Source organism: Podarcis gaigeae (assembly GCF_964106915.1).
Source record: "Podarcis gaigeae genome assembly, chromosome: 2".
Classification (NCBI taxonomy): domain Eukaryota; kingdom Metazoa; phylum Chordata; class Lepidosauria; order Squamata; family Lacertidae; genus Podarcis; species Podarcis gaigeae.
The window spans coordinates 68844914-68901217 of record NC_139679.1 but is presented as its reverse complement, the minus strand read 5'-3'; the positions used below and the strand labels follow the sequence as shown (position 1 = coordinate 68901217).

General features: G+C 43.6%; 1 protein-coding gene across 4 annotated transcripts; it reads right to left on the bottom strand.

The window, feature by feature from the left end:
• Window positions 1-1942: 1942 nt before the first annotated feature.
• On the bottom strand, window positions 1943-32645 carry HRH2 (histamine receptor H2). Of its 4 annotated transcripts, XR_014561105.1 has the most exons (5): window positions 32454-32645; window positions 16466-18364; window positions 10680-10806; window positions 9328-9485; window positions 1943-2632 (listed from the first exon to the last, which is right to left on the bottom strand). XR_014561105.1 is itself a non-coding variant. In XM_083726226.1 (4 exons), exons 2-3 carry the CDS (start codon window positions 17545-17547, stop codon window positions 10719-10721), a joined length of 1170 nt encoding a protein of 389 aa, XP_083582352.1. In that variant the 5' UTR covers window positions 17548-18364; window positions 32454-32566; the 3' UTR covers window positions 2494-2632; window positions 10680-10718. The 4 variants fall into 4 exon arrangements, 2 of the variants coding, with proteins under 2 accessions (XP_083582351.1, XP_083582352.1); XR_014561106.1 differs by lacking the exon at window positions 10680-10806 and having other exon boundaries at window positions 32454-32566; XM_083726226.1 differs by lacking the exon at window positions 9328-9485 and having other exon boundaries at window positions 2494-2632; window positions 32454-32566.
• Between the last annotated feature and the right edge of the window lie 23659 nt (window positions 32646-56304).

Here is a 56304-nt window from a genome sequence, read left to right as displayed (position 1 = left end):
GAGATCAATAGACGGTGAAATGTCCGGGGACCCTGTGTGATTGCCACACCCTCCTCAGCTACTTTTCTTTTTTAAAAGGGTCCTCTTTGACAATTTGTCTATGAAATGTGCTGTTCATCCCTTGGGTTCTTATTTTAAATCAACTACTTTGCCAAAAGCCAGGTATAGCAGGTTTGCTAGATGCCCCCTGTCAATGTGCTGTTTATCACAATTCTGACATGCAGAGGGACCCTCCAGTAAAACATGTTGTTGACCTATATCAACAACCTGAGGTATAAAAGCATGCCCAGCTCTTTTTTGTGCTCTTGCCAGAAAAGCCAGGCACATTGCTGCAGACACTATCACATTTTTAGGTTGGTGGGCAGACCTTGCATATTATGCAAATGGACAGCTTTTACATCAGAGTCCACCCCCAGGTCCAGCAAAATTGCTGGGCTCCACCTTCTGAATTAAACAGCTACCTTTGAAGGTGACTCGTAAACCACAACTAATCCAGAATGCAGCAGCTACACTGGTGACTGAGGCGGCTGCCGAGACCATATAACACCGGTTCTGAAAGACCTACATTGGCTCCCAGTATGTTTCTGAGCACAATTCAAAGTTTTGGTGCTTACCTTTAAAGCTCCATATGACCTTGGCCCTATATACCCATCGTTCTGCCCGGACACTGAGGTCCAGCGCCAAGGGCCTTCTGGCGATTCCCTCACTGTGAGAGGTAATATTACAGGGAACCAGGCAGAGGGCCTTCTCTGTAGTGGCGCCCACCCTGTGGAATGCCCTCCTATCAGAAGTCAAGGAGATAAAGAATTACACAACTTTTAGAAGACATCTGAAAGCAGCCCTGTATTGGGAGATTTTTAATGTTTATATTTTTATTATGTTTTTAGATATGCTGCAAGCCGCCCTGCCAGATGGGCGGGCTATAAATAAAATAAAATCTATTATTGTTGTTGTTATTATTATTGTTGTTGTTATTATCAGCCTTTAAAAAAATTTCAAGAGCTGACAGTCATACTAGAAACTGTCGTTCTTCTTCAAAGATTAGTCATTACTGTTCATTATTATCATTATGCAGAGACCTTTTGAAAACTGTTTCTGTATGATAATTTACCCAAACACCACCATACCACACAGCGCCCTTCTCCATTTTCTAGTTCCTCCTCAGCCTATCACGATGTCCATGCTTATCTATAGAATGAGATTACGTTCTCACTACAGCCAACCAAAGAAAACTAATAAATCTTTAATAAAAATATATTATTATTATTTTGAAAAAGAATGAGATTACATGGTAGGAGTGGTCCATGAACTCCATCTCTTCTGGTCTATTGCTTCAATAGCGGCTCAGTTTCTAATACTGTATATCTAATGCAAAATTGGCAGGGTCATGGGTATCTGGTTGTCGGGTTGCAGAAGCAGAAACGAAGAAACCAGGCTACAAGCTGTATCTGCCCTCAAACCGCACACTGAACAACCGGCCTCTGGGGTGAAAGCCTTGTGGCCATTCAGCAGGGTAAGAGTTCCATTCTTCACATCTTCAGAAGTTTTTTATTAATCATATTTGAAATGTAAACACATCCCACACATTCCAAAGTGAATGGGATACTTTGTTCACACACCTTGTGTGCTCTTCATATGGTGCTTGTTAAATAGCTATTTGGATATTTTAGTAGAATTTTTTTATCTTTGAAAATAGCATCCCATTGACACTAGCATCCCCATTCCACCCCCAAAAGGCTTTCACACTCTACCATCCAAAAGTATCTGGGTGCAAAGTGTATGTCATCCTATCATGAAACATTAAAAGGTAAAATGCCACTTAACATTTAAGCAAAATACCTTCTCTGTTGTTTCTTTCTCTCTTTCTTTTCCCCTACTGTTTTTGAATAGAAATACATTGAAGACCAAAGTGAAGACTTGATAAATAGAAGCCAAACACTGTTGAAAGATAACATTTATTAAATATTCAAAACATTTGTCAAATGCACTTTTATCAGATGTTTTGGAAACCACAAACTATGTTGAAAATGCAAGATGACTCCATATTGAATACTGTCAATGCAAGAAATATCCCCAGGGCATAAATATGACATTTATAGGCTAACAGGACAATAAATGTCTAGGAGTGTAATGACCATACCAAAAAGAACGAAGTCCTTCCTTTTTGTCACTTCCTCCCAAGCCACAGTTATTTCCTGTCCTAGATGTGGACAGATAATCCTATGGGTACGTACAGTCACGTATCTCCAAGTACTTCTGGATTCACACCACATTTATAGTCAAGAATCTTTCAGGGAAATCAAAGTCCCTGCATAGGAAGCCCCCCATCGAACCATCTTGAGAAGACTGTGATGGTGCACCTGATGCAACAACCTTCAAGCAATCTTTGAGCTACCTTGAGTCATAATTCTCTACATCCAACTTCATAAGAAAGCAGGTCCTGGCTCAGGTGAAGACACAGTAGATAACTGTATGGGGTGCAGACGGTTGCCTTGTCTTCCTTGCATTTGCCACTGGCTGATCAAACATTGGGCTCCACACATCTCTCTTGGGAAGAACCTTGGCCAAGCAGAGACTTTGACAGCAGGGCAGCATAGGACAGGGTGATTTATCACATGGTGGGTTCAGATTCCTACAAGGGGAACACCAATGGAAATAGTTCAGACTGACAAAGAGAAGATACTTTTAAATATTTTCCCAATGATCCCCCAATGTTCCCATTTTTAGAATCTGCTTCCTTGTTCCAAGTACACAGCAGGCTATGTGATGGTGCTAGACATGTTGATGGCTACAAAAAAACAAAGCAGAACAGATCAAAAGAATGTATATTCTGAGAGGAAATACAGGGTTCATTTCTCCAATTACTCAGTTAAGTTCTTCTATGATAAACAATTTAGTGCTGGAAAATGAGTAACTACTAGTGTTGCTTAGGGACACTAAGCAACTACTAGTGTTGCTTAGGGACGCAGGTGGCGCTGTGGGTTAAAGCCTCAGCGCCTAGGACTTGCCGATCGAAAGGTCGGCGGTTCGAATCCCTGCGGCGGGGTGCGCTCCCGCTGCTCGGTCCCAGCGCCTGCCAACCTAGCAGTTCGAAAGCACCTCCGGGTGCAAGTAGATAAATAGGGACCGCTTACCAGCGGGAAGGTAAACGGCGTTTCCGTGTGCAGCTCTGGCTCGCCAGAGCAGCGATGTCACGCTGGCCACGTGACCCGGAAGTGTCTCCGGACAGCGCTGGCCCCTGGCCTCTTAAGTGAGATGGGCGCACAACCCCAGAGTCTGTCAAGACTGGCCCGTACGGGCAGGGGTACCTTTACCTTTACCTTAGTGTTGCTTACAAATGGAGAGATGTCAGAAATCAGTTTCGATTTACTATCTGGAAGTGACCTATGAAGAATGTGTATAAGCCACAGATTATAGTGCTGTTTGAGACAGAATGGCATGCAGTAAATCTAAGCCATGTATTATAAGGATAAAAGCATTTAACTACCTATTCATCTACTGTACAGCTGTGGAAGTGAGAAGATGTGAATGCTGCTGTCGGGGATGATGATCCAAAGGCACATTTACAGTGCATTCCTACACAGCTCTGATCAGAGGTCCCCCTGAGTTCAATGGGACTTACTATCAGGTCTGTGTGAATAGGACAGTGGCTTTAAATGGTCAAATCCCAGAATTATCAGAGCTGCTCTAGATTGGTTTTTTTTTTTTAAAAAAAACAACAACAACTGAGACCTGCCCATTAAACCAAATATAATGCATAAAATGGAGATGGGCAAGGGGAACAAGTTCCAGTGTGAGGCTGTACCAGAAAGAAGACCATGGCAATGGGAAAACCAGACTGGCCACAGACATAGGCCAGGGAACAAGCAGCTGTAGGAAGCTTGCTTCCCTCTTCCTGGCTGAAGAACTCTGCTCAAACTGCCAGTTGTCTTGCAACAGACGTGTGGAGAAGAACAATTGTCTTGGAGATTACTTGACCAAAAGGCAAATGTGCCTTTAAGAATAGCAGCTGGATGTATTTTGAAACCACAGGAGAAAACAGCAAAAGGGAAATGATACTGTATATGATGAAGAAGAAAGCCTCACAGATACAATGAGCTGTATGTGGTCTGCAGCAAATATTTCAGTAGAGGAAATGAAACATTAAGAAAAAGGAAACCAAGAAGAAGAGGTAGATGCCTAAAAAGCCCCCCCACCCCCAACTTTCATTGCTACATGTGGGGAGGGGACAACTAGAAGCAAAAATATTCATTTCAATGGCTCAGTCTGTCTTGTCTGTTAATTGGAAGGTTGGTGGTTCAGTCCCACCCATGGACAGTTGTGGGCAGGATTCCTGAATTGCAGGGGGCTGGACTAGATGGTCCTCAGGGTCCCTTCCAACTCTACAGTTTTTATGATTCTATGAACAATATGCAAGTACCTTTAAAAGAGCCAAATTGCAGTGTGACATGTAGCATGATCCTTCCCATTCCTTCCCTAACGTATTCATTAAACACCCCCCCCCCCAATTGGATTGACCTCTGTTTCTGTGGGAATGACTTGGTTTATTTCCAGTTCAGGCCAAATTTGCCCAGGGATGCATACTTTTAAAGTCCCCAACCCCTGCCCCTTTCCTTTTAAACCACATTTAAAAGGGCCCAACCTCCCTCCTTCTCACCATGTCTGGAATCCGTAAATGCCAGTTAAAGGGAAGTGAGTTGCTGCTTGGGCAGGAGAGAGTATGTAAGCAAATAATTCTTTTCTGCCTCATATTTTAAACCGAGCCAGGAAGAATTCAGGAATGTGATGTCTGCCTCTTCTCAGAGCTGAGCATTATGAGCCTCCAAAGTTCACTTACAGGGGAGTTTTGCTGGCATCCCTACAGGCCTGGTGCCTGCCATCCTTGCTAGCACAAGGGAAATGTCATGCATACACAACTATAGCTTGAATTTTAGCTGAAGTTCTCTGGCTGATGGGTTTGTAACAGACAGAGATATCTTTTCAGGGCAAGTTCAAACTAGTCTGCAGCCCCTCTCTGAGAGTGATTTACCACAAAGCTTCTGACTCAAAGACGCTCACGTGGAGTTGTCATCTGGATAAAGCAGCACATTCACATGGAAGCTGTGCATATATCTGCCAGGATTCCCACAAAGTATGGTATCCCTTGCTCAGCCACCACAGTTACCACAATGGCAGCAGGGTGAGCACAGCTCTGGAGCATCTTGATCAGTCCCTTTGCATGAGTTGTCCCACGGAGGAATCAAACATTCTTGTGGCACTGGGTTATCAAAGTGCTCTTGTGGAGGCCACCGGCTCATATGAATTTTCTGTAGGCCAAAATGCAACAGTGGCCTGCTCAAACAGTTTGAAGGGTTTACTTTCAATTTTCAACTCCATTTGCCTGCTTTTCTATAAAGCGTTTAGGCTGCATAGTAACATGAACATATGTGTTAGACAGATGTTGTACTATTAAGCTATCTTCTTCCGTATCCCTGTCAATGGGGTAGATCCACTGATGCGAAGCAAAATGTATCTGTAATCTTTCTTCCCGGGGTCAACAACCTGGAAAGACCTTGAGAGCAATCTAGAGTTAGATGTCAGCCGAACTACCTGAGAAGTTCTCATCTGGCCATTTTGCCAACATGAAAGATTTTAATAAGAAAAGAAGGTTAATGCTCCGAGTGAGATATCTGAGCAGGCCTCAGGGATGAGGTTTGTCAGGGACATGCTCAATTACATGCCTATCAGTCAGCTTGGTCAAGCACAAAAGCTCTTCCCTTTCCTCTTTCAGCCAGGCCTGACCCTCATCTTTATTCAAAAGGCACCACTCCACTCAAGTGCCCCTGCCATCCTGCTGCTTTTTGGCTTCTGTGATGGATGCACTCAAGGGTCACTGACTGTCACATCACTACCACAGGGCCAAGAGACACTTGCAGCAAATTTCAAACCTGAAGAGGTGAGTTGATTGCACTTCCTAGCTTGTAAATGCGCCAGGAGCAGCTGCTTGTGGGCAGCGCTACTTCAAGTCTCCATCCGGCTGTTTGCCTGTGATCTTGTGCAAGGTTATAAGTGCGCTGTGTGGAGCCAGCACAACAATTGTATCTGCCTTTTGGCAGTCAGGTGACCTCTAGGTTTTCCCCCCTTCTTGTGACACAGTCAATAAAGCTGAGACATGTTATCAGCAAGAGAGGGCCGTGGGACGGTATGCAGAGGTGATTCTGTCCTTACTTTGCTAAGCCCTGCCCAGGTTTTCCAGACTCATGGCAAATAATCTCAAAGTCTGACTTTCCATGTATGACTCAGGGCTTATCCATGCTTACCCTTCCACCTCTGCACTTTCCAGCCACTTTAAAGCTCTGGGACCAAGCTCCCTGCCTTTTTCATTCAAGAGCTCTCCCTGTGAAAACCCACTCTTTAAAGCTGGATCGGAGCAAGCAGCAATCCATGAAAAACCCAAATTACTGTTTGTTGCCCTTCAGCTTGAAAGAGTGGGCTTTCATGGGGAAAACTCTGGGGCAAAGGGGGGGGGGGGAGAGTGTTCCAACATGGAGCTTTAAAGTGAGGACCTGTATCTGGAAAATGTGGGGCAAAAGTGACATGTGGATTAAGTCCTTAGACTCACTTTCCATCATCACTGTGGACCAAAAACATGTAAGGGGGGTTAAATAACAATGCAATGCCTGCCCCACTAGGAATGCTTGCTGAAAATGGAAGTCATTTGCATTCTTGGATAGCTGAGATGGCTTTGTGGAAAAAGTATGTAAATGATGGAATCTTCAAAAAGGCAGCTACTGACATGCAGCCACCTCTGGGACACCCATAAGAACTGGCAGAAATAATAATAAAAAAGAACAGCAGCACTTGGAAAGGCAACTGTGAAGTCAACCAAAGGCAGCTGCTAAGGTGGAAATTTCACAGTATGGTTTCTTCCTTGCTAACAGTAGGCATAGAAGGCATTAGAGCAGGCATAGGCAAACTCCGGCCCTCCAGATGTTTGGGACTACAATTCCCATAATCCCTGAGCACTGGTCCTGTTAGCTAGGGATGATGGGAGCTGTAGTCCCAAACATCTGGAGGGCCAGAGTTTGGCTGTGCCTGCATTAGAGCTTGCTCCTGCAGGACTATCCCATCTCCCCACAGGGTCATCTACCGTTAGCTGCCCTGTGTGGGGTGGAATCCCCTGGTGACTTTTGACATTTGGATATGGTTTGTTTATTTATTTTAAATTGGACTTGCAAACTGCCTTGAAATGATTTCAAAGGCAAGACAAAAGCATATGTGTGACTGTTTCGGTGTATTTATACATGTGTTTACATATACCTGCCTTGCAATGAGCAGAATATCTTGCAAACTAAAAGCCCCACAAGGACTATCACATGTAGGGGGAGCACACTGAAATGAGAGAGCGGGTCTTTCTCACTAAGTTACATGCTGTGCTGTTCTATCACATCCTGTACTGAAGCAGAGTGATAAAATTTCTCCTTGGCAATGTGACCTGTGATAGGCTTTCTATTATCTCACTCTTTGCTTTGCAGAGAAAGTACAGGGAATGTGACGATGGCGGTGACACTGCCTGTTCAAGCATCTTAATAATTTTGTGTCAGTTCTGCCCTTGCTCTCAAATCCTTACATGATTTAGCCTGCATCTTAGGGGTGCTTCCTTATAATGTACTGTAATATGTGACAGGAAAACATACATTTTTAAAAAAGTAACTTGTTTCAAAATCCGTTAGTGGGTGAGACTTGCCAGTCAATGGGCTTATCCACACTTCTGCTTGCCCTGTGCTAAGAAATCCCAGGATAAGCGGTTTCCCCATCACCCTGCTTCTTTCCCAAGGAGTACCTGTTTAGCTCTAAATTGGAACAAACGGCAACCTGCAGAAAACCTGGATTTCCCTTTGCTCTGGTTGAGTGCAAAAGAGCAGTTCCCTCTGGGGAAGCAGCAGGACAAGAGGAACTGTAGGTAAGCCCAACGAAAGCAGACTCCTCATTTTGTTTAGTCAGTACTACAGGGCAGAACTATGTGTTATTTATTTCCGCAATTGTTTGTTACGATGACAATACATTATGAACACAACAGCAAGGGGTGCTTGCATGGGCAGGCTGCTTTCTCCATCTGCTCCTCAAGATGTGTTTGTTTCTGGTTGGGAAAAACTCATTTTACAATGTTGGAAATAACTGGGGACTGATGCAGAAAGGGTTAAGCACTCATGACCATCCAGCCTTTCAAATTCCTTCTGCACCCCTCATTCTCCCACCATTATGATGGAAACATGGGCCTAGTGCTCCCCTTAGGGCAGTGGTTTTCAACCTGTGGGTCCCCAGATGTTGTTGGACTACAACTCCCATCATCCCTGAGCTCTGGCCTTGCTAGTTATGGGTAATAGGAGTTGTAGTCCAACAACATCTGGGGACCCACAGGTTGAGAACCGCTGCCTTAGGGGCATAGCAACATTTTTTCTCCTCATGAAAATATGTGATGCTATTTTCATTTTATTAGTATCAGAAACTTGGAGAAAATGGTCATATCTCCCTTGTCCTGTGAGAAATGAGTAAGCAGCTGACTGAATGTTACTGGAACCTAGGGGAAGTTCTGGGGGGAAATCCAAAGGGAGACCAGAATGTGAAGCAAGAGAAATACTGGGATGTCATTTTGGGGGCCTATTCCAGTAACTCAGCCAGACAGTTATTTGTAGAGATGGACAGTGGGTCATTCTCAAGAAATCAACATTAGTCATTCCTACTCAAGCACTAATGACAATACTAGGCCTGTCTGCCTTTAATTCTTCTCTCAGGCCTCGTCCCAAGATCCCTCCTCCTACCCACAGACCCTTACACAATTCAGCTCTGCAACCATGTTGATTTATTTCTATCTTTGATTTATTTCTACTTTGAGATTTAGCTATCATGATAAGTGGTAGAAGGCATATACTTTAATGCCAACTATGTTGTGGGGATGCTGCAGAAAGCCTGCACCAATCTCATGATAAACACTCACTGGAAGCAGCTACAGGGACAGGAAAAGTGGGACAGTATTGTATCTGCCTGAACTGGAAAGAAATGGGGTGGCTCCATTCCTGCCTGCGAGCCAATCTGGGGTATTTTTTCAACAGAGGTTCTGCACATTTTAGCAGCTGTGCAACGGACAGAGATCGCATAAGCTGTGCTGTTTTTCCCTAGCATGGAGATGCCTGGCAGCTGTTTATAAACGGAAGGAATGTCTCTCTGGGGAAAAGACGCAACACTACCTAATCCAGGGATTCCTGTTGGCCGTAGAAGGAAGGAAATTCAATTGGGCTATGCAGAACAGCTTTATCCCTTTCTAGATGTGACACCCCTTGTACTCACCCAAGTGCCCCAGATTTTAAGCTTCCCCCAGCGGAAAATCTAACTTTGTCCTTCTGTCCTCAATGGTTTTTTGGAAGAGGACAGTGAGAGCTATGTCACAGTGACCACTGTTAACGGCCTGGTCTGGCCTGAGTGCACTTTAGGGAAAAGGCCCAGAGCTGAAAAGGTTAAAGAGAGAGAGAGAGAAAGAGAAAGAAAGATTTGTCAGTGACACAAGACAACAATATGCTGAGAATTAAATATATATATATATGCGCGATTCAGACTATTATTATCCTGTTACTTGGCTGCACGATAACACATTGTGTTCCATGTGCTCTGGTTTATGTTATGCTCCAGTTCCGAGATGAACAGGCAAGGAAAACCAGAATTACAATTCAAAGCAGTCTCATTTGCGACCGGTAATGCAGTTACTTCTGCAGGGAAAATGAGCATATTTCTCCTCATATTTGACAGGTCCAAGCAGCAACCTGCAGATCACCTCCAGGATCAATGTAAACATGAAAGGGACAAGACCCAGCTGAGGTCTTGCCGAATTATAGAAATGGGTTGGTTCTTGGGATCGAAAGCACAGCTTGGTTGGATGTGGCTGGTAGGACTTAACCCCCACACCCCCACTTCCCCCCCTCAAGCTGCTATGCTCCAACCACTTTTTCTCCCACCAGTTGTCATGTCTGGTTTTGGAGCTTGGCTGGGGGTGGGAGGAAACAACTGTGCTGCAGTTGTTATTGGGGAACATGTATAACCAGAGGGATGGTTCAGCTCCCTACCACCCCCACACACACTGATGCTAGCTTGTTGTTTTAAATTTAGATTCCCATCAGTTTGCTTCTGTCACATGTAGTTCCTTGTCAATTGGTAAGGGAATGTGCAGTTGGTCTGTCTAAAGCAGTAGGACTCAAACTTTCCCACCCAGTGTCCACTTGAAAACTACTGAAGGTTGGTGGACAACTTAATGATTTTTCTGTCTGCTGCAGCAATCATAATGTGCTGTGTTGGGTGCTGTATTATTTTTAGTTGTGATCTTACAGGCTTGCCATGGAACACCTGGATGCAACTTGTCAACAGACCACAGTTTGGAAACCTCTGGTCTAAAGTAAAAACAATACTGAAAAAGGGTGTGGAACTTTCTGGTGGAAAAAAGGTTCAAAATCTGATCTGAAATTCACCTCAGACAGGAGTCTAGTTTTGCTTCTTCATATAATACAGATTAGTATATTTGACTTCAAAATATACCATCTCAAGAAGAATAAATATAAGCACAGATCAGAATGCCTTCTGGAACAAAGCAAGAATGTGCATTTCTTGTTTTACTCTAGGATCTCAGTGTTTACATTCTCAAGATTACTCACCCTATAACTTTAATCATTAGGGTGGTCATATGTTGTATATTACAGAGGACAGTCCTCTGCTTGAATGCATCCTCTATCTGAAAGGCTGGGCCGTCGAAGAACCCTAAGAAGGAAGAGCAGGAGGGGCCTTGAAGTTGCCCCTCATCAGTTAGTCAGTTGGTCACAATCTTCCCTACCGTTGTATTTCTATTTAAATTATAATACTCATTCTTCAATTCATAGCTATACATATAAATTAGCATATGCATTTTAATGCAAACATATGCCCTCATTTGTCCTCTTTTTTGCAGTATGAAAGTGGCCACCCTGTTCATAATACTCTATGCATATCCTCCAACACAACGTGGCCCAAACCCAGGGTACCATCTTCCTGGTTCGAAATCCCGCATGAGTCACATGATGCATGTGAGATCGTGGACCTGAAAAAAGAGCTATTTGGGGGTACAGTGCCCAAAAACATGTGTTTGGGGGCCCTGTGTGAGATTGCTTTTTGGGGGGCCCAAAATTGTACAAGAGCAAGATGCCCAATATAGCCGTATTTTTGCAGGGGGAATTGGGATGTCCTGGTTTTTCTGGGACAGTTGACAGGCATGCCTATGCTGAGGTGAGTACCTCTAATTAATTATGTTGCTCAGCATAAATCCCCCCCTTCAAACAGGTTCATTCAATGAGACAAAGAATGAGTGCTGATGCCATATACACAGGGTAGCCTTGCCAGGGTCACCCCAGGCAGTGTGTGTGTGACACCTCCAGCCTTGGCTCATGCGGACTTGCTATCTGTGTGAACTGACATCACTACATGAGTAGCATTAATGTGGCTGCTGAGATTTCCGAGATTCTCCTTTGAGATGCTGCCATCACGGAAATGGTATTTATTTGGAAGACTTGATACCTCACCTTTCAGGGACAAGAGTCCCCAGGTCAGCTTGCAGCATAATGAAAAACAAATGCATAGGAAATCACAATAATATCACAGTAAAACATACAAAAGAACTGACAGTCTTGGTGGAATGAGAAGACCCTTGCTGAGAAGACTCTGTACTGTGTCTCAGTTGACAGAGCCTCTGAACACAAAGACAACAAGTCCGACAGACTTAGAATTATAGAGTTGGAAGGGACCCGAGGGTTATCTAGTTCATCCAGGAATCACAACTAAGGAATCCCTGACTGATGACCATCTTTGCTTAGGAACCTCCAATGAAGAAGAGTCCACCAAAAAGGCCATTCATATAACAAACCATTTAGAGCTCTACAGTCACCAGCAACTGAAATTGCATTTGGAAACAAACTAGAAGCCAGTGTAGCTCACGTAACTCCAGAGTAACATGCTCTATGAAGCAGATCCCAGCCAACCTAAAATCTACATGGAAGCATTGGCTTTTACACTTACATGTGACTGGGATCTGGCTGCAAGTCGTGTGGCAGCATTTCAGGTATCAAAGACAAGGTGACTCCATTGTAGAGAATGGAGAGCTCTGAACTGGATTGCCTAAGTATGTTGCAGGGAACATTCAGACAAAGTAAATGCTATTTTATTTTCGACAATAAAGCCTGTCCATTGTCTAATTTCTGCCTGGACTGTTGGACATCCTATAAAAAACCTATTTGATATTGAAATACTTCTACAGATCAGGCCTTGGTGACAAATTACCTATGCTGTTTGCCTTTTGTTTCAATAGGAATTGGTGTCATTTTAGCTTCCAGCCATAAGCTGCTTCTCCCAGTCACCTCTGCTGCTTACTGTATTAAACTATTCCAGTGAATCCAGCATTTCCTCAATAAACTCTCTCCATGTCCACTTTCATTTCCCATTTCCTGGACTCCTTTATTCTCTGGTGGTATCTTATTGCAGAGGAAAAACTGAGAAAGTGCTGCTTACGAGAGTTTCAGAATGAAGCTGTTGCTTTGATTTAGAAGATGGCAGTAACTAATGGGCCTGATTTGCAGAAATGCATCGTCTGCACCAACAGTGAGAGTTTTCTCAGAAAAGGAGTTTTCTAATTTACACAAAGTACTCATGTTATCAAAATTACTCTGCTGAACCAAGCTGATTCAGTGAGTGGAGCTCATTTACTTTTACATTACTTACTCTTCAAATTGAGCCACTTATTTAGGCTGCAATCATACTTGGGAGTAAGTCTATTGAACTCAGTGGGATTTACTTCCAAGTAGACATTCATAGGCTGTTAAACGTATGCTGTTAAATGCTTAAATGACAGCCATAAGAAGCTCCATTCAGGTCACCTCCAGACTCAGTATTTTGCGGTACAGATTCAAGTGCATACCAGTGATGTAGGTTTGTGCAACTGAAGTGGACTGGTGCAGGGGTCACCAGTAATGCAGGGATCACCAAACTTTTTGGACTAGTGGGCATATTTCAAATTCTGAGGGAGTGTTAGGGATGTCAGTCACAAAATGGCTGTCATGGAGGATGCGTAGCATAACACAAAGCTAGAGAGACAACCACCAGGAGCAGACTTTGGTAATATGGCACCCTGAGTGAGGGCAAAATTTGGTGCCCCCCCATATTAATTATTTTCACAATAATTGAATAGGTACCCATATAAATTGGGATGTGGGTGGCGCTGTGGGTTAAACCACAGAGCCTAGGACTTGCCTGTCAGAAGATCAGCGGTTTGAATCCCCGCGACTGGGTGAGCTCCCATTTCTTGGTCCCAGCTCCTGCCAGCCTAGCAGTTTGAAAGCATGTCAAAGTGCAAGTAAATAAATAGGTACTGCTCCGGGGGGAAGGTAAACGGCGTTTCCATGCGCTGCTCTGGTTCGCCAGAAGCGGCTTAGTCATGCTGGCCACATGACCTGGAAGCTGTACGCCGGCTCCCTTGGCCAATAAAGCGAGATGAGTGCCGTAATCCCAGAGGCGGCCATGACTGGACCTAATGGTCAGGGGTCCCTTTACTTTTTTACCCATATAAATATAGGGGTTTTTTTATGTTGTTGTTGTTCTTTCATGTCCTCTCGGCTTGGTGCCTTGTGCAGAGGAACTGCCTGTACCACCCAAAATCCAGCACTGAAAACTGCCCTCAACAACCTTTTGCTTACTCTGGGAAGTCAGCTATGTCCTGCTGGTCCCGATTATGCAGATCACACATATGCATAAGAATCATTCTCTCTCTATTAAAGTGCTGAGCGGTTGAACCATCAGGTGAACCACAGTCCATAGTAACCTGAACAAAACTTTTGGAACAGAAATACATCATGGAACAGAAGCCCATATATTTGAAGTTTGCCCTCACCATCATTTAAAAAAACTGTTAAGGAATCAAAACAGAGTGATTCATCATGGTTTCTAAAAAGCAGCAGATAAAATCTCTCGGTGCTATTGCATCTGAAAATGACACAATTGTGCCACAAATCTGTGCTTTGGAGACATTTTCATTGTAACATATGACGAGGCAGCAGCACCAGTCCTAGCTGTTGGCACCCAGGTGTACCATTGCTGTTGATAAATCCTTTTGCCTCACTACCTTATCCCAGGGTCAGCTGTGATAAAACAAAAGAATCAACCCTTTGTTGGCACTTCCTGGAGCCATGGCAGTGAAAGTAAGTGCTATCTGCCAGATGGAAAGTTTCCTTGCTGCTTATCAAGTTGCAGCCATGGGATCAGATCAAAGCTTTGGAAGGAGGTGAAAGTCAGAATTGCTTATAGGAAGCAATGAAATTATACTACATACCCACACTCCTATTTTCTTTGGCCTTTAGGAGTGTAAATCCTTATAACCAGGGCAATCAGACCTACCTAAATTCTTCTGGCACTGATTAACCTGCTTCTTCTTTCTGCATCTTACATTTGGAACCTTCGCAAATTTGTTCCTGCTTATCTCAAACACCCGCTTAGCTACTGTATGTGCATATCACACTTTCTAGTCTCTTCAGAAGAATAAATCCCCTCCACCTAGTGAACTAGGGATGTTCTTTACTCATTCCATGGCACAACCAAATCAATGTAGAACTGAAAGTACCAAATGTTCATGATAGGAGGCTCTAATTTTGAGATACATTGGTACCTTTCCAGGGGAGTGGACTGACCCAATTTCATCTCTCCCTATTTTTTGTATGAACAACAACAACAACAACGAAAATCAAGGCACACAATCCTCTGCATTGCTTCAAAAATGACGAAAATAAATGGCTATCAGAGACCAAATAAAGCTATTGGAGGCTATTTCATGTAGAAATAGTGACTGATTGCGAAAGAGAAACCTGGCTTAATATAGAGCCGTTGCTTCTCATTTGACAGTTATAACGAAGAATTATATACTTTAGGGCCCATCCTTATGTTACCTCAGCAGCGTGGATACTTCTGAAGTGTGATTGCTTCCCAGTAATATCACGACCCCAAGATCATGTGGAAGGGATTGCCATGGCAGTATTGTAACTCCCAGGAGAACTTTGCACTCCATGTTGCAGACTTTGCACAGGAATCTGGGAAACGTGTATGTGTGTGTACTGCATGGGTCTTTGGTCTGATCCAGCCAGGTGCTTATGTTCTCACCATGTATTCCTGCCATGCTGAAGTAATCTAGGAGTGGGCCATTAAATACAAGAGACATAGCCTGGGTATCTTTGCACAGAGCCAGGCAACCACCCCGAATCCCCCTGTAGCCAGTACTGCAGAGATCTGTCTTTCCCATATACTAAGTCTTAATAACGAAGATAATAGTTGTATTATCTTGCATGTCATTGAAAAGGAAGAGCCCAGGCTAGAATTTAATCAACAGATATAGTGGGAGCTTGACTGATTAATGAACTTGGCTGCCACTCAAGCCACATGCAAGCACAACATGTGTGGATCTGAAGTGCAGTGACTGCCAAAGTTGCAAAAAGGAGTGTTCTGCAGTGCAGCAGTCTACCTTCCCCTTTGCCAGTCACTTTCAAACCCAAGTGACTGTTGTTCCATTTAGTATGGATATATCTTATTAGTTCCTCAGCATTTTCTGTTATGCACCTAGCAGGATTTTTTTTTTAAAAAAATATTTCTCTTATGTATAATTATGCTGCTAGGAGTTTGGGGTGGGGGCAAGTAGACTGTGTGCAGAGACTCTTCTAACCCCCGGAGCAAGCAAGTGTTAAAATATAAGCTTCCTGTTGAGGTGATAGCTTAGGTGAAGGGCCATTAAGGGAACCAAGGAAGTAGATCTGTGTGAGATAACAGATGAGTGGGGCCCCTGCTCTCAAGTGGCTGGTGGTTAGAAAAAGAGAGTCGAGCAATGTTTGAGAGAAATATCTATGTCTGTTTGAATCCAAGCCTGTGACTATGGGAGAAACCAGATCCTTTTGGAATGTTAATGCTCAAGTTGCGTATATGTGTAAATAAACCATAAATCATAAACACCACAGTCTCTGCAGTCCCATATTCCAAGGAAACAGGACCATGGGTAAGTGCCTGGAACCCCTGGAATCTCACACCGCTCGAAGATTGCATCAATATATTTAGTAGTGTAGGTGTTTGTGTGCTTAGCATATCTTTGATGGTTCCCTCTGTTTGACAGAATATATCCAAAGTTAAATCTCTCCCTGTGCTTCCTGGCAGGGGAAAAAACACAACATTTAAAAGTTGTTCAGGTGGGACTAATCAGGGCTGGAGTTAGGGAAAACCAGACTTATTTCATCGCTCTCAACAAATCTGCCAGTGGATGCATGCCCAAATGCAATTTTAAATATATTTTGCATGCAACCTGAATCTAAACAGTGCCTGTGCCAACCCTGTTTCTATCACCAAAACCCTCTCAACAACAATTCCCCCTCAAAGGTAAGAGAAAGCTTACCTGTCTGTGCCATCTTGGACAACAGGGTTCTTCTTTCCATTCATTGTATGCAGCTGTAGAAGTTTACTTTCCTTATTACAAGTCATATTTCTCATCTCATGTGTTAGAGGCACCTCTCTGGCATCTGGTCCCACTCTCCGACACCTGAGTAACCGCTGATAAGCTGTCCGAAAGTCCCTATTCAGTGCAGCATATAAAACTGGATTCAATGCTGAGTTGGCGTAACCAAGCCACATGACAATGGTCATCAGGCTTTTGTATGCTTCACCTGTCACACCCCGATATGTGAACACTGTAAAATAAGGAAACCAGCAGATAATGAAGGCTCCCATCACAGCTGCAAGAGTCACAATGGCTTTGTGTTCCTTCACAGTGGGTAATGCATTTCTGATGGTTGTGCAACTGTTGGTGTGGTTGATCCTCTTTGCTTGTTCCCTGGCTATTTTGAATATCCGGTAGTATGTGATGCACATGACTAGCAGAGGGAGGTAGAACGTAAGCAAGCCATCTACCAGAACATACCCAGCATTGACCTCCAGCTTGCACTCCTGCTTCCCATCAGTTAACTGTGTGTTCTGGACAGTGCTGCCATTGGTGTTCCAGGCCAAGTGGATCGGTAGGAACGAGACCATCAGTGACACCACCCAGATAAGGAACATAGCCACAACCACCCGCTTAGGAGTGACCATAGTGTTGTAGCGGAGGGGTGCTGTGATAGCATAGTAGCGATCAAGGCTAATCATGAAGAGGTTGAGGATGGATGCTGTGCAAAGCATGACATCCAAGCTGATGTAGATATTGCACAAGGTGACACTGAAGATCCACTCATGGGAGTAGACCTCATAGATGGCCGAAAAGGGTAGCACCATGAGGCCCAGCAGCAAGTCTGTGAAGGCCAAGGAGACAATGAAGCAGTTTGTCAGGTTGCGGAGCCTCCGGTTGAAATAGACAGCTAGACACACCATCACATTTCCAAACACAGTCCCAATAATGAGGACTGCGAGAACAATTGCGGTTGGCACTTGTCCCCAAACACTTGTACCGTCTGTGGAATTCATGGTGGTGTAATTGGGAAGTATCATTTTGCTCCCGTACAGACTCACATGGCAGCTGCTGCTCCAGGTACTCTGGAAGAAGTGGTTAGGTCTGATTCCTTGAAGAGCTTGCCCAGATGCCTTCCTTCACCGCCTTTCATAAGAGGCCCCTGCATCATGGCTCTGAAAAGATGCTAGGAATCAGACAACACCTCTGGTTGCATATTTAGAGAAAGACTGAAGTCTAAATAAATCCCCAAATCTGAGCACATTCATTCTCTGCTGGAAGGACCCTCAGATGTGCAGCTTGCAGCAGAAAGATCCAACTGGGACTCCTTGTTAGCAATGTTGTAGTGTGACAGATTTCTTGAGGACATGTCTATTAGATAGTTATTAACCATGATAGCTAAGTGGAACATCCATGTTCAGAGGCAATAGACAGCTGGATAAAAGATTGTGGGGACATGTAACAGAGTAGGGTTGTTGCCTTCATGTCCTGCTTTTGAAGACCTCATGGAGCCATCTAGTTAGCTACAACTGGAAGCAGGATGCTGGATCAGATGGAAGTTTAGTTGAATCCAGAAGGGCTCTTCATACACTTTTTATGTTCTACCAAGTCAGTTTTGCCTAGTTTTGGCCTCTCCCTTTTCTTCCCTCTCTTCCTCCTCCTTTCAGACAAATCATTAGGTTGTATTAAGTTGTATGATGCATTAATCACCACATGTGGTTTTATAGGTCTGGCCAGAAAAGGGCCGGAAGAGTCCCAGTAACCTCATTATTCTTAGACTGTGTCTCAATTTACATCTCTTGAAGGTATCTATCAAAATAGAAGAGGGATGGATATGCACACTTTCCTGGTCAGAATCTGGAAGGAAGAATTGAGAGTCAGATGATATACGTAGGATATATGAAGCTGCCTTATATCAGGTCAAGATATTTGTCCATCTAGCCCAGAATGGGTGACTTTCCAGATGTTGGAAAGTCTCATCAGCCCTAGCCAGCCTGGCCAATGGTCAGGGATAATGGGGGTTGTAGTCCAGCAACACCCAAAAGGTCACTGGTTCCCTACTCCTTGTCTGTGATGCATATTATCCAGAATCTCAGACAGAGAAAATGATTTTCCCATTACCTGCTGAGTCATTTAACTGGAAATCCAGGGAGCAAATATGGGTGGGAATTTCCCATGCTATGAATGTGCTCTTCCACTAACTAGTGGCTCCTCTTCCTTCAACTTATGACTTAGCTTAGGACTTTCCTTTGTAGACATGGGAAATTCTCACTGGAGACTCACTGTTATCCCTGGAAGTGCTCAGACCACATGGTTGCTGATTCATACAAAGAATGCCTCAATATTCAACACACCGTTTCTGGTTTCATCGACTTCTGCTTCACTCTAGTGACATCAGAAGAGAGCCTGATGGGGTTAATCAAGGAGTGACCAATATGTGGTCCTCCAAATATTGCTGGACTCCTACACCCATCAGCCCCAGCCAACATGCCTAATATTCATGGATTATGGGAGTTGTAGTTAAACAATATATGGAGCTTAACTACTCCTAGGCTAAAGGCTGAGATCAAAGAAATAATGGCTAGAGCTAGGAACATATTCTAGGTTATGGAACCCTCGCCCATCCACCACTCAACACCTGGAAGGATAACAATAGGAAATTAAAGCAATTGTACTCATACATATAGACAGCAAATGCATTGTAAAGCACAATGGGTAGAATCCAATGTAGCACGATGTGGGGTATGTGGGGAAAGAGGCCTTCTTGCACAACTAGACTTCTCCCCTCCAACCCCCAACACAAGACTTCCCCCCATTCCCTGCCTGCTAAACCTGTTCTGGGGGCTCCCCAGTCCTCTAGAGCAGATTGGAGGATCAGTGGGGGTACAGGGGGAGGAGAGGGAAGTCCTATTGTGCAAGCAGAGTCAAGGTCACTCCAAAGTTGAGTGACTTTATCCTCAAAGTATGTAGCCAGTGGGGCACAGTAGGTATTCCAAAGTTCCAAAGGTTCCTTCAAACCATCTGAAATAACTACACCAGCTGGCTACTAGAGGATGTAATGCAAGCTGCAGAATGAGCCTGCTTTGCACCCTACAATTATGTGCTCCAACCAATGTTTGGTTGACGTTAGATTGAGACTTGTACTGCTTACACTCTAGCCCTCACTTGGCTTGTTTCATAGCCCAGAGCTCCTCAGAATACCAAGAGACCACTTGGACTCCACAATGCCAAAGAGGATACTTGGAAGCAATCATATCAGCCAGTTGTTTCACCTCACCATTCCATAGCAAGACCAAGGCTTTGACAGGAATGTTTCCTTTCTCTGCTAGAACCCCCCCCCCCGAGTATGCAGCAACACATTAGGTTCCTCCAGGTTCTGAGGGTAGGCCATCCAAACTTGACCACCACCCTTTCAGGAGGAAATTGCCACCATTCGTCCAAACTGTACCAGATAACAGTGCATTCCTCATATCACTTGGGGCAAGGACTACTTCAAGGGTGTGACCCACTTGATGTGTTTGGAGGATACTTTTGGGGACAATTCTACCACAGTTGACCTCGCTGTCCATGGTAAAGCTTGTTCTTCCACCAAGGTGGTCCTGGTCCACACCAAAACCCCTGCTGTATCTACTCAGCAATCAGACAATGCCCAATACTGCAATCAGCAGAAATACTCTCTTACCTGCCGGCAAATACCGTATTTTTTGCACCATAACTCACTTTTTTCCTCCTAAAAAGTAAGGGGAAATGTCTGTGTGTGTTATGGAGGGAATGCCTACGGGTGGCATGCCTACGGATTTTCCTCCTCTAAAAACTACGTGCGTGTTATGGTCGGGTGCGTGTTATAGAGCAGAAAATATGGTACCTCACAGAACAAACTAAGTGATTCAGTCAAAAAACAGGCACACACAATCTTACTAGCTGGGAAAACAGCCGAGACAGGAGTCAGGATGGCGTGAATTGCCCCTCCCTCTCCAAGGGGGAAAGTGTGCCAGAGCTTGTTATAGCAAGGTAGGCCACACCCACAACCTAGCTGTAGCCACTAAACTATATCTACAGGATTCTGTTCAAATTAAACTGTGTCACCTATCAGCTTGTTTTTCTGGATGGGCAAAGATGCACGTCATCCAACAGCTTAACCCCATAATCCCAAAACAAATACAAACAAGATCTTTATTTTTAAGGTCAGCGCATTTCCTTCACATCTGGCATACACTGATAGAGAACTAAAATATAGTTATGAGAAGCAAGGAGAAGAGGCGTGGTATTAGCTGGAATCTCAGGAAGACGGTAGCTGAGATCATGCCTGATGTTAAGTTTTGTGGAAGCTAGCCAGCACCTTAGTTCACAGGACGCAACAAGCAGCACAGCGTTGACGTGGCACAAGATGGAATAAATGGAATCTACAGAGCTTTGAAAGATCTTTTACTTCACTTGCTTGAAAGCTGGCCTTTTCAAAAGGTTCCCTCCAATTGCATTCCCTCCAATTGCAAATGCCCTTGCAACTGAAAGTATTGTGTATTGGTATTGGTACTCAATGCATTAAAATAGTAGTTGCAGGGTTGGCCTAAGACATCTTGCTGCTTGAGTACTGTAGGAGGAAAGGGTGTGTGTGTGTGTGTGACAGGCTGCACCTGGCGGCGGGGTCCCAGCTGGCTGAAGGGAGGAGGAAAGCGGGGAGGAGTTGAGATGGCGAGCTGCATGCTGGTGGTGCCACGAGGAGGGCTCTCTGGTAGTTCTATCGCTTAGTTAAAGGGCTGGATGTGGGGAAGGGAGTGTTGTGTCAGCTGTGAGAAAGGAAAGGAGGAGGAAAGGCTCTCCCTAAGGAACTTGTGCATGAGCAGCCCATGACCTTTCATGCTTCGGGGTCTGTTACTCAGTTCATTATGGCCTTAATGCTGTTCTTTGGATCCGAGGTGACACTGGAGTAGTCCATCAAGTTGGGGGGGGGGAGAGGAGGTCACGGGCCTTCTTTTTTCCTGGGCGTGTGAGACGGGCCCCACTGTGCATCCCCCCCCAGTTTTCTTCCACAGCTGCTACTTCTCTGAGGCACAGAGGCAGTTTCTCCCATCTTTGGTGTGGTGGTTCTGCTCCTCCTCCCTAAGCATGTGCCAAGGGTTCAAGAGTTAGGTAGGTTACTGGGAACCAGGCAGAGTGCCTGCTCGGTAGTGGTGCCTGCCCTGTGGAATGCCCTCCCATCAGATGTCAAGGAAATAAACAACTACAGTGGTACCTCGGCTTACATACGCTTCAGGTTACACACTCCACTAACCCAGAAATAGTGCTTCAGATTAAGAACTTTGCTTCAGGATAAGAACAGAAATCAGACTCCGGCCGCACGGCAATAGCAGGAAGCCCCATTAGCTAAAGTGGTACTTCAGGTTAAGAACAGTTTCAGGTTAAGAACGGACCTCCGGAACAAATTAAGTACTTAATCTGAGGTACCACTGTATATGACTTTTAGAAGGCATCTGAAGGCAGCTCTGTTTAGGGAAGTTTTTAATGTTTGAAGTTTTATTCTGTTTGCAATGTTCTCTTGAAAGCTGCCTGGAGTGGCTGGGGAAACCCAGCCAGATGTGTGTGTTAGAAATAAATTATTATTATTATTATTATTATTATTATTATTATTATTATTATTATTACTACTGTAGCAGCAGCAGCTACAGCTGCCCAGCTTCGCCCCAGAGAGAAGGCAAATGGAAAAGCCTTCAGTAATATATAAGTAATAATAATCACAAACAGTAGGTATGAGTAGGTGAGTAGGGGGTACCTGTTGCCATAATTATTCTGGTGGATTTGTAGACGTCTGACTTTACTCGAAGGGAGTCTGTCTTCATGTGCACAGTAAGTGTTCTGGAACTGAGGCTATGAGTGTTTGTACTTCCATCTCCTGTCATTATTTGTACTGCACGGTTGAGACAGCTTTTTATAGTAGATACTTTTTTTTGCATTTCTATGTAATTCAAAACATTTAAGAAATAAAGGTTAAACAAAAATGGATGGAATAGTCAAGATCAAAGCTCTCACCTTTCTGTCCCTGAGACTCTCCTGTTTTCTGCTCCTGAACCTCTGGGCTGAAAGGTGGAGAAAGGGTTGTGGGAAAGAAAGCCATACTCTCTTTTGAGCATTTTCTTCTTAGAGTGTTCTGCTAAGTATTTATTCGCCTTGTTTCCTAGGGGCCTCAATAATCCTTGCATTTCCTGAAAATGACCAGAAGCTCTGGGAATTCAAGATTAGCATCATGAAGTCAATGGAATGGGGCTGAATGATGTAAAAAAGATAAGAAAAAAAAAGAACAGGAACAGTGAGCTGATGTAGGCAAAAAAATCTCTCTGATAATCCAGGTATGTGAAGAGAAAGGAAAATGCTGACTTGCCCAGAGACACTGTGCAGTGCGGAAAGTCAGGGCAAAGGGAAAGAACACAGAAGCTCACTAAAAACAGGTGTTTAATGTTTCATAATAATGGAAGGAATAAGGGAAGGAATCACACTGCTGTTTCCAAGTGGCCAGAGGCACTTTCCCTGCAAAAATGGACATCAGATGGCCATGCTGTCTTCCTGATTCCACTGTTTATGATTTTCATCTTCAATATTAAGCCATTTAGAGCAAGGATAAGAGCTTGCCTTCCTGACATCTGAGGGCCTGAAGCTCAGAAAGCCCAATCAATGTGCCCTGGTTACATTGTTACTCAGTTAAATAGAAATGCACTCAGCGCATACTCAGGGATACTCTCCTCAGCTGCCAAAGAGTAACACACACACACAACTATGTCAGCTAATGCATGGTAATGGGAGATGGAAGATTTTTTTTCAAAAACACCTCTCATCCTCTGAAATCGATGTGGAAAAGTCTGGGCGGGGCCCAGACTCACCAGTTTACTGAAGAGGCTCCTCATGAGGATGGAGGAACATCATCTGGCTTTGAGGCATGAAGGCCGCTCCCTGCAAGGCCTTTTCCAACTGGCCTAGGGGGCGGGGTCCAAACTCACCCAGCCCTACTACGTTAAATATGTATTCTGTAATCGACCTCCTTTGTAATGTTCTATTTTGAAATCTTTAAGATAATATTTTAGTTTCCTGTTATGTTGCTTTGACTGTATACTCTATATTTGACTTTCTTCAGATTGTTCTATTGATTTAATATGCTGTAAACCACTTTGAGATTTTTCTTAAAAATATAAAGCGGTATAGAAAATAAATAAATAATAAATAAACATTTTCTTCCGTGCTTACTTAACAGAGGTGCTCAGGGTCAAATTGGACATGATATTTGTCACACACTCAACATTTGTCAAATACAGCCTTGTGCATTTGATTTTTCTAAAAATTGTGTGTGTGTGTGTGAGAGAGAGAGAGAGAGAGAGGGAGAGGGAGAGAGAGAGAGAGAGCGCGCACACCTTGAACAAGACTAAGCCATACAGGCTGAAACAGGATGGTAAATCCTAAATCACAGAGTCTAGAGGAAAACACAGATAGCATCTACATTAGGAATTAAAAGTGCACTTCAGGAGGAAATTTTGGATTTTTTTTCCGGGGTGGGGGTGTGGCATTCAAGAGGACTGGGAGAGGATTTCCCTTGCACTCTATACTTTATATTGTTACAGATTTGGAGTAACAGAATTTTTTTTCGGGGGGGGGGAGGGGAATTTCAATGCCAGAAATTATTGAAGGGACGATGCCAAATCAGCGAAAAACACAGGCTAAACTTCTTCTCGAGGCCAGGGCCCCACTTGGGATAGAATAACAAAGAGTGACAAAAGGTGCTGAAGCAAGTCATCACCAGGACAAGAGATTCTTTGCTGGTGGACAGAGTGGGGAGTTCATCTTCCATGACATAGGAATACACGGGAGGGGTGGGCTGTGCAGACGGGGGGGGGGGGATGCTGCTTTGCACAAGGCTTGGGTTTTTCCTGGTAAGGGTGTTTGGGAAGGAAAAGGGTAGAGTTAGAACTCTAGGCAGAGGCCATGCAGGGCAGAACCATCTTGGCAGGTTAGGACAGAGGCGCAGAGATGGTGTGCAGTATGCCTTGGACTCCACTGGTGCATCTGAACTCTCTCCATTGAAGACTTTAGGTTCAAATAAGCCACATTTCCTAAAGACATTAGTCTTTGCTGTGCCTTGATTTGCCAACGGAATCACAACCCTGGATGAGGGCCTGGACTCTTGCGCAGCCACTCAGCAGAGATTGGGATGGCATGTAAAAATATGTTTAAAAGTGCCCTGCATGGAGCTGAAATGAGGAAAAAAGAAACCGAGAAACCCAGATGCATGCACCAGTGTTGAACAATCTTGCGATACTCTTTGAACCCTAGGCCTGGTGAGGAAATCATGATCCAAATTACTGGCAATTCCAGCTGAACATGGGCTATATATAACCACTAGTACACCCTTCCCTGTTCCTTCTGCCCTTCCTCTTGGGGAGTTTCTTATCAGAGGCAGATAAACTCCCCAAGAGGAAGGGCAGAAGGAACAGGGAAGGGTGTACTAATGGTTATACATAATGTGTGAAAGAATGGCAAAGGGGCCATATTGAACATGGGGCTGGCCTTGGTGGCATGAGTAGTGGAATGCTTTGAGCAGACTTGAAAGCATGGATGCCCCCTGAGTCTCAGGGCTCCAGGGGGTTCCTTTAATCTCAGGGACTTCAATGGCCTAGAGCAGAAAGCCTGAGATTATTTTTCCCCTGAAAGCGCTCATGATCAAAGTTGTAGGATAATCAGAAATGCTGGGAAAGCATATGGGCTGCTGTCGTTCTCTTCTCCCATCACAGATATGGGCATTTCATATCGAAAGGTTATGCTCTATACGATTTCCGAAAGGGCAAAAACAAAGCTTTCATGAAATACGATGTTTACACTGTTGAGTCTGTGGAAATTACTATCGGGGACTGATAGTTTCAGGCCAAGAAGGTCTTACTCAGGGACGAGCAATGTGTCAGTACCGGAACACCTACCTCGTATGAACAAAGCCCTACTCTCAGTGCTCAGAGAGATCTCCTGCAAAAGGATCTTTCTTAAAAAGCAGGTTAAGACCTTCACCTGTGATGTTTGAGAGGTGCACAAATTCAAGGTTGACAATATAGGGTGAGATAACGTTGGTGTGAGTCATCATAAAACAATTCACAACTTCCCTATTCTCTGGAAGTACAGAAGTATTACTGTGCATAAGTCATGTGTATTTAATCTGAGCTTAACCATCCATAGTAGAAAGAATCAAGCCTTTATTTACCTTTTGTGTCATCTTCATCCATAAGTAAACACGGTGGCAGGGAGGGGGAGAGAAGGCGATATTTGAGTAAGAGCACTCACTACTGTTTTGCCTGCTGCTGGCCAATACTGCACATCCTAGACAAAGATCCGGTCCACACTAATGCTAAGACAAACCATGGCTTAAGTGTGCAGGTTCCCAGAGAGGACATCACAGCCTGTTTGCTCCTTCTCTGGTCCTGCTGCTGCTGTTCTGATGTGAGGTAAAATGTGGTTTGGATTTGTGTGTTAATTGAACCTGGGCTTGTGGTTTACTTTACTTCAAACAAAGAAAGGTTTGTTCTTTGCTCATGGTTTGTATGGCGGAGAAAAACCACGAGTCTGAGTTTGAACTACATGATCAGCCAAACCATGGCATAACCAAACAGCTGTAATCTGTAGACCTACATTGGCTCCCAGTATGTTTCTGGGCACAATTCAAAGTGTTGGTGTTGACCTTTAAAGCCCTAAACGGCCTCAGCCCAGTATACCTGAAGGAGCATCTCCACCCCCCATTGATCTGCCCAGACAGTGAGGTCCAGCGCCGAGGGCCTTCTGGTGGTTCCTTCACTGCTAGAAGTGAAGTTACAGGGAACCAGGCAGAGGGCCTTCTCGGTAGTGGCACCCTCCCTGTGAAACGCCCTCCCATCAGTGTTCAAAGAATTAAACAACTATCGGACTTTTAGAAGACATCTGAAGGCAGCCCTGTTTAGGGAAGTTTTTAATGTTTTAAGTTTTATTCTGTTTTTAGTGTTCTGTTGGAAGCTGCCCAGATTGGCTGGGGAGACCCAGCCGGATGAGCGGGGTATAAACAAACAAACAAACAAACAAACAAACAAACAAAAACAAACTCTTCTTTAGGATCCTATAGACTTAAGGAGTCATACTAAGCTGTGATTTGCATGAGCATTACATGAAAACTGAGCCCATGTTTCCATAGCACAGAGAACATTTGTATGCCAGCTGTGCATGATTGCCTTCTTAGATTCCGCCATGAGTAGAGATAAAGTTTTTAAACAAACTTCATAGGTCAGGTTGTCAGGATGCAAAGTACGATTCAAATCCAGTGAGGAGTTGACCTGCATACATAGTAAAAGTTAACACAAGCCAACCATTTTAATGAGGCAGAAATTTTGAACTGAGCGTATCCAGGATGTACTGGGATCTTGGAACAGCAATTGTGTGCTGGTTTTCCTAACTTTGCATCTTAAGCAATGTTTACCAGGTCATTGTCAATCTAGTGTTGGAATCTTTGCAAGCAAAACACAGGCTGAGCTGCAGGCTGCTTCTCCATAGCCTCAAGTTAAGTCGGATGCATTTAATCTATATCTCTGAAATGTAGTAACGGTTGTATGAATTAGCCCAAACTATGCATCATATAACTGATTTGCAAAAATAATTCTGCCATATTCTGCACATGGCAGTCTTTCATCGGACTGCCATCTTGCTACATGGTTGCTGAATATAACATTGTATTTATTTACTTAGGTTATTTTTAGATCCCCATATTAACCAAGTTTCTCAGGGAGGTTAACAATGTCGATGTAACGGGCATGGAATTTGTCCCACGTACTTCACATGTTGACATGGTTACAATTCTAACTGTGAATGTGCTCTTAAAGAGGGCAGTGGTGTATTTTCAAAATGACTTGCCTTCCCCTGTCAGATATCAAAACAAGTTGAGGTAACACCTTAGCAAAATGAATCCGTCTTGTGCCTTGTTTTGCTCCCGAGAGAATGAGAACTTACTCTTACTTCTAAGTGGCTGAGGTGTGTGTGAGGTGCAATAAGGCTTCTGTTTACACCCACACAGAGGTGTTGACATCACAGTGGTGACAATGAAGAAACAAGTTACAACTGCCAGACAGGAAACTGTGTGTGCAAAGATGAGGCTAAAACTTCTTGATATAATCTCTTCTTAACCCAGGGGGCTTAAAATACATACCCTCCAACATTTCTCCAATGAAAATAGGGACATTCTAAATAATAATAATAATAATAATAATAATCATAATAATAATCATAATAATAATAATTTTATTATTTGTAAAAGAAAACACCGTCTGGCAGGGTTGCCCCAGCCACTCTGGACAGCTTTGGACATATATATAAAAACATAACAAAACATTAAACATTAAAAAAACTTCCCTAGACAGGGCTGCCTTCAGATGTATTCTAAAGGTTGTATAGCTACTTATCTCCTTGGCTTGTGGGTTGCATAACTCCATACCCTTCAACACTTATCTGATGAAAATACGGATGTCCTAAGGAAAAGTAGGACGTGCTGCAATCAAATCAGAAAACAGGATGGCTTCTGTAGATCCACAACTGGAAAACAGGGACACTTGGAGGGTCTGAAAATGCAGCACCTCGACTCAACCAGCGCCCTCCAGTTTCCTAAAGCAGACCTTTCCCAGTAGCAATGTGTCCATGCCTATGCTGGCCTAGTCCACCGCAGAATCTTTTATGGCATTTGCAGCCAAAGAAAACCAAACTTTCCAACAGACATCTGTATTCCTCAGCTCCATACCCCCTGGGCATTTGGGACTACATTTCCTATCAACATTGGTCATTGGTCATGCTGGCTGGGGCGGATGGGAGTTGTAGTCCAGATCACTTGGAAAGACAGTAGGGACCTGGCAGAGCGTAACAGAGATAAACTCTACTTTGAGGAGAGCAACATCAGGAAAATGAGAGGGACAGAGATGCATGATTACCCATTCCAAAGAAGGTAGAAGGAGTAGGAGTCTCTCTCAGGTGTTTGTAGCAACCCCCAAGCCCTGTTAGAACTAAGGATCCTTGGAGTGATTTGGTACAAATTCTTGGGGATCAGTCCCTCTGGTTCTCTGATAACAAGAGGACTCTTGTCCAGAGGCATAGCAGGCCTGCTTGCACCCAGGGCAAGGCAAGTATTGCACCCCCTCTGCAGCAATCAGGTTTCCTTCATAGCTGATTCCCCACATTTAAAATTGCCTTTCTGTTTTTAAAAAGCTGCACATCTTATTCAGCAATGTTAAGTCATGAAAGAACTGAAGACACACACACACACACACACACACACACACATACTTGCTATGCCCTGTGCCAACTGAGCCAACGAGACCCGAAGCAGCAGCAGCAGCAAGACCTGGAAGGAGCACATAAAGGGCAGCTGTGCAGCTCTGGCTGGCAGCTGCAGGTAGGAGCAGCCTGGGAGGGGCGCAGCTCCCAAAGAGGGTACCCGCAACTCACCTTCCCTTGCAGCTCTTGCGTCTGGGTTGTTTTCCTTGGACATGCATACATGGCCATTTTAGGCAAACAAGGGTTGTTGGTTGGGTCATCAACCTCCAATGTTTGGAGGTGAGGAAGCATCCCTTGCCCTTGAAATTTTTTGCACACCCCCCACCCCACCACTATGCCACTGCCCTCGTCCTCCACAAACAACCAGAGAGAAGACTCTGATGGGAAACCAAAGTTAGGCAAGCCTTCATAGGTTCCTCTGACGCCTGCACAGTGCAGTTCCCAAGCAGGCATTCATCTCTCTCCACCCTGTAGAATATGTCAAATTGCTGTTGGTGTAGGCTGTGCCTTATCTGCATTGCCTGTATTATTTTAGCTGTATGCACTTTCCACATCTATTAACTATTTCTATCTTGCCATGAGTGCAAACTTGTGCTTCTCACCTTAGAATGGAGGCTGTGCCCTAGTGCTGATTTCTCCCTTGATATCAGCGCAGAGGTGACACAACATGGCTCTAGGGAAATGAGTTTGCAAATTATGTGTCTGTAGGTGACATACATAGATACCCATGTATGTGTGCTCATTAATGCACCATTTTGCAAATGGAGCAGGCAATATCTAGCTGACCCACAAAGGATTTTATGCACAGACACAGTTAAAAATCGACACCTTGCTAAGCTTCCATGGTTCTTGGTTGCTAATGGATATAAGAGCATTGCATTCCTGATGTACTTGACATCTGGAGAGTAACTGCTTTGACCTTCTCTCTAAACCAGGGGTCAGCAAACTTTTTCAGCAGGGGGCTGGTCCACTGTCCCTCAGACCTTGTGGGGGCCCAGACTATATTTTGAAAATAAAAATGAATGAATTCCTATGCCCCACAAATAACCCAGAGATGCATTTTAAATAAAAGCACACATTCTACCCATGTAAAAACACGCTGATTCCCGGACTGTCCGCGGGCCGAATTTAGAAGGCAATTAGGCCAGATCCGGCCCGCGGACCTCAGTTTGCCTACCCATGCTCTAAGTGTTTGCTTTGGACTCATATGGACCTTTTCAGAAAACACCTGTAGCTGTGGATTTAATATGTTCCACCATTGCAATCTTTTTATTGGAAACATTTTTATATCACCCTTTAATTCAAAATCCAGAATAGTTTATAAAGCTCATAAAAACACAGTTTTGTTTTGTTTTTTTTTAAAAATGCAGTGTTGGATGGCGTCCTTTGGCTTATTTGTCTTTCTCTATAGCTTGATCGCAGTTGGCGCTGTGGGTTAAAGCCTCAGCACCTAGGACTTGCCGATCGAAAGGTCGGCGGTTCGAATCCCTGCGGCGGGGTGCGCTCCCGCTGCTCGGTCCCAGCGCCTGCCAACCTAGCAGTTCGAAAGCACCTCCGGGTGCAAGTAGATAAATAGGGACCGCTTACCAGCGGGAAGGTAAACGGCGTTTCCGTGTGCGGCTCTGGCTCGCCAGAGCAGCGATGTCACGCTGGCCACGTGACCCGGAAGTGTCTCCGGACAGCGCTGGCCCCTGGCCTCTTGAGTGAGATGGGCGCACAACCCCAGAGTCTGTCAAGACTGGCCCGTACGGGCAGGGGTACCTTTACCTTTACCTTATAGCTTGATCAATGCCAATATCTACTGAGCATTGGATTTTCCCTCCTTCCTACTCTTCTTCCCTCCCTTCTTTCCCTCTCTTCTTCCTACTGCTCGTTTCTTCAACTTCCAAACAGGTAGCTTTGTGAATCAGTATGGTTTGACATTGGGGCAGTCAACAGGAACTGCTAGCAAACTGCATTGGGCAGCCACAGCTCAGCACTCTCAGCTGAAATATATTTTCATTGTGGTTTAGACATCACTTTTTACCAGCACACATCCTTCACACCCAGCCCATGATGTCTTGCCTTTCCCTCAATCATCATTATCCCACATTGCCAGACTAAATAGCTTCCACCATGGCACCTTGGGTTCCATATGGAATTAGAGCATGAAACATTAGAGAAAGTGAGTGGGGGTGCTTAATATTTTTTCTCTTGCTATAGGAACAGCAGGGAAGCATAAAATGAGAAGGAAATAAACCAGCATTTTATGAAGAGCATGCTTAAGGGTCCATTATCATGTAACTGGAACTATAATGGCCCCTGATTAAAAAGACTGAGCATAACATATTTCGTTAATTTTTTTCCCATCTTAACAAAGCTATCCCTTCCTTAATTTGGTGTTGATCTGCTCACACCTTCCAGCCCCCTCAACTCTTAAGACTTATATGGAGATATTCAGAATGAGATAGTGTACATTAATAAAAAAAATTAGTGTACATTAAGAAAAAGTCCTCATGGTTCTAGAGGAAAACTTGCAAATGTTTCTTTTGTGTGCTGCGATTCAGTTCCAAAATGTTGACTGTTGTTTGCAATAAACATGTGTTCTATGGTCATAAGGTTGCCACAAATTTCTGCTGGACTGCCCCATATTACACTATCTCTTACTTTCAAGGCACTTTCTAATTTTCCCTTTCCCTTCCTGCTGCTTCAGAACAGTGGTTCTGGAAGGTGCAGATCCAGCCAAGTGGACAAGCCATGCCGTGTTGGGAAGAGTGCTGTGCTTGTGGTTAAAGTAAACGATAGCAGCAAATTCTCCTAACTTGCATGACTGCATGGCCTCAGAGTGCATCAATTCCTAGAAGTCAGCACAAGTGCTTACTAAAATCCCACCACAAGATCCCATGGTAGTTTCCATTGTGCCTCTTAGAAATCAGAGGGAGCACTATGAAATTGCCACACACACCTGCAGATGTACCACAGAAACCTTTCTCAAGAATATCAGCGGATGAGTGTTTCTCAAAGCAACCTTGACTGTGTGAGAAAGATGCTTTCTTTCCTTTTCTTTTTTAGAAGTAATTTTGTTGTGTTTTCCCCAGTGTACCTGAAACACAATGTCCAGTGAAATAAACATGCATTACTGAATAAAGATAAATAGAAACTATGTGTTCAACAGCTGAGGCACCCCTGCTTATGCCGAATAGAGGGCAATTCCCATGAAACAAAGGCAGACAGTATTACTACAAATAAAATCCATCACAAAATACACAAGGAAGCATAAACCCTGGGGAAAGAGGCTTTCAAAGCAATGCATGCACTGCTTATTTTATAATCAAAATAAATTGGCAGGTGTGAGCCTGCCCCTCCACTCTTTCCATTTGCGCAGCTAGCTTCTGAGGGAGACAGTCCCCTCTGCAACTTTTTCCTCTTAAATACTCTGACAACTGCATTGTCAAGAGAACAGGTGAGATGTAGCCCCATTATAGTTAAGAAAAGGGTCTGCAGCAATACATACACAAACACACATCCAGTGTGCTCCCATGGTGACTGGGCACACGCAAGATGTCACAGAAATGGGTTCTTATTTTTCTTGTTCCCCACTCAATAAATAAAAAGTCACAAGGAAGGCAGTATCCAGGAAGAGAAGGAATCATAGTGTTACCTGCAAGGAGAAGTGAGCAAAGAAGAGACAAGAGACGGCAATCAGCTGGAGTATCTCTCCCCTGCTCTTAAGTTTTGTCTCTCCGTTAGCCTGCCGCTGAATTTCTAAGAGCACAGAAGCCAATGCTCCAGGGCTGTTACAGTGTGCGGTAGCTCCCTCCCCTTTCCTCTCCCCTCCCACTTCCCCACACATATTGAAACAGCTAGTGGGTTGCCTGATTGTAGTTTGAGTCAGAGAAACAGTGGGCCAGATTAGAATGACCACAAGCTGCAGTATAGCCCAGCAAAGCCTCCAATCATCACAGAGAGCGAGAGCACACTATGCCCCGGGGTGCAGTGCACACAGGCAGCACAGCATGCCTGAAGTTGTGACCCACAGCAACAAAAAAGCCACTTTCTGCAGAGCCTGGCATGATGCGTGCAGCTGGGGGAGACCACCCAGTTCACCCCCTGTAAAAAGCAGCCTTCCCAGATGTTTTGGATCACAACCAAAAGGAATTACATTTTAAAAGCCAGTTATTTATACCCAAAATTCAATGTAAGGTAATGAAGTATGAGTTTTGTGGTTTGAAAACTGCTGCTCCTGCTGCTCTCTCTCTCACTGGGTGTGTGTAAAACTACCAAGCATTCAGAAAAAATGTGAGGTCACTCAAAAACTAGACCTGTTGCAGTGAAGTTAAGACTTGGGAGGCAAGAAAAACATGCTGCTCAGGAGGTGTTGGGGCTGACCGAGGGCAGAATGAGGTCAGCAGGACAGAGTCTCATTTATCCCAATAGACCAACATCCACTGTTTCTGGCCCTACCCAAAAACATCAGAGTGAGTGCTAGGAACACCACTTCCTTCTGTTGTACTGATGTATCTTCATGACAATGTTCTGGGCAGCTGCAAGAAAAGTAATGGAGAGTATAGGATATCTTAAAATAGCAGTTCCGTATAAACTTGGAACCCAAAATATTTCTGCTTGGTTTTCTAAAACATGTTATTCCAGGAAATGCTGAAGAAATAGTGTTTCATCTAATAGCTGCTGCAAAGAATATAATTGCTACAATTGGGGGCAGGGGCGGGAAGCATTTCTCCTACTATATCTGAATAGATTGAGAAAATTTGGTCCATAGTAACAATGATTACAAAATTTCTCCCCCATTGTATGTACAGTGGTACCTCAGGTTAAGAACTTAATTCATTCCGGAGGTCCATTCTTAACCTGAAACTGTTCTTAACCTGAGGTACCACTTTAGCTAATGGGGCCTCCCACTGCTGCCACGTGATTTCTGTTCTCATCCTGAAGCAAAGTTCTTAGCCCAAGGTACTATTTCTGGGTTAGCGGAGTGTGTAACCTGAAACGTCTGTAACCTGAAGCGTCTGTCACCCGAGGTACCACTGTACTACAGAAACAGAATAAACATACAAAAAAGCATGTGCAACCCTCAACACATATCAGCAAATGAGCACATCTGCTTGGCCTTTGAGTAGAAATGTCTCTCAATCTGAGGGGAACAGCACCCAGAGTTGCAGCATGAGGCAGAGGGAGGCAGCCACATCAGAAGATGCTGGTCAAGATCACCATGAAGGCTATATATATATATATTCAACTGAACACAGCATTAAGACATTCCCGTAATAAAGACTTACTGTTGAACCTAATTCAACCTGCCTGTCGAACCTAATTGCCCTTTCATTACACATCACCAGTCGTGCTCCCTGACAATGTGCGGAAGCAGGGATCTTTGTGCTAAGAGAAATGTCATTATGACAACATTGTTCTTCTTTGTTGATCCTGCTATATTTCTCAGAATGCACAGATCTTTACCCTAAATGTAGCCTGGGCTAGTATACTGAAACAGGAAGCATTTCTTTTTTCCTCTCTTTTATGGCTATGCCATAAAACTGTAATACAGAACCACCATGCATGCAAAACATTTTCCCGCCTGGTATTTTTAGGGTTCATGTGCAAACAATAGTGACAATGAAATTCCCTGCTTAAAAAACAACAACAATGAAATGAAATATAAGATACCATTCTCCTGTCAACATCAAATAAGAGTATCAGAAAGTACAGAGCTGTTTTATCATCTTCATACATTGTCACTATTAACTGGGTCAGATGCGTATTTGTCAAGCTTTGATAAGACATCTAATCTAAATTTAATCTCCTCTCTCTCTGGAACTTGTGCAAAGGAGGGCAACCAAGACGATCAAGGGTCTGGAAACTAAGCCTTATGAGGGTGAAGGAGCTGGGTATGTTTAGCCTGGAAAAGAACAGACTGAGAGGAGATATGATTGTTGTTGTTTAGTCGTTTAGTCATGTCCTACTCTTTGTGACCCCTTGGACCAGAGCACGCCAGGCACTCATGTCCATAGCTGTCAACGTTTCCCTTTTTAAAAGGGAAATTTCCTTATTCTGAATAGGATTCCTTGCAAGAAAAAGGAAAAGTTGACAGCTATGCTCCTGTCTCCCACTGCCTCCTGCAGTTTGGTCAAACTGTCCAACCATCTCGTCCTCTGTCGTCCCCTTCTCCTTGTGCCCTCCATCTTTTCCAGGGAGTCTTCTCCTCTCATGAGGTGGCAAAATTATTGGAGCCTCAGCTTCAGGATCTGTCCTTCCAGTGAGCACTCAGGCCTGATTTCCTTAAGAATGGATAGGCTTGAACTTCTTGCAGTCCACGGGACTCTCAAGAGTCTCCTCCAGCACCATAATTCAAAAGCATCAATTCTTTGGTGATCAGCCTTCTTTATGGTCTAGCTCTCACTTCCATACATCACTACTGGGGAAACCATAAGGCAGTGATCCATGAAGGAGGGAGATATGATAGCCATCTTCAAATGTCTCAAGGGCTGTCACATGGAGGAGGGAGCAAGCTTGTTTTCTCCTGCTTCGGAGGGTAGGACTTGAACCAATGGCTTCAAGTTACAAGAAAGGAGATTCTAACTAAAACATTCAGAAAAACTTTCTGACAGTAAGAGGTGTTTGGCAGTGGAACAGACTCCCATGAGAGGTGGTGGACTCTCTTTCCTTGGAGGTTTTTAAGAGGTCTGTCGTGGATGCTTTAGCTTCCTGTATTGCGGGGAGTTGGGTGAGATGACCCTTGGCTGCTTTCCAACTCTATGATTCTCTCGCAAACGGTTAGTTGTTTTTCACAGCTAAATACCAAAAGATTTCTTCCTGTGGTCCCATTTATTAGTATTTTTTTTTAAAAAAAGATGGAAATGTGTTCACAGTAAATGCTCGTAAAACACAGCACTTTACACATGCCACATTTTTCCGTGTATAAGACTAGTTCCCCCCCTTAAAAAAATGTCAAAAATTAGGGGGCGTCTTATACACGGATACATCTCCCCCCATTTTCTTAACTCTGAGTCCCCCAAAATAGGGGTGTCTTATACATGGGGGCGTCTTATAGATGGAAAAATACGGTATATCCAACCAAGATTTTACAGAATCTTGTCACTGCTAGATAAGCAGTTTCTGCTTCCTCATTCCCGTGGTGAAGGCTTCTCTTGACAGAGTCAAAGCCCATATCCTAACTGACCACAATCGCCTAGAAATGCCCAAGATAAACAAGGGCTCTCCGTTCTTACTTATCTCTGGCATCTGATCTAAAAGGGTATGCTGTCTCTAGATCTGGAGCTTTTCTTTAGCTATTGTGGTCAACAATTGTTGACAGACCCATCCTACATTGATTTGCTTAGCGCTTTCTTAAAGTTACCTAAACCAGAAGCCATTGCTGCATCCTGTATAGTGAGAATAATCCATTTAATGTATTATTATTTTTTTAAAAAATACTTATACACCGCCCTATCACAAAATATGCCAGTGTGGTTTACAACAGTAAAAATAAGAAGAAACCATACAATAAAAGCATAAAAAGTTTTTTAATAAGTTAAGAACAAAAAAGTTTTTTAAAAGGATCGGGAACCCATTGTGGGGAATGTACTCCCTGCAAAGGCCTGGCGGCAGAGAAAAAATTTCAGCAGGCGTTTAATAGCTGGCACAGAAGTTAATTACACGTTGTGCAAAAAAAAACACACCCCAAAACCTTTCCTTTATCTTTCCTGAATCTGCTATGTTGCCATTCATTAGATGAACTGTTAATCTAAATCTAAAAAGCCCCAACTGCCTTTCCTTGTGGAAAATGTGCTCCATTCTCATTTTGGTTGTCCCTTTCCCATGTCTTTTCCACCTCTTTGATTTCTAGTGCTTTCTGAGATAGGGTGACCAGCTGGGACACTGGAGACATTTGCAGCAATCGAAATGCGAGCTCTGCTGGGTTTGACCTTCAGTGTAAGCTCCTGCTGTGTTTGCTCGTTTGCCAGCCATGCGAGCTGGTTAGGTTTCATGCAAGTGCTAATGATATTAAAACCACAAACTTAACAGTGTTTCCGAACCCAGGCCATTATACGAATGGCATTTGTCTGATCTGATGTGCTGAAATATGCATTCCCTTGAACTCTGATAAAGGCAGCTATTAATGGCTATTTTTTTTATCCTGTCTTCCTACCTATATGGCTCATTATTACTTAATTGCAAATAGATATATGGGGGGGGGGTGTAAGGTAGTAATTTTGAATGGTGCTACATAGGGACGCGGGTGGCGCTGTGGGTAAAAGCCTCAGCGTCTAGGGCTTGCCGATCGAAAGGTCGGCGGTTCGAATCCCCGCAGCGGGGTGCGCTCCCGTTGCTCGGTCCCAGCGCCTGCCAACCTAGCAGTTCGAAAGCACCTCCGGGTGCAAGTAGATAAATAGGGACCGCTTTCTAGTGGGAAGGTAAACGGCGTTTCCGTGTGCAGCTCTGGCTCGCCAGAGAAGCGATGTCACGCTGGCCACGTGACCCGGAAGTGTCTCCGGACAGCGCTGGCCCCTGGCCTCTTGAGTGAGATGGGCGCACAACCCCAGAGTCTGGCAAGACTGGCCCGTATGGGCAGGGGTACCTTTATCTTTACCTTTACATAGGAAAATAAATTTTAAAAGAATGCTTCTCTGAGCATCTCTCAGAGGTACTTGAGGTAATCCTATCAATAAATAGCTCATTAAACTGTACAATCGATGTCCATGCCCTGAGGCAAGAAGGATCAAGAACAGACTGAGGGGGAGGGAAGTTAAAACAAAAAAAAAACAAACAAAAAAAGAAGATATTGTGGAGCTCCAAAAGCACCTAGGTCTTCTGAGTTAATGGGCTGTAAAATGGCAAACGCAATTCACTGTAAACAAGTGATGGAAGATGGGTCAAAAAATCTCAGTTTCACATACAGAATTGCAGGGTATGAAACAACAGGGAGGAATGAGACCTTGAGGTCAGAATGGACAGCTTAATGAAGAAGTGTGCGGCAGCTATGAAAAAGACAGAGATGGAAAGAAGATAAAGTCCCAACTAGAGAAGAATGGCAGATCCAGTTGGATTATGCTGAAATGACTAACATGACCGGAAGAATCAGAAATCAGGAAGACCAAAATTTTAATAAGGAATGGGAATTTTTAAAATAATTTGCTGAGAAAGGTTCCCCAGACAATCCATTGCCTTGTGATTTCTAACTTGCTTTCCCGGCTTTTCTTTTCACATCTGCTGCACACACTTGAGCCCTATCAATTCAGATATAACAGTTTGTTATTTCCTTTACTGTTAATGTTTGCGGACTCAGAGGGAATATTAAGATACATATCGACTGACGTAAGGTGACAAAATTAGCCACTTCCTCAGAATTAGCGGGCAACCCACAGTCTGTGCCATGCATGAAGCATGATGTTTACATTGCTGGGATGGCACTGCTGTCTTCCACCCTTCTAGCTTCTTCCGCTGAACACACTCTTTTTCCTTTGCCAGTAGCAAAAGCAGTCCCCAGATGCTGTGATCCCCCATCCCCAAAATTAAAGGCTTAACCAACTCCTGAGTGTCTGCTGATTACAAAAAAGGCATTCCTGTCTGAGAGAGAAGTGGCACAAGAAGCCAGATTGTTCAGCAAGGTGTAGTCATGAAACCTGCAGGTTCTATGTTTTTCAACAACCGCCTTTGTTATATGAATTGCCTCCCTCATGGAGGGAGAGCACAGTTGCAGGTTGGCTAATTGCCACCTTACTCTTCCAGCTCTGAAATGCTGACCCTCCAAAACAAAGCAGCAAAGTTTGACAGAGAGGCAATTGGAAAGAAAGGGGACTTTCATATGACCTTTCTTAGGCCCACCTGGGGTTGCTTTTGCAAACTGTCCAGCATTTTCCACTCTGGATTTTTGGAAGAGTAGATATCAGCCTACCTGTTATCTCTTATCCCCAAATCGTCATCTTGCATGGAGAAGGCAGCTTGCATTTTGCAGGTAAGAAAAGGCACCTCCTTAATTTGTGCCAAGTGTGCACATGAATACAGAAGCACACAGAGACCAACAGTGGACTGCTTCCAATGTTATGGGGGTGGGCTGCAGGGGGGAGAAAGGAACATTTCATTGCACAAGTGGACATCTGCTGCAGTGGTAGAATGGCAGCGTTGGATGCGACCATATTTCTAGTGTTCATCTGTTGCCACTCAAAACATCAGAGTCTTGTGGAACCACAAAGATTAAGAAATATTAGTTTTCAAGGCGCCACCTATACAGTGGTACCTCGGGTTACATACGCTTCAGGATACACACTCCACTAACCTAGAAATAGTGCTTCAGGTTAATAACTTTGCTTCAGGATAAGAACAGAAATTGTGCTCTGGCGGCAGAGCGGCAGCAGGAGCCCCTATTAGCTAAAGTGGTGCTTCAGGTTAAGAACATTTTCACGTTAAGTACGGACCTCCGGAATGAATTAAGTACTTAACCTGAGGTACCACTGTATAAGCAATTAACTTCCATCATTAGCTCCCAGGGACTGAACAACGAATCAGCAAAAACGTTGTGCTGAACGAACCTATTCTATGTAGTTTGAATTAAAAAGCTGCCCCCACCCCAAGAAGACCCTTACTTCTTGTAAAAGCAAGGAGTAAGGATCAGTCAGTAAAGGGTTTGGATAGCAACATTTACTTGAGAACAGGTGAAAACATGAGCTCTGTCCCATGAGTAGACTGTGATGAGGCTATGAGTTGGTTGTTTGTTTATTTATTTAAAATGCTACTCTATGCCCCAGCTCTCTCAGTCATAATTCCACAGGGGCATTCAATATAATACATGCATGTGTGTGTGTAAAATAAAAAAAATCACACACATACACACTCTCTCACACAAACTGCCAAAACAGGGCCAAGCAAATTTAGAAGAAAAAAAATCAGTTTTAACATCAACTTCCAAACAGTTTTTAGAAAGAGTGCCAGTAAATCTGATCATGGAGTAGAAAACCTCAGCAAAAAACTACAAGCAGGGCTGCCTTCAGTGGGAAGAGAATTCCCACAAAGGAGCTAAGTGAGTCTGTCCCTTGTTTGTTGCTTTTGTCTTTTATAAGCAGGGATGGGCAAATTTCACTTCCTCTCAGTTTTCCATATTTTCGCGTCAGTCAGTTGTATTTTTTTAAATGTAAAAAAGTCACCAAGACAATTTGCCTTCTCCTAATATACACATGTTGTCAAAGAATTCCCCCACAATATAATGCATTTTGGTATATTATTTTCACTAATATATGCACCGAGATGCACACTTTCTCCTGAGATATACATTTTTGTACACATTACGTGGCTGGAGAAGAACATTGCAAAATTCAGAGAAGTGCGAATTTCAACTGAAGACTCCATTTTAATCATTTGGAAAGGACAAATTTGGAAGGTTCAGCCTTTAAATGCAAACTTAATTGAATTTCTTCCCCATCCCTATTGACAAGATAGGCTCTGTTACTATGTCTGGGGAGAGTTCTGCATGATCCATGTCTGAAAGCTCTTTCCTCTGATGCTTTTGGAACCCTCACTAGCTTGATTCAGCACATCAAGCTGTTGTTCTGTTAACCCAGCTTCAAAAGCTAGCAGGAGTGCCAGCTCTGGCTCTCGAGTGCTTTCATTGCTGGAACACATTCAGTGGATCATTACTGGTGATGCCTGGGGTTGATGTGATGTTCCACGGGGCTTGGTTTTTATTAGTGATGTTGTTAATCAGGTAAATGAGGCCACTGGGAGAGGTTAACCAGCTCTGGATTAAATACACAACAGGAAAACTACAGAAAGTAAACACACAATGAAAAGTGCCACAACCAAGCACTCAGAAGTAGCTGTCTGATTCTGGACCAGTGTTGAGTGGCTATGGCTGCCTGGATTCAGGTAAAGATGCTAAAACTGAACCCAGGCAAAATAGGGAGTGATGTTAATAGCTCTGGAGAGGGTGAGCCTTCGTATAACAGATGAAGTGGTGCTTTCCTTGTGCAGTCAAGTTCGAACTCTGCTTTATTCCAGGATAGAAAGGTGTTCTGTTTACATGACACACCTCCCCACACAGCTAACTGAAGCCCCTCCCTCTTACAGTTTGCACCTACCCCTTTTAAAGGAGGGTGCTTCATAGGGTGGTTTGCTAAAATGCTCTGTGAAGTGCCTCTCTCCCGTCCGTTAAACAGCTCCCATGAGCCACCGGCCACCAGCACTGCCTCCTCACTCTCTGGCCTGCTGTTTGTCACACTGGAGAGGATGTGAATGTCTGTGGGTGACCCATACAAACTGAAGAGCATGCTGACATTCTTACATTTTTATGTAGATAGGAAAAAATAAAAATAAATACAATGGAATTAGATTAGCTGCCTCTGAACACAGTTTGGAAACTTCAGCTGGTGCAAATTTCAGTGGCCAAGTTGCTCACCAGGGCAAGATGGTTTGAGCATATAATGCCAATCCTGGCCAGACCCAGCCCAAAGTGTTGGTTTCAACCGATGTAGCCTTAAACTGCTCAGGATGACAATACCTCAAGCACTGCCTCTCCCCATATGAACTAACCTGGATTCTGCAATCATGATCTGAGGCCTTTCTTTGTGTGCCTCCTCTATGAGAGGTCTGAAGCATGGCAACACAATAACACCTTTAGGCACCAGGCAAAAACATTCCTCTCCTCCAAAGCCTTTGGCTAATTAAATAATCTATGGTCTTTTAAACTGTGTGTGGAGGGTGGGGGTATTGTTTTGCTTGTTATTATGTTATGTATTTTTGTGTTTTTATATTGTAAACCACCCCGTGATCTTCAGATGCAAGGCTGCATAGAAATTTAAGAAGGAAGGAAGGAAGGAAGGAAGGAAGGAAGGAAGGAAGGAAGGAAGGAAGGAAGGAAGATTTGGCAACCCTAACAAATACAGGTGATTGTACGCTACAGATATTACCAGCTGGGGATGCTTTGATGAGGTGGAGTAGACCACTCCCTCCTCCTCTGGATGGAGGTGAAGCCACCTGTAAATAGGAAAACAATAGAAAAGGGGCTGATTTGGAAAGAGACACAGACTTGCCTTGCTCTCTGTGCTGAGTCCAAAGCTAAGGCTTTGTAGATTCCCCTATCAAACCTAAATGTGAGAGCAAGTTCTGTTGTAGCGCTAATGCTGTGAGTCCGTCTATCCTGCACATATGTGTAAATATCACAAAGACACCACAATCTCCAGAGATCTTCAATCCAAGGAAACCAACACAGTGGTACATGCTGACTGGCACACCTAAAATCTTTCACACTTGCAGCCTGGGATGTGCATAACACTGTGATACTTGATTATACATTCATTTTACACTTGTCCTCATCAAAATCCCTACATGGTAATGTTTAGTTCAAAAGATATGCCTGATTAATGATCTAAAGGATTCAGGCTGTTCATCATGCAATCTTATGTTTTTCTTATCTCCCAGCATCTGGGATCTGTCCTGGAAGCCAGCACCAACCATTTCTTCTTCTTCCTGAGCAATTCATTACAGAAAGACATAATTTACTAAGGAAGAAGAGATATTTGGTTTGGAGAAGTTACTCACTGTTTACAGTTTAGCTATGCAAATAGTCAAAAGATAAGGTGGTTGGAAGATTTTTCGTCTGGAGACTGGTTTAAAATAAGTAGAAAGTGTATTATTTAGAGAAAATGCTTTCTTGCCAAGTCCGATAGCTTGTGAAATGTATTTTTTTTTTCAAAATGATTTTTATTTAGTTTTCCATCCATAACAAAAGAGACAAGACAATAAAAAAAACATACAACACGTATAGTTTCAGGCTCTTAATTTCATGGTCCTTACTCTCCCGACTTCCTCGTACCTCCCCTTTCTGCATTCTCATGTCGAAATAGTTAATTAGCAAATCCCTCCCTTTTTTTCAAATTGATTATACAAATTGTTCAGATTCTTCCACTTAACCATTATCGCTATTAACCCCTATTTTTCTCATTCAACATCAATCTAGCATTCACTGATTTTAGAATATTTCTTTAAATAGTCTTTAAATTTTTTCCAATCTTCTTCCGCCGTTGCTCTTCCCTGGTCTCGAATTCTGCTCGTCATCTCTGCCAAGCCCATGTAGTCCATCACTTTCATCTGCCACTCTTCCACGGTGGGTAAATCTTGTGTCTTCCAGTACTTTGCTATAAGAATTCTTGCTGCTGTTGTGGCATACATAAAAAAGGTTCTATCCTTCTTTACAACCAATTGGCCGACTATGCCCAGGAGAAAGGCCTCTGGTTTCTTAGGGAAAGTGTACCTAAGTACTTTTTTCAGTTCATTATAGATCAGTTCCCAGAAAGCCTTAATCCTTGGGCACGTCCACCAAAGGTGGAAGAATGTTCCCTCCCTTTCTTTACACTTCCAACATTTGTTCTCGGGCGAATGATAAATTTTTGCAAGCTTGACTGGGGTTATGTACCACCTATAAATCATTTTCATAATATTTTCTCTCAAGGCACTACATGCCGTAAATTTCATCCCGGTGGTCCATAACTTTTCCCAGTCAGCAAACATTATGTCATGGCCAATATCCTGCGCCCATTTAATCATTGCAGATTTAACCATTTCATCTTGTGTATTCCATTTCAACAACAAGTTATACATTTTTGACAGGTTCTTAGTACTAGGTTCTAGCAATTCAGTTTCTAGTTTTGATTTTTCCACCTGGAAGCCAACTTTCCTGTCTAGTTTAAAAGCTTCCATTATCTGATAATAATGCAGCCAATCCCTCACTTTCCCTTTTAACTTCTCAAAACTTTGCAATTTCAGTCTGTCTCCTTCTTGTTCCAAAATTTCCCAATATCTCGGCCAGTTAACCTCCATGTTTAGTTTTTTAATAGCTTTTGCCTCCATTGGCGACAACCACCTTGGAGTTTTACTTTCCAACAAATCTTTATATCTAATCCAGACATTATATAATGCTTTTCTGACAATATGATTTTTAAAACCTTTATGAACTTTTGCCTTGTCGTACCACAGGTATGCATGCCATCCAAAAAGATTGTCATAACCTTCTAAATCCAAAACATCAGAATTTTCTAGAAGTAGCCATTCTTTCAACCAGCAAAAAACTGCTGATTCATAATACAATTTAAGGTCTGGCAGGGCAAATCCGCCCCTTTCTTTCGAATCAGTTAATATCTTAAATTTTATTCTAGGCTTCTTGCCCTGCCAGACAAACTTAGAAATATCTTTCTGCCATTTCTTAAAACAATCCATCTTATCCACTATTTGCAATGTTTGGAACAAAAACAACATTCTAGGCAATACATTCATTTTTATAACTGAAATTCGACCCAACAAGGAAAGCTTCATATTTGACCAAATTTCTAAGTCTTTTTTTACTTCCGCCCAGGTTTTCTCATAATTATCTTTAAATAAATTCAGATTTTTAGATGACATATTTATCCCCAAATATTTCACTTTCTTAACCACAGTTAGCCCTGTCTCACTCTGAAACTTTACTTTCTCCAATGTTGTTAAATTTTTCTCCAAAACCTTCGTTTTAAACTTATTTAATTTAAATCCTGCTACTTGACCAAACTCTTGAATTAGTTCTAATACTCTTTTGGTACTAGATTCCGGCTCTTGCAATGTAAGTACTAAATCATCTGCAAAGGCTCTCAGTTTATATTGTTTGGCTCCGACCTGTATTCCTTTAACCAGCTGGTCCTTTCTGATCATGTTCAACAGGACCTCCAGGACCGATATAAAAAGTAATGGAGAGATTGGGCATCCCTGACGTGTCCCTTTTTCAATAGGAATTTCTTCTGTAACCACATTATTCACAATTAGTTTTGCTTTTTGTTCAGAGTATATCGCACTTATACCATTTTCAAACTCTTGGCCTACCCCCATCCCCCGAAGGTTTTTTATCATAAAACTCCATGAAATATTATCATGAAATATTATCAAAGGCTTTCTCAGCGTCCACAAATATCAAAACAGCTTTAGTGTTAGTATTCACTTCCAATTTTTCCAATATATCAACTATATTTCTTACATTATCTGACAAATGTCTTCTCGGAAGAAAGCCTGCTTGGTCCCTATGTATCTCCTCCATCAAAACTACTTTCAGTCTTTTCGCTAAAATATCAGCAAAAATTTTGTAATCCACATTTAATAAGGAGATTGGGCGGTAGTTTTTGAGTTGAGTCTTTTCTGTCTCAGTCTTTGGTATAAGAGTGATAAAAGCCTCTTTCCACGTATCTGGTGCCTTCTTTCCCTCCAAAATTTCGTTACAAACTTCTTTCAAAGGTTGTATTAGCCATTCTTTCAAAATCTTATAATATTTAGAAGTCAATCCGTCCGGTCCTGGAGATTTGCCCAGTGCCATAGCTTGTGAAATGTAATAGATCCTTGAAAACATTTCAGGAGAGAATCCCAGGTCAGGTTTCTTAAGAAGATATATATAGGCTTGTACAGTGGTGGAGCTTCATGCTCTGGCACCGGGGGCAGAGAGCAGGTGGGGACGGGGCTGGTGCATGTCTTGGGGGTGTGGTGCGCCACCCACAGGGGCGTGGCATGTGTCCTGGGGGCGTGGCGCAACGCCTGTGGGGGCAGGGGGGCAGCCGTGATGGCACCCTGGGGATCGCGCTGCCGGAGGCTGTGTGCTCCCCCCCGAACTCCTCTTCTTCCGCCAGTGGGCTTGTATCTAATTATGTCATTGTGTGAGTGGAACAACTTCCCTTTGGGGTCCACTCCCACCCTACCATTCTATGAGCCTATGATTGACCAGTCCAGGGCTGGAGGCCTGTGGTCCTCCAGATATTGTTGGATTCCAGTTTCCACCAGCCACAACTAGCATAGCCAATGATCAGGAATGATGAGAGTTAGAATCTAAAAACATTTGGAAAGCTAATGTTCATCACTACTAGGGCTGCACACAGCTCCCCGAGCTACTCAGTCAGGACAACACACCCTAGAAAAATCTGGAGACTGCCTATTCCATCAAGAATCTCTTCTCAAATTAGTTTGGTGTCAGGGCTAATGTTTTATATGGGGTTTTTAAACACATAGTTGTGAGAGGGGTGGGGGAAGGAGATGCTGCCCCACCCAGGATCAACAGCAAAGCAGGTGTATCCTGCAGGGTGCTCCTTAAGAAACACCTTGTGTCATGCAGGATTGATGCCTCCACTCAACAGCCGTTGTGTGGAGGCATTTATCCTATGAGGTTCTGTATCAGAGATGGGCTATCAGGCAGGAAGGAGAGTCAGGTTGGTGGCAAGCTCCTAGCTTCTTCTGAGAAGACACAGCTGGTCTCAGGGAGCTGTCCAGCAGGGAAAGAAGAAGGTTCTATCACAAGTCTGCTGAGGCAGCATGGGGACTACTCCACAAGGAGGTAAAAGGTAAAGGACCCCTGGACGGTTAAGTCCAGTCAAAGGCGACTACGGGGTTGCGGCACTCATCTCACTTTCAGGCCAAGGGAGCAGGTGTTTGTCCACAGACAGCTTTCCAGGTCATGTGGCCAGAATGACTAAACTGCTTCTGGCACAACGGAACACCATGACGGAAACCAGAGCGCACAGAAATACCATTTACCTCCCCACTGCAGCAGTACTATTTATCTACTCGCACTGGCATGCTTTGAACTGCTAGGTTGGTAGAAGCTGGGACAGAGCAAAGGATTCGAACCGCTGACCTTCTGATCAGCAAGCCCAAGAGGTTCAGTGGTTTGGACCCCAGTGCCACCCGTGTCCATAGGAAGCTACAGCTGGAGGCTGGCCGGAAGAGATGTTGTATCAACAAGGTCTAGGCAGCAAACGACAGCTTCTATCACTGCCTTTGCAACCCCAGCCTTTCCCAAAGCACTTATAGGGCCAATCCTGGTTACACTCAAGTGCAGTCAAATGCTGGTTACACTCAAGTGAGAGACTTTGGTTTGGAAAGAGTTCCAAACTCGTCTGTCAGCTTCATCCCTGTCTTCAGTCCCAGGAGTCCTCAGAACCTCAGGTGGTCTCTTGTTCTCAGAGTGCCTCCTTGTGGGGACCTTACTGTAAATGTTTAATTGTCCCCTTGCATCACAGGATGCCACCATGTCTGTTTACTTGTACATAGTGTTTTCTTTCCTGTATTTTTTTATCTTCTTGCCCTTTGCCAGTTCCTCACCTTTCCGCCCTTCTCTTCCTTGTACAGATACCTCTTCTGCCTGCCTTTTCACCCCACACTGTCCCTTTGACAGTGGCTCTCCAGGGTTTCAGATGGGCCATGCCCAGCTCCATCTGGAGCTAATGGGAGTTAAACCTGTGACCTTGTACAAAACTCGTTTGACTAGAGACAATTGTGGGACAAAAGAGAGATAAGTACACACATGGAAACTGAGGGTTCTCTCAAACCGTCATCTCAGAAGGTTGTCATCAGCTTAAGCTTCTGCGGTGGGGACTTGCTCAAGCACAAGATGAATGGGACACATCTCATGGGATTCATATTTGATGGAAGCAATTCAGAAATGGGAAAATAACCATCTGAATTCCAGAGAAAAGAGGAAAAAATTGCACTGCCTGGAACACTGTGCCAGTAGCGTAATCCATAAAGTTGAGAACCCAGAGTTCTTGGATAGTTATTTAGGTCACTTCCAAGTTATTTAGATCACTTCTAAATCATTGCTGTTTTGTGGGTGGCATTCAAGCACATATGGAAAAACGTTTGCACAACAAACCCACTCCCCTAACCCCAGCCCAAAGTTGGATGATTTGCGGTAAGAAAAGTGATGGAAAAATATACTGGGAGGTGTGGGATAACAAATGCCTGACATGACATTGCGTAACCCCCTGCAAACAAATCAGGATGACTATTCCATAAATAATGGCCATTGTATAACCTCCCTGCAAACAAGACACCTTAAAGCAACCTTAGTATGTGGGGGGAAAATACCATTCACTTTAGACTTCCAGTCTAGAAAATAACTGTGGCTTCTGCAACATACTCTGTAAACTCAGGGGACAGATTCTTGCTCTGTTTACATTCTAAACGCAGCAAGGCCATGCTCCCTGTCTTCAGAGAGTTTGTATCAACCAAAGTCATTTTCTGAAATCCAAAAAAAGTGAGTGGTATTCCCCACCCCCACCTCCACCCAAATTTAGAAGCTAGTCTTCATGTGTTGGTTGTAAGGGTTATGCCCAGTAGTCTGGCAATGAAGCAGATTGGATATAATTATTGTGCCTAGGATGATGTGGTGATGATAGGGGCAGCTATGGTTCTCAGTTATAACTTCAATCTTCCTTTCAGGCATGCTGATTTTTTTCCAGATTCCATGAGAAGAAATGAAAGGTTCAAGTATGGTTGAATGCTCAAGTTTCGCCTGCACTTTCATTTATTGCAGACACACCATAAATTTAAAGTACCCCGAGGAGTCCTGGGTCCTGTAGCTTGTTAAGGCTGCTAGGAATTGTAGCTCAGAGGTAAACTATAATTTCCAGGATTTGGGGTCTGTGTGTGTGTGAGCTTTAAATGTATGATGTGGGATAATAATATTTTCAACAGTCTCCTGGCTCTACTGCCACACATTCCTACAAAATTCCCTAGAAGAATATAATAATTCTGCATATGATGAATGCTGCACATATAAAACTAATTTTGGCATCACTATATATTTTTTTCTTTTGGCCACAGGAAATGCCTAGGCTGTTGATTTATGCTTTTATCAGGAATAAGCAGCTGGTTGTTGTGCTGAAAATATTCTGGTTTCTTCCACTTTCACTCATGAGTTCCTGCTTAAAACCATGACCATGTGTGGCTCTTGCTTAACACTGCACATCACACTTCCAGTCTCCAGGAGGTTGTGTGTTCTGTCCTATCAACTCTCTGAGATCCCCCAGAGGGGAAGGACAAACCAAGAGGGAAATGCACATAGGGACACACACTACTCACGCACACACCCACACTGCTTTCAGTGAAAGAAGAGATAATGTTGAATTAAGTCAGCACAGCCTACAGCAGGCAGAGGGATTCCCTTTCAGATGTGTGGAGCAAGTGGGGATGGAGGTCACAGGTGAGACCAACAACCACACACATACATAGATATATAAAAAGTCCCTATGCATGCAGACAACTTTACACTTGCAGAACTTTGCTTTTGGGGTCTTTCCACTTGTGTAGAGAACATTCTCTACGTCTTAAAAACAAAACAAAACTCCAGTGCAGATGCAGACTGGGAAAGATCTCTTCCCAAAAGTCTAGTTGGAAGAAGTTCTTCAGTGGATCCTGAAGTGACAGCAGACACTGGGATGGAATTCCAAAAGGCAGGTGCCACCACACTAAAGAACCAATTCCTCTACATTGTGCAGAATGGACTTCCTGATAAGATGGTATCTGCAAGAAGCCTTCTTATTATATAGAATCATAGAATTGTGGAGTTGGAAGGGGCCCTGAGAGTCATCTACTCCAGCCCCCTGCAATGGAGGAATTTCAATGAAAGCACCCATGACAGATGTGCCAAACATCTGAAAGGCATTAAGGTGGATACTCAGGAAGTCAGTGTGGAACAGGGCTACTACAGGTACCCTAGCATGTTCCTTTTCCCATAAATAAAAGAAAGGTACATCTCAGTCTTCCCCTACCTGATACCCTCCAGATGTTTTGGACTGCAATTCCCACCAGCCTCATATAACATGGTTGTGCTGCCTGGGGCTGATGAGACTCACCTTCCAAAACCTCTGAAGGTCACCAGGTGAAGGGAGGTTGATAGGCTACATTTGTTCAGCTCTTGTGGGATCAGACCACATGAAACCTTCTCACACGATCAATCTGTTGGAATCTGGTCTTTTGCTACTAACTTGTCCAAGAAGGGCATGCTAAGATTCCACAATGTTTTCCTTTATGAAAAATGCAGTGTTTGGTTTTTTTTTTTGGTGTACAGGATGGGGTAGTACCAGAAAATACATTTTTATCTAGCATGTTTATGTTTCCATTCTCCTGGGCCAGCATGACATATTCAATGTTGTTCTGTACCATTCTTTTAATCAGCTGTCAGATGTAACAGTAAGATTGGGCTTTTGTTTCCAGCCATATTTCCAAGTTATGTAATATGTTTCATTATAGGAAGAAATGAATGGCCTGTGTGTTGCTGCCATGAAATAATTTTATTTAACTTAGTTGGAGTGGACAGAAGAGAATGAACGAAAGAGTTGTTTAATTCAGATGCGATGCTTTTGAGACAAAGAGGTACTTTCATTTGCCTGCATGAAATGGCAGTGGGCCTTGAGAAGATGAGTTGATTAGGATGGGATATCAATCCAAAGAAATCAACAATGGCTATTGGCATTTCTAAAAGGGTTTCCCACAACAAAGAACTTACCGATAAACCATTGGCTGAGTTTATGTTGGCTGTGAGAAAGGCCTGGGTTTTTTAATTCAGTCTTCATTTCAACCCCCAAATGGATGGAAATCTGTAGACTGTTCTATTATGCATTACAGGAGCAGGTCTTCTCTGTTCTGGCACCTACGGTACTCTCTGAAATACCTTCCCTCTGGAATTCAGAAAGTATCAACCGTGCTGGGTTTCAAGAGGAAACGGATAATCTTTCTTTTTAGACAATCTTTCCCCGACTCTTGATAAAATTGTTAAGAACGCATTGCTCAGTTGTTACTTTATATTCTTTAAGGCTGTGTCTCTGGGCAATTTATGGCTGAGTTCTAAAACACACAAAATTGTTAAAAACAACCACCATCCAAAATCTATACAGTCAAATCAATACTTAAAACTCTCAACTTTCATGGGGATGGAAGGACTAATCAGCAACTCAGAGCAGTGTGACATAAAGCTGGATTAGAATCATAGAGCTGTAGAGTTGGAAGGGAGAGCACGAGGGTAATAATAATAATAATAATAATAATAATAATAATAATAATAATAATAATATTTATACCCCACCCATCTGGCTGGGTTTCCCCAGCCATTTTAGTCCAACCCGCTGCAATGCAGGAATCTTTTGCCTGGCATGGTGAGATCTCATGATCTACCAACTGAGCTATCCCATCTGCCACAGACTGAATTGCATAAAATGCCTGGGTAAAGTGGAAAATCTTAATATGGTGCGCAAAAAAGTGCCCGTTGTCAGTGCCAGGCAGGCGTTCCTAGGGAGAGCATTCCACAGGCTGGGTGGGGAGCAACTGAAAATTGATGCACATTATCTATGTGATGAGGTTTTCACATCTCCAAGGGAGAGGAGATATCTGAGTATCTGATGTGGTTCAGTGTGGAATGCACACTTATCTTCACCATTATTCACTTTCAGAAGGCATTTGAAAACATTTCTCTTTAACCATGCATTTGGTGGCTGAAGTATGCTGCTCCTGGCAACCCTGACATCACAGGATGGAAGTATGCTTTTAATTGTAATTGCATGCAGAATGTTTTTTAACTGCAACTACATTTAGATGTTTTTAATTGCGATTGCAGAATGTTTTAATCTGCTTTGGAATGCGTTTGGTTTTAAAATTGTATATCTGCTTGCTGCCTGGGGTTCCTTCGGGAGGAAGGGTGGGAAATAAACTCAATAAAACAAATAGGCAGGCAGGCAATTACTGCCCAGGCAATGAAAACCCTTATCTTCTTATCTGATGGCCAAACTAGATAAAAGATTGTTTGTCACCTAGTGTGACCATGAGGGGGACAAAGTATTAAAGCCTCACCCTCCTATGCCATAGTCACCGTCCAGCTTGAATGCCCCCATATGAGCCCGTCTTAGAAAAAAGTAACAACAACTATCTGCAACAGGCAGTGGATCTTCTCTGCCCTGGATGATGCATTGGTGTGAATGTGTAGGACAATCTCCCCATCTTATTCCATTTCTGAATCCATTTTGCGCAGTTGGAGCTTTGCAGTCTGTGCATGAGCCTTATTAAATCTTTCCTTATAGAACAAACCAACTGTTTTCAAGAAGAAATATGCACAAGCCTGTTTTCATTTACAGTTCCTAGCACAACTAAAAGGAATGGACTGTATGGAGAATGAAACCCTAGGAGATTGGCCAAAGTATGGTAGCTGAGCTAAGTCCTAGGTCAAGAAGAGTATAACATTATCAACATAGAGAACTGAAAGCCGACATTGGCAGACTACTAATAAACAGAGCAATTAGTTAGAAGACAATGAAAAAAGACCCTGAAGGATAGATTGGGGTGGGCTAGTCAGAAGATCCAAAGGATATCTGAGGCATTTAAGAATGACAACAGTGTCTTGCAACTGTGTACATGTGCTGGGAAGGATTGCTGTAATGGTTTGATTAGTTAAGTGGTAATCCCACATGTAGTTGGATAAAAGATGATGCTTGATAGCATCAAAATGCAACCTCTCTTATTTTTTTTGAGACTGACCTTACATAAATTTGTATTATTTGCCTATTTTTTTTTTAACTTAAAGCTTGTTATTGGTGTTTCTTTGGAGAAGCCAGGTTAGCCTATGGTTACCAGATTTTTTTCAATGAATCCGGGGACATTTATTATTATTATTATTATTATTATTATTATTATTATTATTATTATTATTATTATTTATTATTATTATTTTGAAGCTGAGTAGCAACAGGTAGTCAGTAGTGGGGATGGTGAGGCAAAAGACCCTGGACCCAAGCACACATGCCTATTGTATAAAGGTGCAAAGCCCTTCTTTCGCACCCTGTGAAACATAAATGCACAGTTTTTTTAAAAATTGCCCAGGAGGGGCCAGCCTGGTAGTGCAGTTGGCTCTGGCTGGCTTCAGGAGCTGCTTGCTGCTCGCTGCCATGGCACGGGAAAAATGGCAAGCGCCATGGCAGCGAGCACCTTCTGAAGCCAGCCAGTTGTCTGGGGACAGATTTGCAAATCTGGGGACTGTACCCGGGAACCGGAGACGTCTGGTAACCCTAGGTTAAAGGTAAAGGGACCCCTGACCATTAGGTCCAGTCGTGGCCGACTCTGGGGTTGCGGCGCTCATCTCGCTTTATTGGCCGAGGGAGCCGGCGTACAGCTTCTGGGTCATGTGGCCAGCATATCTAAGCCGCTTCTGGTGAACCAGAGCAGTGCACAGAAACGCCGTTTACCTTCGCACTGGAGTGGTACCTATTTATCTACTTGCACTTTGACGTGCTTTCGAACTGCTAGGCTGGTAGGAGCAGGGACTGAGTAACGGGAGCTTACCCCGTCACGGGGATCGTCATTTCACATGCTCTTTGCTGCCTTGGGTTTCTCCCTCACAGTTTTGTCCTTTCTCGGCAGGCCGAGAGCAAACGTCAACGCTGCATTTGTTTGCCTTTTAATTATACCCAAGTGGCCTTAACAGATGGCTTTTCTTAAGAAATGGCTTGCTGGTGATGATGCATGGACATCCTGGTTCCAGAGTCCTGAATGTAAGACGGCCATTGGGTTCTGGCAGTCCTTAGGGGCGCTGGCAGCTGCATACCCTCCAACATTTCGCCAATGAAAATAGGGACATCCCATCCCATAACAATAATTTTACCATTTATACCCCCCACATATTACTAGGTTGCTCCAGCCACTCTGGACAGCTTCCAACACATATAGAAACATAATAAAACATTAAACATTTTAAAAAAACCTTCTCTGTACCGGATTGCCTTCAGACAGCTCAGGGGTCAGATAACTCCATACCCTCCAACATTTCTCCAATGAAAATAGAGACATTCTAAGGAAGAGTGGGAAATTCTGGGATAAAATCAGAACCTGGGAAGGTTTCTCTAAATCAGGGACATCCCTGGAAAATAGAGACACTTGGAGGGTCTGCAGCTGTTGACATTAAAGGTTGCTAGGACCTAATACGAAAAGTGCTGTGTGCCACTAAAACCCACATCAGAAGGGGCCTTAAACCAGGCAAGGCTATTTGTTCATCCAGACCAGTGCTCCCTGCTTTGACTGGCAGCGGTTTCCCAAGCAAAAGTTGCCATCACTTGCTATCTGAGCCTTCTTGTTGGAGATACAAGGGATTAAACTAGGATCTCTTATTGCTGAGCTACGCTCTGCCTGCACCTTGAGAGTAGGGAGAAGGGGGAACAACTGCCTCAAGAACCCGGCTTAGAATTTCTCCTGCACATTCCTCTTGTGCAACTACAGACTATGACCATCATTCAAAATATTGCTTTAGACAACACTATAATAGTAGCAATCGTAATTTGCTGACACTCTCTTAATGTTAAGGACCTGGCAATTTGAGGACCTGCCTTGGAATTACATGACCAGCTAGCCTTTATTTCCAGTTCTACTAGAGGGTATTAGAGACTCCTCAGAATAAACCTCCTTTTCAAAACCTATTCCTCTTCCCCCTCTATTGAATTTATATACAGTGGTACCTCGGGTTAAGTACTTAATTCGTTCCGGAGGTCTGTTCTTAACCTGAAACTGTTCTTAATCTGAAGCACCACTTTAGCTAATGGGGCCTCCTGCTGCTGCTGCGCCTCCTGAGCACGATTTCTGTTCTCATCCTGAAGCAAAGTTCTTAACCTGAAGCACTATTTCTGGGTTAGTGGAGTCTGTAACCTGAAGCGTATGTAAACTGAAGCGTGTGTAACCTGAAGTGTATGTAACCCGAGGTGCTACTGTACTGCCCTATATCCTAAGGTCTCAGGGCGGTTCACAGAAAAGATCAACATAAAAACCATAATATATATAATCAAAATAAAAACAACAACCCAATAACAGCCCCCCACACCCAATAACACTTGGCCATTTGACCAAGAAACATTACAACAGTTACACATTGTAACAGTCTAAAATATGCATGAAGCTTGGTGGAGAAAATCTTTGTTTTTTCAATGTTTGCTCAGTTTTGAACACTGGAGTTTCAACAGGAAGCCTGGATGACCATTCACATTCATGGATATTGTCATTTTCTGGCTGCGAAATACATTTATCATTCCCATGTGTGTTTATTTTGCTTTCAGTTACATTGAGCTGTTCATTTCCTTTAAAGCGCATAAACGCTTTGTCAAAAGGAATGGGAATTATGTATTCTAGTGATGGCTGCATCCTTGTTTGAACCAAATGACCTTTCTTGGTCGGGATACTTTAACCCTTTCATGCCAGACTATTGGGATTCTTCCAGTATTTACACCCCCCCACAAACACACACACTTTGGCTCTTTCTCACCAAATCCTCCCTCACAATCTCACCAAGTCCCATGATATCAAGTACACCCCAGTGTAAAATATACATATGCAGAAAAGCACTTCTGCAGCTGTACGGCCATAAAACCACTCAACAAGTTCCCATGAGAAATGACAGCCGTGCTACAGAAATAGGCTGGTGGCCAGTCCCAAGGACAACAAATTGCTGCTAATTTTGTACGGCACATTTTAGGGACGGAGGGAACTGATGCTGTGCTAAATGCTAAGCCTTTTCATTGACAAGGAACTGCATGCCTCTCCTTTGTATTGCTTTGCTCCTTTTGCACTTCTGCTGCCTGTTCCATGCTAATCACCAGCTTCCCTGCAAAAAAGGCAGCTAATCTCTGCTGAGTATCACACATTAAACACCTGCTTCTGCATCCCATAAATTTCACTGGTGCCAGGAGTTTGGCACTTCACCTTGCCAGACCGACAGCAGCCTGACAGAGCTGGCTTGAAACCCGGCATCTTGGACTGGGACCAAATTGCTCAAGTTCAGCCAATTCCTCATAGCCTTTGGAAGCTGGCAGGGGAAACGTGCCCTGCCAAATAAGCTCAAGGCTGTCAGCTCTGATTTGGGAGGCTAAGTAGGATGGAATCGGAGAGGTGGTGCGAAGGACATCATAGGGCACATAGAATAGAGCTCATAGAATCATAGAGTTGGAAGGAACCTTGAGGATCATCTAGTCCAACCCCCTGCAATGCAGGAGTATGGAGCTGTCCCTTATGGGGACAGCACCACACTCTAACCAGCTATCCAGGATATTCTATTCTCTCATGGATGGGAACTGACCATTTCTGGGCACTGACCTGGATCTGTATTTGTTTGGTTATCTTGGGACAGATCAGTGATATAGGAGGCAGAGGAGGCTTCAGTTCCCCCAATATTTTCAGGCAGGGGGCAGCGCCCTCCAATATTGAGGGGGCTGCCACCTCCACTGCCATCCTCCACACGCCTCAGCACCTCCACTGCCAGCACCACACGCCTCAGCACCAGCCTCCACTGGGCAGTTGAGGAACCAGGTGGCCGGATGAGTGAGATTTTTGCTTTGCTCACCCCAGCATTTGCCTGGCAGTTCAGGAGCCGGGTGGCGGCAGGGACGAGCAAGCACAAAGATCACCCTCCGTGCATCCTGCTCCCATCTGGCACATGCTGGACAGTGTCATGTGATGTGTCACATGGCTGTGGCCCCACAATGGGGGGAGGGCAAGTCTGCACCCCTGGGACAGATCAATGGGAATCAAGCATATTAATAAGGTTGGATGAATCTGTCAATTTCAGTTTCTCTTAGTTCATCATTTTTCCTATTTTAATTTCCTATTTAAAATTTTAAAGTCCTCCCCAAAATTATTCAGCATCATAGTGCACAGTTCTCTAAACAAATCCCCCTCTTCATGCAATTTTCCTTAATAAGCACATT

Excerpts from the sequence above, each read along its gene's own strand:
- HRH2 (XM_083726225.1), bottom strand. The coding sequence starts at position 17,547 with ATGATACTTCCCAATTACACCACCATGAATTCCACAGACGGTACAAGT. Across the intron at positions 2,633-16,465 it reads GTCCAAGATGGCACAGACAG|GAATCTGAACCCACCATGTG; the intron begins GTAAGCTTTCTC and ends TTCCCCTTGTAG.